The sequence below is a fragment of the Alosa pseudoharengus genome, unplaced genomic scaffold (assembly GCF_046254945.1).
Source record: "Alosa pseudoharengus isolate Yale_2024_CS ecotype anadromous, Long Island Sound unplaced genomic scaffold, YU_APseudo_1.1 YU_APseudo_1.1_scf_1, whole genome shotgun sequence".
NCBI classification, from domain to species: Eukaryota; Metazoa; Chordata; class Actinopteri; order Clupeiformes; family Clupeidae; genus Alosa; species Alosa pseudoharengus.
In genome coordinates, this window is record NW_027468564.1 from 20,551,375 (window position 1) to 20,618,095 (window position 66,721).

At 41.7% G+C, this 66,721-nt stretch overlaps 2 protein-coding genes across 5 annotated transcripts in view; both read left to right on the forward strand.

Annotated features, from left to right (window-relative positions):
- LOC143123067 (protein NLRC3-like) overlaps positions 1 to 7,009 on the forward strand; it is a 10,232-nt gene extending 3,223 nt beyond the window's left edge. Inside the window, exons 3-8 of the mRNA XM_076284179.1 lie at positions 83 to 256; positions 370 to 416; positions 1,463 to 1,577; positions 3,891 to 3,931; positions 4,859 to 6,626; positions 6,762 to 7,009. Coding sequence (XP_076140294.1) covers positions 83 to 256; positions 370 to 416; positions 1,463 to 1,577; positions 3,891 to 3,931; positions 4,859 to 6,626; positions 6,762 to 6,972 — 2,356 coding nt within the window. The 3' untranslated portion in view covers positions 6,973 to 7,009. The remainder of the gene's footprint in view (positions 1 to 82; positions 257 to 369; positions 417 to 1,462; positions 1,578 to 3,890; positions 3,932 to 4,858; positions 6,627 to 6,761) is intronic.
- A 23,824-nt stretch (positions 7,010 to 30,833) lies between these two features.
- On the forward strand, positions 30,834 to 60,297 carry LOC143122840 (NACHT, LRR and PYD domains-containing protein 3-like). Of its 4 annotated transcripts, none has more exons than XM_076283751.1 (17): positions 30,834 to 30,927; positions 36,843 to 36,961; positions 37,552 to 38,209; positions 39,301 to 39,468; positions 41,429 to 41,602; positions 41,998 to 42,153; positions 44,164 to 44,337; positions 44,494 to 44,667; positions 48,723 to 48,769; positions 49,632 to 49,719; positions 50,817 to 50,854; positions 51,527 to 53,297; positions 53,779 to 53,949; positions 54,351 to 54,521; positions 55,039 to 55,212; positions 56,386 to 56,432; positions 59,579 to 60,297. In XM_076283751.1, exons 3-17 carry the CDS (start codon positions 37,554 to 37,556, stop codon positions 60,106 to 60,108), a joined length of 4,539 nt encoding a protein of 1,512 aa, XP_076139866.1. In that variant the 5' UTR covers positions 30,834 to 30,927; positions 36,843 to 36,961; positions 37,552 to 37,553; the 3' UTR covers positions 60,109 to 60,297. The 4 variants fall into 4 exon arrangements, with proteins under 4 accessions (XP_076139866.1, XP_076139875.1, XP_076139893.1 ...); XM_076283760.1 differs by having other exon boundaries at positions 30,845 to 30,927; positions 36,846 to 36,961; XM_076283778.1 differs by lacking the exons at positions 30,834 to 30,927; positions 36,843 to 36,961; positions 37,552 to 38,209 and adding an exon at positions 38,224 to 38,384.
- Positions 60,298 to 66,721: the final 6,424 nt, after the last annotated feature.

Below are 66,721 nucleotides of genomic sequence, written 5' to 3' on the forward strand. Positions count from 1 at the left end.
ACACACACACACACACACACACACACACACACACACACACACACACACACACAGCTCAGTGACAGCTCATATCTTCCTGCAGGTTATCCCTCTGTGGTGTGACTGAGAAAGGCTGTGAGTTTCTGGCTTCAACCCTGAGTGCAAACCCCTCCTACCTGAGAGAGCTAGACATCAGCTACAACCACCCAAGAGACAATGGAGTCAAGCTGCTCTCTGAGAGAAAGGATGACCCAGACTGCAAACTAGACACACTCATGTAGGTGGTCTGTAGGGTGTGTGTGTGTGTGTGTGTGTGTGAGTGTGTGTGTGTGTGTGTGTGTGTGTGTGTGTGTGTGTGATTTCATATTTTCCTATTTTCATTTCATATAGTGTTGATCATGATGCAAAGTGCTGGCTGAAATCAGGATCGAAAAAATGTAAGTACAGAGACACACAAACATTGACTGTATGTAAATTTGTATTTGTGTGTGTGTGTGTGTGTGTTTGTGTGTGTGTGTGTGTGTGTGTGTGTGTGTGTGTGTGTGTGTTTAAATGTCACTGTTTACTTTTGTTTCCTAGGTATCTTGAGCAATCTGCCAATTAGGTTACTGATTTTACTATTGGGGAGCCTTTATTGCAGCTTTTACATCTCCATTTTCATTTTAATTTCTCTGTTGTGCACATGAAAGCAAAATCATTATGTGTAATGCAAATGCATGAAGGATTGTGGGCATTTTCAATGATCTGCAAGTTGATAATGACAGGGAATATCCCATCTGCCCGTTTAGAAGGCAGTCACATTGACACATATCCGATTCTATGGATGTAACAATGCACAATGAATCGGATAAAATTAAAAACAAATGTGTGAAGATTACAACTGGTTGAAAAAAAAAGAATTGTGGTGCACAATTGACCTGGATTTAATTGAATTTGTTTGACAACAAAACACAGACATGGCAACAATAGTAAAATTGAAGTCAGATTGGTCAATATTATTCTAATTTAGAGCAACCTCATCAGGGGGCTGGAGAAGACATTAAATGGGACACTTAGGTGACCAGTAGGTGACAACAAGTTCAGGCTTCTCAGTTTATATAAATAAAGGTGGAGAGTTTCCAAATATCACAATTGTTACATCTCTATCCAAATATCACAATCGTTACATCCCTATCCAAATATCACAAGTGACACATCCCTATCCAAACATCAGATCACAATCGTTACATCCCTATCAAAATATCACAATCAAACATCAGATCCAATCTGAAAATATCAAAATCATGTTAATACAGTATATCGGAATTGTGCCACATATGAGCCAAAAAACGGAATTGTGTCATATACCTGAAGGAGTGTGTGTGAGTGTAGGTGTAAATGTAGCCTATGAGTGTGTGTGTGTGTGTGTGTGTGTGTGTGTGTGTGTGTGTGTGTGTCTGTGTATTCTTCATGTTCACCATTATTATTGTGTGTGGACATGCAGCAATGTCATGCAGATTTCATCCGGGCACGGGGACTCAGCGTAGCCTGTCCAGAGTCGGCAGCTGCCATCCAGCCACACTGGTATCTACTCTTGCCCTGGACTCATTTACTGAAAGGTAGGTCAACATTTTCCTCCTCCTCCTTATCATCATCATCATCATCATCAGGAATAAAATCTAGGGGTGAATAAATATGAAAGCAACACACATGAACATGGTGCACTCAGGTGTGGTGAAATATCCACCTGAGTTACAATAAAGTCAGAGAGAGATGAAGAGGAGCCGTGATCAAAGATCTTTACTATGTTGCACCATAAGACTATGCCTCCTCAAAGTCTTTAGTATGCTGTGATTGATAAATGCTTAACAGTTTTTCTCAGTAGCTTTGGCACATTTCTCAGATTGAAATTCTCAAAACTGCTTGTTCAAACTATTGCCATTATCATGTTGGTCAAAATGCACCTTCGCCTAAATGTCTGCTTTTTTTCAATGGCTAATGTCATGTTTGTCAAAATGCACTATACTGGTGCCCTGCTGAATTGTCCTACCCCATAAAACAAATTGGCCTTATTTCATCGCTTCTGCCATTACAGCTTGTACATCCAAATGTGCTGAACTAGCTGTCATAACTATTTGTCATAGTCTGTCTAGCACAGACATGTCAAAGTCAAGGCCCGCGGTCCGCAATGTGGACAATGGTCTGCAGAGTGAAATTATTCCCGGGCCATCGTCTGATAATTTGCTGCGCAATTGATCAAGAAGCCGCGGACAGAAAAAGAAAACAAACATTTCTGCAATTAGTAGGAAATACTTTGGTGTCATCAAACATAGAGGCATAGAATTAAGTCGTGGTGAGCGTTTATTCAATGCATGCGTGTGCACGTTGGTAGCAAACTAGCTTCAACCTATTGGAAGGCTATTTAATAGAACGACGTGGATTTATGCAACTTCCATAAAAAACAGAGCACAGACTATATAAAACACTGTTTGGCATTAAGTATTAAAGTCAGCCAAAGTTAGTCTTAGTTAAAGATAGTTAAGATATCCAGATCAGTGATTTACGCATGATCTGATCCGCCATTTACCATTCACAAAAGCTGGTATTGTGTTTCCTGAATCCTTACATTCAGGCATTCAAATTAAATGTAATTAAATAGCATATAAATATTCTATCAGTGTATGATGCTTGCATGAGGGAAACATCCCAAAACAACGGCACCCATATAACTGTTGTTTTGAGAAGTATTTATCATGCAAGCATCATGCAACAATGCAAAAACAATGAAACTATTGTAGGCCTAATTATATTTTACATTAGTAAAGCAGTCCTCTGATGTGCATGTTTTCACAAACTTTTGTGAACAATCTTAGCACTTTAAACATTGACTGTTTTGAAGTGCATGTAGCCTATAGCAATATAGTATACAAATAATAATAATTGTGATATCATTATGATAATTTGATGGGGGGTGGGATGAGGGGGTGGGTTCATGTAGGTGGGCCCTAAAAGTATGCCTTGACTGAGCCTCAGGTCAAGGAAGTTTGAGAAAGGCTGATGTAGACGACAAAGCAGCAAGGAGGCATCGTATGATCATTTAAACAAGTTTTATGACAAGGTCGGTGAGGATGGGAAAAATCGTACATTTCTGTGCAAACTTTGCCCGCACTTCAGTCACAGTCATTATTAATTTAATCATTAAATAAAATACAGTACACGTCTTGGTTCAATAGGTTACGTGCAGTCATTTTAATATGTTTTAATAAACATTGAACCAGTCCGGCCCTCGGCTTGTAGCAAATTTGGTTTTTTGGCCCTCTAATGTATTTGACTTTGACATCCCTGGTCTAGCATATATAGATATATGTGACCTGACAGACAGGAATGCCATGATGTATAGAAAGATGTGCTGTGGTGCACAGCTCTGACCAAGGGGCATTTTATGGTATGTTGGTCATGTTTCATTTGCACAATGCTGTAAAAGCCTTTGTTTCATACAACATCTGTCAACAGGTCAAACTTTGAAACATTCTTTGCAATCAACCCCCTCCACATACAATAATGTATAACTGTGTAGTTCTGAAATAGCTATGCCACATATAAAATAGCACTGCTTTGTACATTGTTCATTATACAATACTTTCAAAGTAAACTCTCATATTTACAAAACAAAGCAGTTTGACTAACTTCATTGGCAAACCTACTTGCTTAAAACAAACCATTTTGAGCAAGATACACGCTTTTGCAGGTAATTCACTGTGCGGTGCAGTTTGCACTAATTGTTTGGAGAAATGCACTTATTGTTGTGGAAAATGTTAATGATTTGAGAAATACATCAAAGCAACTGCAAAAACTGTAAGCTGATTTTGTGCCCTTGCACCACCGAGAGACTGGTGTTTATGTTTACTGATTCCATGTTCATGTGCTTGTAGTGACTCCATCACCAAACAACACAACATGAACAGACAAAAAGGTAGATGATTATGATTATTTTTGATAATTATTTTCTTTCTCCCCAGATACCTCCACTGAATATATATATATTAAATTTGTATTAAATACATAGATAGATAGATATTTGAGTATTTGAAGTCTACATCACAGCTGATGCTTGTGTGTAATGTTAAATTCAAAGTGAATACTTATCTGATTAAAATGCTGAAAGCGTATGATTTCAACCCAGGGTCTATTTCACCATGACAACAAGTCGAACACACCCTCAAGAGCTAGACTACGTTTACCGAAGGAGTAGCGAGTTTGACCAACTTCAGCAACTCCAGCCAAATGGCTAACAGTGGAAATGCTTTGGAAAGGCTGCCAAAAGTATCCAAAACAGCCACTTTTAACCAATTATTATGCTCAAAATAGCACCATACTTCTGCAGTAGTATGAATAGGGCCCAACACATAAAGCGAAGCATCAATAACTTAGTAAGTGTACCAGGAGTTTATTAAAAAGATTGTTTTACAAGAACTATATCTGTAGGAAGAAAATTCCATGTCTTCCTGGTCTGGTATCATGAAATCAGCTGGTGCACTGCATGATCGAACGCGCTAACTGATACTGGATCAGGAAGCCATGGAATTTTCATCCTACAGATACAGGTCTTGTAAAACAGTCTTTTTAATAAACTCATACCACTGCAGAAGTATGGTGCTATTTTGAGCAGGATAAGTGGTTAAAAAAATTCCTTTTGGAAACGTTTGCAATCCCCGAATCTTCCACTGTTAGCCTTTTGGCTGGAGCCACTGAAGCCGGTCAAAATAGGTACTTGTGTTCGACTCGTCATGGTGAAATAAACATTGGGTTGAAATCACTCTGGAATTACGCTTTAACTAGTAGATTATAAAATGTATAATCAACATGATATTTTCTGTGTTCATTTATAATTGCAAAACAGATAGTGCTGTTTTGTGGAGAGTTATGAACAACCATAATACCACTTTGAAGAGGAGGTTTGAGAACACACCTGAAGGCATCATCACACAAAGAGCTGAGATACGCCTCAATAAGGTCTACACAGAGGTCTACATCACAGAGGGAGAGAGTAAAGAGGTGAATAAAGAACACGAGGTCTGGCAGGTAGAGTCAGCATCCAGATATCAATTCAAAGAAGACACACCAATCAACTGCAATGACATCTTCAAGCCCTTACCTAGACGGAAAAAGCGTATTAGAACTGTGATGACCAAAGGTGTTGCCGGCATTGGAAAAACATTCTTGGTGCAGGAGTTTATTCTTGATTGGTTAGATGGGGTAGCCAATAAAAGTGTAGACTTTATATTTCCCCTTTCTTTCCGTGAGCTGAATTCAATCAGGGGTGATCAGTATAGTCTTCACAGACTCCTGCTTGACTTCCACCCTGAGCTGAAGATGCTGAATGGTGATGAATACAAAGATTGTCGGGTTGTGTTCATCTTTGATGGTTTGGATGAGAGTAGAATTTCACTAAATTTCCAGTCAAAGAATTTTGTGTCTGATGTTAATCAGACATCATCAGTGGATGTGCTGGTGACCAGCCTCATCCAGGGAGCTCTGCTTCCCTCTGCACTCATATGGATAACCTCACGACCAGCAGCCGCCAGTCAAATTCCTGCTCAGTATGTCAACCAGATAACAGAAGTGCGAGGATTCAGTGACCCACAGAAGGAAGAGTACTTCAGGAAGAGAATCTGTGATGAGAATCAGGTGAACAGAATCATCTCACACATTAAGGCATGCAGGAGTCTCCACGTATTGTGCCGCATTCCAGCTTTCTCTTGCATTGCAGCCACTGTGCTTCAACAGATGCTGGAACAGGAAAACACCCAGGAGTTCCCCAAAACTCTGACTGAAATGTTCATGTGTCTCTTGACTGTCCACACCTCTAAGGAAAATGGTGAATATCAACAACACAATGGGATTGAGAACAAGGAAATCCTTATATTCCAGAAAGAAATCTTCCTGAAGCTGGCAGAACTGGCTTTCAAGAATCTCAACAATAGCAATACAGTGTTTTACGAAGAAGACCTGAGAGAGTGTGGCATTGATGTCGGTGAAGCTTCAATGTACTCTGGCATATGTACTGAGATCTTCAAGGAAGAATATATGCTTCACCAGAAGAAAGTCTACTGCTTTGTATATCTAAGCATTCAGGAGTTTTTAGCAGCACTTCATGTCTTTGTTTCCTACAACAATCAGATGGAGACAATCAAACCATTTTTCTCCTTGGAAGAGTCGCTAAAGTTTACAATAGCCAATGTTCTGGAAAGCAGGAATGGGCACCTGGATCTTTTTCTTTGCTTCCTCATGGGCCTGTCATCAGAGAAAAGTCAGATACTTTTGAAAGGTCTACTGAAAAACACACACAGCACCTCGAAAAGCATTAAGGAAATGTGTCAGTACATTAAAGACCTCGACAGAGAGGATCTCTCTCCTGAAAGATGCATCAATCTTTCCCACTGCTTATTAGAAATGAATGACCACTCCATCCATGAAGAAATTCAGAGATTTCAAAAATCACCAAATTGCTTTAAAGACAAATTGTCTCCAGCTCACTGTTCAGCACTGGCCCACATAGTTCTGATGTCTGAGGAGGTGCTGAATGAGTTTGACCTGAAGAAATACAACACATCTGATGAGGGACGCAGGAGACTGCTCCCAGTTATGAGGTGCTGCAGAAAGGCACAGTGAGTTCATCTTACATTGTTTTGAAATTCATTCATCAGGGTTTTAACATTGTTTGAAATGGTTGCATCAGTCTATTTGTTTTACAGAAAAAATATGATCTTTTATTATATTAACTTTGCCATGTTGTCTTACAGACTTGTTGGCTGCAAATGTAGCAAGATGTCCTTTGAAATAGTAAAGAGATGTCTGCAGTCTTCTAACTCCCTCATAGAGCTGGATCTAAGTTGCAATGCCCTTGAAGATTCTGGAGTTCAGCTTCTTTCTGCAGGACTAACTAGTCCCCACTGTAAACTACAAACCTTGAGGTTCATAGACTTCATGATACTTACATTTTGTATTTGCTGAGCCTTAGATAATTTTGGGTTAATAGTTGACCATGAATTGCTCGCGTGCAGTTAAAGCTCTAAAGTGATGGACAACAGCTTTTGTTTTTGTTTTTGTGCTTTGCATGAGCACATATTTGGCATGCTTGATCTTTATCTTTTTATGACCCTTCGTGGAGACTTTTCCATACTTTTCCAGATTTCTACAAAACATCACTAAGATATACAGCATTTTCCCCATGGTATCATTTCCCATATATTGTGTTACAGACTTGGTGACTGTAATCTCAGTGGTGAATCCTACAAGACTTTGGCTGCTGTTCTACAGTCAGTAAGCTCCCTGACAGAGCTGGACCTGAGTCACAATGACCTTGGGGATTCTGGAGTCAAGCATATCTTTAAGGGACTGACCAATCACAATTGTAAACTGCAGATATTAAGGTTAGTGATAAACTTTACCTTACTTTAATGAAATTCCTCTCTGAGACAACCCCACAAATGAAAGCTATTCAGAATGACATTAGAGTTATATCACATTATTAAGATAATTAACAATTCACCGGCCGATCTTTCAAACCATTATGTTTCTAATGTCACTCTTCCATTGACTTAGAGTTGTATAGGAGACAGCATCACTTAATGTATGGTTTCAGCACATTAAAGCCATCTGGTGTTATCTGTTTTTCATGCTAATATTAGGGGTTATCACACTTTATTGTGGGTTTAATACATAATCCACACTGCCAACAGTAATGATAACAGAAAAAATTATAGTAAGTTAGAATAACAAAGTCTACACACCATATTGTGTCTACATACCTATATCTCTCTTTCTTAGGCTCTCTGCTTTTATACACACCCTTTTTAGAGAAATACAAGTTTTTATTATGTCTTGAGAATATTTTTCAGTAAAGGGATGTTTAATGACCCCTCTCTCTCTTTTCCTCTCTCTCTCTCTCCCTCTCTTTTTCTTAGGCTCTCTGGTTGTCTTATCTCTGAGTCTAGCTGTCATGACCTGGCTTCTGCTCTGACTTCAAACCCCTCCCATCTAAAGGAGCTGGATCTGAGCTACAACCATCCTGGAGAATCAGGACTGACACTTTTATCTGCCACACTGGAGAATCCTGTCTGTAAACTGGAGATACTTAAGTACGTACAGAAAGAATGTAAACACCTGTAATTGCATTCGTACCCTTCTCCACTTTGTATCTGTCACAAATTATGTTTTTACAAATTTTACAAAATACTTGATGGAGCAACCAACCTCCAAGGGATCAAAATGAAGATGGATAGCCTGGTTAACTCATTGAATGCCAAGCTGTTTTCGGGAGCTTTGTCCTAGTGCCAGCAATCTAGACCATTGTTGATGATTTTTGTACAGCCACAGCATATTCTGTGTTATAGCTATGAACTAGGGATGCACGATATATCGGCGGCCGATATATTATTAGCCGATAAGTAAAAAAATGAAAATATTATTATCGGTCCGATAACAGAATTCTGGCCGATAATTTGCGCCGATATTTTTTAAAGTCCTAATTTAGGCCTACGTAAGGTCCGTCTGGCTACACTGAGCCACTTGGCTATACTTTTTCCTCAATATAATGTCAGCGGTGTGAATGTATTTCACCACTCTAACAAAATCTGTGGATATGCGTTCATTTGGGAATCTGCATCTCAAAATCCTCTCGTGAATGATCTGCCATTTAACCTTAACAGAGCGGAGCTCAGCCCTATCTAGAGCCGTCTTGTGCTGGTGTGTTTGCACTTTACCGCACTGGTCGGGGAAACAAATAAACAAACTCGTTAGTGGGACGAGTACATAAGTAGGCCTAGTTCTAAGTTGTGTTTTAGTATTATATTTGCATTACTTTAGCTTGGGTTTTGTATTATTACCTAGAAATATGCTAACCATTCGTGCTTCAGTTCCAGACAGGTCATCATAATAAGTTATTAAAACCTTCGGGGCTAACTCCTCATTTCTGCTGCAGCAGGTTGTGCGCAACAGAGTAGACGGACATAAGCATAAGATACAGTCTGAGGAGTTTTATTCAGTTACCCGCAGTTGAAACTAAACCTAAGTTTCCCTCACAAACACTGATTTGGTTGCTATACTGTAGCTTATTCCAAACTGAGCCGTTTATGAGCGTTTAGTCCTAAATGAAAACGATTCAAACTCTCTAGCCACTCACTCGCAATTCACTGACGTCAGGTTCACTTAAAGGAGCCACACATACTGTACCCAGATAGCAAAGGGGCGTTGAGGGGCGTTGAATCCACGTTTGTTTGAAGCGGCAGAGGTTGATTCAACGTGGATTCAACGCCCCTGTGCTATCAGGGTAGGGCTAGGCTACTGTTAAGTTGTTGACTGCCGTACTATTGAGGACTATTATGAGTTCTGTCCATCATTTGGTGGTATAAAAATTACTGCAATAAAATTATGCTTATTAAATGCTTTCCCCAAATCACTTTTCACAATTTTTTTTCAAGAGTAATATTATCGGTTATCGTATCGGTATCGGCCACAACAAACCAATAAATATTGGTTATCGTTATCGGCCCTAAAATTCCATATCGGTGCATCTCTACTATGAACACATACAATAGCTTGATTAAAAGGTGGGTGCAAACCGTGTATTTCTACACGCCTCTGTTCCTGAGAAATCCCAAGCTAAACAGTGGCTAGTTTTCATCAAAATCACTGTTTTTTCTAGAAATGGAGATATAACGTCTTTCATGAAATATGAAGTGTTGCCTGTTACTTACTAGAGCCCGACCGATTTATCGGCGGGCCGATATTATCGGCCGATATTAGGCATTTTCCAAACTATCGGTATCGGCATTTATAATGGCCGATAAATGAATATTTTTAAAATAAAATAAAAACGGACGAAACAACCTTCAACCATGTCATGAGTGTTGGCGTTGTATAGTTTGTCCAACAGAGGGCACTCACCATCCCTGCTGGAAACACTCGTGTATAACGCGTCACACATCCTGCAACCTGCTGATCTAGCCAGAGTCAGGCAGAGAGATCATCAGTGAAGTGTGTTCATGGTGATTTGGTCACGAGACATACATTGCTTGAAATAACAATTAAAAGAACATCCCCATCAGTTCTCTTAACTCAAATAAGCATGACAAAATTCGTGAAAACAATGTCCAGTTTTGCTGCTGTTAAATAAACCAAGAGTGAAGAGGAATTAGCTAGTAATTACGTTACGTTGTTACAGTGTAGTTGACTGTCTGTCCTTTTAACTTTTGACAATGTGACTGAAGATGTATTTCTTTAATAGCGTGACAGTTAGCAGTGAGACGTATCATCTCTCCCCGGCCTGTTATTTTGAAAGCGTATGTTTACAATTTGCAGTATGACGTTATCCATTGCTAAATTAGGGCTCATCATAGACTAGCTAACCACAAAGCTAGCTAATGCCATGAATATCAGTGGAAGACCGCTAACGTTAACATTAATGAGCTTGGAAACCACAACGAACTTATTCTGCCTAAATAAAGTAATGATTTATAACTAGTATATCTGTAGTTACAGTCCCTGCATTGTAAAATGTAAGTTAGACGTGCGAGGAGTGAACATTTAGACATAGAGAAAAAGTATCAAACGTAGCTTGTGCAAAACGTAGCTTGCGCATGAAAGTTAGCTTTTCTTTTACACGTGTGTGAAATCCAATGACTGATTACAGTAATGATTAACGAGTTACTGGATTTAGATCACTAAATAGTAGGTTTTAGAAGGCAGGCAGCAACTGATGATTGAAAATGGTTTGATGTAGCTTGATGGGAAATAATTTTAAAAGTGCAGGTAAAGGGATAAGCAAGCTGACATTGTAATTATAAGGTATTATAAGGCAATAGGGACTAATTATTACACACGCACACTCAAACATTTAAGAGTGACCTTTATCTTGTTTAATGATAATACAAATGATGATGATAGTAATAATGTCATCATTATTTTTTGTAATTATTAAATCTTAGTTCAAAGTTATATTTATGAAGCTTACTAAGTATTTTAATACTGGTAACTTTGATTTGGTTGTTGTATTATGTTTTTGTTCAAAAGACTAAGTTTCATATCTTAAGTTTCCAGTTTTATACATTTTATTTATCAGAACTTTAATATATTTCGATGTTCCTCTGTTCCACTGTGATATTATTTCAAAATAATCAAGTTTGTTTTTGAAATGCATTATCATATTATTTTAGTCAATACTCATAAATAACTACAAATAACTAGTTAGGGAAAGTTAATGTTTTGTTGCGCGTTTCTGAAAAAAATATATATATATATCGGCCGATATATCGGAATATCGGATTTTTAAATTAACAAATATTTGTATCGGTATCGGCCTTCAAAATCCTTTATCGGTCGGGCTCTATTACTTACTTGTGTAAACTTTCCGGGAAGTGATCAGCGAGACCTGGCAAGACTGCCACCTAGTGATAGACCCACGAAAATGGCCTGGATTTGACCTGACGTGCATGCGTCACTGATTCGACCCAAAGCGGCAACCGAGTTATGATAAAATGTCCAGATAAAATGTCCAGATTGTGCGTTTTCATGAGTTTCACGATCGTCATATATTTCATTTCCATTCATCACAGAGTTCCCAAAATCACATATAAGGTGTGTTAGAGTGTCTAGTTTCGTAATTTAAAAAAAAAGCTAAAAACATAATATTACGTTGTTGGCACTCAACGCATGGGAAGGAAAAAACATAATATTACGTTTTTGGCACTCAATGAGTTAACAGATGTTTTTAAATCTGTGATGTTTTTTCTAAAATGAAGATGCATAGCTTGGCTAACAGATTTGAATGTCATGCAATTTACACATTGAATCTCAAATGCCCACCTCTTGTATTATTTTTCCTCGGTACAAATCACTGTGCAGAAATCAGACTCAGTCCAGGTGTGCGGAAATGTGAGTCCTCAGGTGTTTCTCCAAATCTAATCGGGTCACGTGTGTGTGTGTGTGTGTGTGTGTGTTTCTGTGTGTGTGTGTGTGTGTGTGTGTGTGTGTGTGTGTGTGTCATTCCCCATATTCTGATGATGATGTTTTCTCCTTTCTTCTCTCCTCTTGTCTGCAAGTCAAGTCCAGTTTATTTATATAGCGCATTTCATTCAATGTGCTTTACATAAGCAAAAGCAAAGAGTAATAATAAATAAAAGCATAAAAGGGCAATAGTGAAAGAATAGTTTAAAAGGTTAAGATCATAATAAAAAAGAAAACATAAAACACACAAGGTAAAATCATTTAAAAATAAAGAATAAGTAAAAAGACAATAGGCACAAGGTAGAATAATTTTCAAGGCTGATTAAGAATTTGTAACTCAGTGCAGTTAGTAGAAAGCATCTGAGAACAGTTTGGTCTTAAGTCTAGATTTAAAACTGGCTATAGTTTAGGGCCTTTTTAATGTCATCCGAAAGTTGGTTCCAGAGCTGAGCCGCATAGCATCTAAAAGTTGCTTCACCATGTTTAGAACAGCAGGTTTTACTAACAGGGCTTTCTCCTGAGACCTGAGAGGTCTGGAGGATGTGTACTGCTTGAGCATGTCTGAAAGGTATTTAGATCCTGCTCCATTTAGTGATTTATAAACAAGCAGTAGTGCTTTAACGTCAATTCTGCAACTTACTGGAAGCCAGTGCAGGGACTTAAGAATTGGAGTAATGTGGTCAGTTCTTTTAGTTTTTGTGAGAATCCTAGCTTCTGCATTTTTTATTACCTGAAGCTGTTTGATAGTCTTTTTAGGTGGTAAAAAGCTGATTTAGTTATCACTTTCATCTGCAGATGCCTGTGAGCTCACACTGGACCCAGACACAACAGGCATGCATCTCACTCTCTCTGATCAGACAAGTACAGGAACAGGTTTGAGCATGAAGAATGCAGACCACCCAGACAGATTCCACTCTCTCTGATCAGACAAGTACAGGAACAGGTTTGAGCATGAAGCATGCTGACCACCCAGACAGATTCCACTCTCTCTGATCAGACAAGTACAGGAACAGGTTTGAGCATGAAGCATGCTGACCACCCAGACAGATTCCACTCTCTCTGATCAGACAAGTACAGGAACAGGTTTGAGCATGAAGCATGCTGACCACCCAGACAGATTCCACTCTGATCAGACAAGTACAGGAACAGGTTTGAGCATGAAGCATGCTGACCACCCAGACAGATTCCACTCTCTCTGATCAGACAAGTACAGGAACAGGTTTGAGCATGAAGCATGCTGACCACCCAGACAGATTCCACTCTGATCAGACAAGTACAGGAACAGGTTTGAGCATGAAGCATGCTGACCACCCAGACAGATTCCACTCTGATCAGACAAGTACAGGAAAAGGTTTGAGCATGAAGCATGCAGACCACCCAGACAGATTCCACTCTGATCAGACAAGTACAGGAACAGGTTTGAGCATGAAGCATGCAGACCACCCAGACAGATTCCACTCTGATCAGACAAGTACAGGAACAGGTTTGAGCATGAAGCATGCAGACCACCCAGACAGATTCCACTCTGATCAGACAAGTACAGGAACAGGTTTGAGCATGAAGCATGCTGACCACCCAGACAGATTCCACTCTGATCAGACAAGTACAGGAACAGGTTTGAGCATGAAGCATGCTGACCACCCAGACAGATTCCACTCTCTCTGATCAGACAAGTACAGGAACAGGTTTGAGCATGAAGCATGCTGACCACCCAGACAGATTCCACTCTCTCTGATCAGACAAGTACAGGAACAGGTTTGAGCATGAAGCATGCTGACCACCCAGACAGATTCCACTCTGATCAGACAAGTACAGGAACAGGTTTGAGCATGAAGCATGCTGACCACCCAGACAGATTCCACTCTCTCTGATCAGACAAGTACAGGAACAGGTTTGAGCATGAAGCATGCTGACCACCCAGACAGATTCCACTCTGATCAGACAAGTACAGGAACAGGTTTGAGCATGAAGCATGCTGACCACCCAGACAGATTCCACTCTCTCTGATCAGACAAGTACAGGAACAGGTTTGAGCATGAAGCATGCTGACCACCCAGACAGATTCCACTCTCTCTGATCAGACAAGTACAGGAACAGGTTTGAGCATGAAGCATGCTGACCACCCAGACAGATTCCACTCTGATCAGACAAGTACAGGAACAGGTTTGAGCATGAAGCATGCTGACCACCCAGACAGATTCCACTCTGATCAGACAAGTACAGGAACAGGTTTGAGCATGAAGCATGCTGACCACCCAGACAGATTCCACTCTGATCAGACAAGTACAGGAACAGGTTTGAGCATGAAGCATGCTGACCACCCAGACAGATTCCACTCTGATCAGACAAGTACAGGAACAGGTTTGAGCATGAAGCATGCTGACCACCAGACAGATTCCACTCTGATCAGACAAGTACAGGAACAGGTTTGAGCATGAAGCATGCTGACCACCCAGACAGATTCCACTCTCTCTGATCAGACAAGTACAGGAACAGGTTTGAGCATGAAGCATGCTGACCACCCAGACAGATTCCACTCTCTCTGATCAGACAAGTACAGGAACAGGTTTGAGCATGAAGCATGCTGACCACCCAGACAGATTCCACTCTGATCAGACAAGTACAGGAACAGGTTTGAGCATGAAGCATGCAGACCACCCAGACAGATTCCACTCTGATCAGACAAGTACAGGAACAGGTTTGAGCATGAAGCATGCAGACCACCCAGACAGATTCCACTCTGATCAGACAAGTACAGGAACAGGTTTGAGCATGAAGCATGCTGACCACCCAGACAGATTCCACTCTGATCAGACAAGTACAGGAACAGGTTTGAGCATGAAGCATGCTGACCACCCAGACAGATTCCACTCTCTCTGATCAGACAAGTACAGGAACAGGTTTGAGCATGAAGCATGCTGACCACCCAGACAGATTCCACTCTCTCTGATCAGACAAGTACAGGAACAGGTTTGAGCATGAAGCATGCTGACCACCCAGACAGATTCCACTCTGATCAGACAAGTACAGGAACAGGTTTGAGCATGAAGCATGCTGACCACCCAGACAGATTCCACTCTGATCAGACAAGTACAGGAACAGGTTTGAGCATGAAGCATGCTGACCACCCAGACAGATTCCACTCTGATCAGACAAGTACAGGAACAGGTTTGAGCATGAAGCATGCTGACCACCCAGACAGATTCCACTCTGATCAGACAAGTACAGGAACAGGTTTGAGCATGAAGCATGCTGACCACCAGACAGATTCCACTCTGATCAGACAAGTACAGGAACAGGTTTGAGCATGAAGCATGCTGACCACCCAGACAGATTCCACTCTCTCTGATCAGACAAGTACAGGAACAGGTTTGAGCATGAAGCATGCTGACCACCCAGACAGATTCCACTCTCTCTGATCAGACAAGTACAGGAACAGGTTTGAGCATGAAGCATGCTGACCACCCAGACAGATTCCACTCTGATCAGACAAGTACAGGAACAGGTTTGAGCATGAAGCATGCAGACCACCCAGACAGATTCCACTCTGATCAGACAAGTACAGGAACAGGTTTGAGCATGAAGCATGCAGACCACCCAGACAGATTCCACTCTGATCAGACAAGTACAGGAACAGGTTTGAGCATGAAGCATGCTGACCACCCAGACAGATTCCACTCTGATCAGACAAGTACAGGAACAGGTTTGAGCATGAAGCATGCTGACCACCCAGACAGATTCCACTCTCTCTGATCAGACAAGTACAGGAACAGGTTTGAGCATGAAGCATGCTGACCACCCAGACAGATTCCACTCTCTCTGATCAGACAAGTACAGGAACAGGTTTGAGCATGAAGCATGCTGACCACCCAGACAGATTCCACTCTGATCAGACAAGTACAGGAACAGGTTTGAGCATGAAGCATGCTGACCACCCAGACAGATTCCACTCTCTCTGATCAGACAAGTACAGGAACAGGTTTGAGCATGAAGCATGCTGACCACCCAGACAGATTCCACTCTCTCTGATCAGACAAGTACAGGAACAGGTTTGAGCATGAAGCATGCTGACCACCCAGACAGATTCCACTCTGATCAGACAAGTACAGGAACAGGTTTGAGCATGAAGCATGCTGACCACCCAGACAGATTCCACTCTGATCAGACAAGTACAGGAACAGGTTTGAGCATGAAGCATGCTGACCACCCAGACAGATTCCACTCTGATCAGACAAGTACAGGAACAGGTTTGAGCATGAAGCATGCTGACCACCCAGACAGATTCCACTCTGATCAGACAAGTACAGGAACAGGTTTGAGCATGAAGCATGCTGACCACCAGACAGATTCCACTCTGATCAGACAAGTACAGGAACAGGTTTGAGCATGAAGCATGCTGACCACCCAGACAGATTCCACTCTCTCTGATCAGACAAGTACAGGAACAGGTTTGAGCATGAAGCATGCTGACCACCCAGACAGATTCCACTCTCTCTGATCAGACAAGTACAGGAACAGGTTTGAGCATGAAGCATGCTGACCACCCAGACAGATTCCACTCTGATCAGACAAGTACAGGAACAGGTTTGAGCATGAAGCATGCAGACCACCCAGACAGATTCCACTCTGATCAGACAAGTACAGGAACAGGTTTGAGCATGAAGCATGCAGACCACCCAGACAGATTCCACTCTGATCAGACAAGTACAGGAACAGGTTTGAGCATGAAGCATGCTGACCACCCAGACAGATTCCACTCTGATCAGACAAGTACAGGAACAGGTTTGAGCATGAAGCATGCTGACCACCCAGACAGATTCCACTCTCTCTGATCAGACAAGTACAGGAACAGGTTTGAGCATGAAGCATGCTGACCACCCAGACAGATTCCACTCTCTCTGATCAGACAAGTACAGGAACAGGTTTGAGCATGAAGCATGCTGACCACCCAGACAGATTCCACTCTGATCAGACAAGTACAGGAACAGGTTTGAGCATGAAGCATGCTGACCACCCAGACAGATTCCACTCTCTCTGATCAGACAAGTACAGGAACAGGTTTGAGCATGAAGCATGCTGACCACCCAGACAGATTCCACTCTCTCTGATCAGACAAGTACAGGAACAGGTTTGAGCATGAAGCATGCTGACCACCCAGACAGATTCCACTCTGATCAGACAAGTACAGGAACAGGTTTGAGCATGAAGCATGCTGACCACCCAGACAGATTCCACTCTGATCAGACAAGTACAGGAACAGGTTTGAGCATGAAGCATGCTGACCACCCAGACAGATTCCACTCTGATCAGACAAGTACAGGAACAGGTTTGAGCATGAAGCATGCTGACCACCCAGACAGATTCCACTCTGATCAGACAAGTACAGGAACAGGTTTGAGCATGAAGCATGCTGACCACCCAGACAGATTCCACTCTGATCAGACAAGTACAGGAACAGGTTTGAGCATGAAGCATGCTGACCACCCAGACAGATTCCACTCTGATCAGACAAGTACAGGAACAGGTTTGAGCATGAAGCATGCAGACCACCAGACAGATTCCACTCTGATCAGACAAGTACAGGAACAGTTTTGAGCATGAAGAATGCAGACCACCCAGACAGATTCCACTCTGATCAGACAAGTACAGGAACAGGTTTGAGCATGAAGCATGCAGACCACCCAGACAGATTCCACTCTGATCAGACAAGTACAGGAAAAGGTTTGAGCATGAAGCATGCTGACCACCCAGACAGATTCCACTCTGATCAGACAAGTACAGGAACAGGTTTGAGCATGAAGCATGCTGACCACCCAGACAGATTCCACTCTGATCAGACAAGTACAGGAACAGGTTTGAGCATGAAGCATGCTGACCACCCAGACAGATTCCACTCTCTCTGATCAGACAAGTACAGGAACAGGTTTGAGCATGAAGCATGCTGACCACCCAGACAGATTCCACTCTCTCTGATCAGACAAGTACAGGAACAGGTTTGAGCATGAAGCATGCTGACCACCCAGACAGATTCCACTCTGATCAGACAAGTACAGGAACAGGTTTGAGCATGAAGCATGCTGACCACCCAGACAGATTCCACTCTGATCAGACAAGTACAGGAACAGGTTTGAGCATGAAGCATGCTGACCACCCAGACAGATTCCACTCTGATCAGACAAGTACAGGAACAGGTTTGAGCATGAAGCATGCTGACCACCCAGACAGATTCCACTCTGATCAGACAAGTACAGGAACAGGTTTGAGCATGAAGCATGCTGACCACCCAGACAGATTCCACTCTGATCAGACAAGTACAGGAACAGGTTTGAGCATGAAGCATGCTGACCACCCAGACAGATTCCACTCTGATCAGACAAGTACAGGAACAGGTTTGAGCATGAAGCATGCAGACCACCAGACAGATTCCACTCTGATCAGACAAGTACAGGAACAGGTTTGAGCATGAAGCATGCTGACCACCCAGACAGATTCCACTCTCTCTGATCAGACAAGTACAGGAACAGGTTTGAGCATGAAGCATGCTGACCACCCAGACAGATTCCACTCTGATCAGACAAGTACAGGAACAGGTTTGAGCATGAAGCATGCAGACCACCCAGACAGATTCCACTCTGATCAGACAAGTACAGGAACAGGTTTGAGCATGAAGCATGCAGACCACCCAGACAGATTCCACTCTGATCAGACAAGTACAGGAACAGGTTTGAGCATGAAGCATGCTGACCACCCAGACAGATTCCACTCTGATCAGACAAGTACAGGAACAGGTTTGAGCATGAAGCATGCTGACCACCCAGACAGATTCCACTCTCTCTGATCAGACAAGTACAGGAACAGGTTTGAGCATGAAGCATGCTGACCACCCAGACAGATTCCACTCTCTCTGATCAGACAAGTACAGGAACAGGTTTGAGCATGAAGCATGCTGACCACCCAGACAGATTCCACTCTGATCAGACAAGTACAGGAACAGGTTTGAGCATGAAGCATGCTGACCACCCAGACAGATTCCACTCTCTCTGATCAGACAAGTACAGGAACAGGTTTGAGCATGAAGCATGCTGACCACCCAGACAGATTCCACTCTGATCAGACAAGTACAGGAACAGGTTTGAGCATGAAGCATGCTGACCACCCAGACAGATTCCACTCTCTCTGATCAGACAAGTACAGGAACAGGTTTGAGCATGAAGCATGCTGACCACCCAGACAGATTCCACTCTGATCAGACAAGTACAGGAACAGGTTTGAGCATGAAGCATGCAGACCACCCAGACAGATTCCACTCTGATCAGACAAGTACAGGAAAAGGTTTGAGCATGAAGCATGCAGACCACCCAGACAGATTCCACTCTGATCAGACAAGTACAGGAACAGGTTTGAGCATGAAGCATGCAGACCACCCAGACAGATTCCACTCTGATCAGACAAGTACAGGAACAGGTTTGAGCATGAAGCATGCAGACCACCCAGACAGATTCCACTCTGATCAGACAAGTACAGGAACAGGTTTGAGCATGAAGCATGCTGACCACCCAGACAGATTCCACTCTGATCAGACAAGTACAGGAACAGGTTTGAGCATGAAGCATGCTGACCACCCAGACAGATTCCACTCTCTCTGATCAGACAAGTACAGGAACAGGTTTGAGCATGAAGCATGCTGACCACCCAGACAGATTCCACTCTCTCTGATCAGACAAGTACAGGAACAGGTTTGAGCATGAAGCATGCTGACCACCCAGACAGATTCCACTCTGATCAGACAAGTACAGGAACAGGTTTGAGCATGAAGCATGCTGACCACCCAGACAGATTCCACTCTCTCTGATCAGACAAGTACAGGAACAGGTTTGAGCATGAAGCATGCTGACCACCCAGACAGATTCCACTCTCTCTGATCAGACAAGTACAGGAACAGGTTTGAGCATGAAGCATGCTGACCACCCAGACAGATTCCACTCTGATCAGACAAGTACAGGAACAGGTTTGAGCATGAAGCATGCTGACCACCCAGACAGATTCCACTCTGATCAGACAAGTACAGGAACAGGTTTGAGCATGAAGCATGCTGACCACCCAGACAGATTCCACTCTGATCAGACAAGTACAGGAACAGGTTTGAGCATGAAGCATGCTGACCACCAGACAGATTCCACTCTGATCAGACAAGTACAGGAACAGGTTTGAGCATGAAGCATGCTGACCACCCAGACAGATTCCACTCTCTCTGATCAGACAAGTACAGGAACAGGTTTGAGCATGAAGCATGCTGACCACCCAGACAGATTCCACTCTCTCTGATCAGACAAGTACAGGAACAGGTTTGAGCATGAAGCATGCTGACCACCCAGACAGATTCCACTCTGATCAGACAAGTACAGGAACAGGTTTGAGCATGAAGCATGCAGACCACCCAGACAGATTCCACTCTGATCAGACAAGTACAGGAACAGGTTTGAGCATGAAGCATGCAGACCACCCAGACAGATTCCACTCTGATCAGACAAGTACAGGAACAGGTTTGAGCATGAAGCATGCTGACCACCCAGACAGATTCCACTCTGATCAGACAAGTACAGGAACAGGTTTGAGCATGAAGCATGCTGACCACCCAGACAGATTCCACTCTCTCTGATCAGACAAGTACAGGAACAGGTTTGAGCATGAAGCATGCTGACCACCCAGACAGATTCCACTCTCTCTGATCAGACAAGTACAGGAACAGGTTTGAGCATGAAGCATGCTGACCACCCAGACAGATTCCACTCTGATCAGACAAGTACAGGAACAGGTTTGAGCATGAAGCATGCTGACCACCCAGACAGATTCCACTCTGATCAGACAAGTACAGGAACAGGTTTGAGCATGAAGCATGCTGACCACCCAGACAGATTCCACTCTGATCAGACAAGTACAGGAACAGGTTTGAGCATGAAGCATGCTGACCACCCAGACAGATTCCACTCTGATCAGACAAGTACAGGAACAGATTTGAGCATGAAGCATGCTGACCACCCAGACAGATTCCACTCTGATCAGACAAGTACAGGAACAGGTTTGAGCATGAAGCATGCTGACCACCCAGACAGATTCCACTCTCTCTGATCAGACAAGTACAGGAACAGGTTTGAGCATGAAGCATGCTGACCACCCAGACAGATTCCACTCTCTCTGATCAGACAAGTACAGGAACAGGTTTGAGCATGAAGCATGCTGACCACCCAGACAGATTCCACTCTGATCAGACAAGTACAGGAACAGGTTTGAGCATGAAGCATGCAGACCACCCAGACAGATTCCACTCTGATCAGACAAGTACAGGAACAGGTTTGAGCATGAAGCATGCAGACCACCCAGACAGATTCCACTCTGATCAGACAAGTACAGGAACAGGTTTGAGCATGAAGCATGCTGACCACCCAGACAGATTCCACTCTGATCAGACAAGTACAGGAACAGGTTTGAGCATGAAGCATGCTGTCCACCCAGACAGATTCCACTCTCTCTGATCAGACAAGTACAGGAACAGGTTTGAGCATGAAGCATGCTGACCACCCAGACAGATTCCACTCTCTCTGATCAGACAAGTACAGGAACAGGTTTGAGCATGAAGCATGCTGACCACCCAGACAGATTCCACTCTGATCAGACAAGTACAGGAACAGGTTTGAGCATGAAGCATGCTGACCACCCAGACAGATTCCACTCTGATCAGACAAGTACAGGAACAGGTTTGAGCATGAAGCATGCTGACCACCCAGACAGATTCCACTCTGATCAGACAAGTACAGGAACAGGTTTGAGCATGAAGCATGCTGACCACCCAGACAGATTCCACTCTGATCAGACAAGTACAGGAACAGGTTTGAGCATGAAGCATGCAGACCACCCAGACAGATTCCACTCTGATCAGACAAGTACAGGAACAGGTTTGAGCATGAAGCATGCAGACCACCCAGACAGATTCCACTCTGATCAGACAAGTACAGGAACAGGTTTGAGCATGAAGCATGCTGACCACCCAGACAGATTCCACTCTGATCAGACAAGTACAGGAACAGGTTTGAGCATGAAGCATGCTGACCACCCAGACAGATTCCACTCTCTCTGATCAGACAAGTACAGGAACAGGTTTGAGCATGAAGCATGCTGACCACCCAGACAGATTCCACTCTCTCTGATCAGACAAGTACAGGAACAGGTTTGAGCATGAAGCATGCTGACCACCCAGACAGATTCCACTCTGATCAGACAAGTACAGGAACAGGTTTGAGCATGAAGCATGCTGACCACCCAGACAGATTCCACTCTGATCAGACAAGTACAGGAACAGGTTTGAGCATGAAGCATGCTGACCACCCAGACAGATTCCACTCTGATCAGACAAGTACAGGAACAGGTTTGAGCATGAAGCATGCTGACCACCCAGACAGATTCCACTCTGATCAGACAAGTACAGGAACAGGTTTGAGCATGAAGCATGCTGACCACCAGACAGATTCCACTCTGATCAGACAAGTACAGGAACAGGTTTGAGCATGAAGCATGCTGACCACCCAGACAGATTCCACTCTCTCTGATCAGACAAGTACAGGAACAGGTTTGAGCATGAAGCATGCTGACCACCCAGACAGATTCCACTCTCTCTGATCAGACAAGTACAGGAACAGGTTTGAGCATGAAGCATGCTGACCACCCAGACAGATTCCACTCTGATCAGACAAGTACAGGAACAGGTTTGAGCATGAAGCATGCAGACCACCCAGACAGATTCCACTCTGATCAGACAAGTACAGGAACAGGTTTGAGCATGAAGCATGCAGACCACCCAGACAGATTCCACTCTGATCAGACAAGTACAGGAACAGGTTTGAGCATGAAGCATGCTGACCACCCAGACAGATTCCACTCTGATCAGACAAGTACAGGAACAGGTTTGAGCATGAAGCATGCTGACCACCCAGACAGATTCCACTCTCTCTGATCAGACAAGTACAGGAACAGGTTTGAGCATGAAGCATGCTGACCACCCAGACAGATTCCACTCTCTCTGATCAGACAAGTACAGGAACAGGTTTGAGCATGAAGCATGCTGACCACCCAGACAGATTCCACTCTGATCAGACAAGTACAGGAACAGGTTTGAGCATGAAGCATGCTGACCACCCAGACAGATTCCACTCTCTCTGATCAGACAAGTACAGGAACAGGTTTGAGCATGAAGCATGCTGACCACCCAGACAGATTCCACTCTGATCAGACAAGTACAGGAACAGGTTTGAGCATGAAGCATGCTGACCACCCAGACAGATTCCACTCTGATCAGACAAGTACAGGAACAGGTTTGAGCATGAAGCATGCTGACCACCCAGACAGATTCCACTCTGATCAGACAAGTACAGGAACAGGTTTGAGCATGAAGCATGCTGACCACCCAGACAGATTCCACTCTGATCAGACAAGTACAGGAACAGGTTTGAGCATGAAGCATGCTGACCACCCAGACAGATTCCACTCTGATCAGACAAGTACAGGAACAGGTTTGAGCATGAAGCATGCTGACCACCCAGACAGATTCCACTCTGATCAGACAAGTACAGGAACAGGTTTGAGCATGAAGCATGCAGACCACCAGACAGATTCCACTCTGATCAGACAAGTACAGGAACAGTTTTGAGCATGAAGAATGCAGACCACCCAGACAGATTCCACTCTGATCAGACAAGTACAGGAACAGGTTTGAGCATGAAGCATGCAGACCACCCAGACAGATTCCACTCTGATCAGACAAGTACAGGAAAAGGTTTGAGCATGAAGCATGCTGACCACCCAGACAGATTCCACTCTGATCAGACAAGTACAGGAACAGGTTTGAGCATGAAGCATGCTGACCACCCAGACAGATTCCACTCTGATCAGACAAGTACAGGAACAGGTTTGAGCATGAAGCATGCTGACCACCCAGACAGATTCCACTCTCTCTGATCAGACAAGTACAGGAACAGGTTTGAGCATGAAGCATGCTGACCACCCAGACAGATTCCACTCTCTCTGATCAGACAAGTACAGGAACAGGTTTGAGCATGAAGCATGCTGACCACCCAGACAGATTCCACTCTGATCAGACAAGTACAGGAACAGGTTTGAGCATGAAGCATGCTGACCACCCAGACAGATTCCACTCTGATCAGACAAGTACAGGAACAGGTTTGAGCATGAAGCATGCTGACCACCCAGACAGATTCCACTCTGATCAGACAAGTACAGGAACAGGTTTGAGCATGAAGCATGCTGACCACCCAGACAGATTCCACTCTGATCAGACAAGTACAGGAACAGGTTTGAGCATGAAGCATGCAGACCACCCAGACAGATTCCACTCTGATCAGACAAGTACAGGAACAGGTTTGAGCATGAAGCATGCAGACCACCCAGACAGATTCCACTCTGATCAGACAAGTACAGGAACAGGTTTGAGCATGAAGCATGCTGACCACCCAGACAGATTCCACTCTGATCAGACAAGTACAGGAACAGGTTTGAGCATGAAGCATGCTGACCACCCAGACAGAATCCACTCTCTCTGATCAGACAAGTACAGGAACAGGTTTGAGCATGAAGCATGCTGACCACCCAGACAGATTCCACTCTCTCTGATCAGACAAGTACAGGAACAGGTTTGAGCATGAAGCATGCTGACCACCCAGACAGATTCCACTCTGATCAGACAAGTACAGGAACAGGTTTGAGCATGAAGCATGCTGACCACCCAGACAGATTCCACTCTCTCTGATCAGACAAGTACAGGAACAGGTTTGAGCATGAAGCATGCTGACCACCCAGACAGATTCCACTCTGATCAGACAAGTACAGGAACAGGTTTGAGCATGAAGCATGCAGACCACCCAGACAGATTCCACTCTGATCAGACAAGTACAGGAACAGGTTTGAGCATGAAGCATGCTGACCACCCAGACAGATTCCACTCTGATCAGACAAGTACAGGAACAGGTTTGAGCATGAAGCATGCAGACCACCAGACAGATTCCACTCTGATCAGACAAGTACAGGAACAGTTTTGAGCATGAAGAATGCAGACCACCCAGACAGATTCCACTCTGATCAGACAAGTACAGGAACAGGTTTGAGCATGAAGCATGCAGACCACCCAGACAGATTCCACTCTGATCAGACAAGTACAGGAAAAGGTTTGAGCATGAAGCATGCTGACCACCCAGACAGATTCCACTCTGATCAGACAAGTACAGGAACAGGTTTGAGCATGAAGCATGCTGACCACCCAGACAGATTCCACTCTGATCAGACAAGTACAGGAACAGGTTTGAGCATGAAGCATGCAGACCACCCAGACAGATTCCACTCTCTCTGATCAGACAAGTACAGGAACAGGTTTGAGCATGAAGCATGCAGACCACCCAGACAGATTCCACTCTGATCAGACAAGTACAGGAACAGGTTTGAGCATGAAGCATGCTGACCACCCAGACAGATTCCACTCTGATCAGACAAGTACAGGAACAGGTTTGAGCATGAAGCATGCTGACCACCCAGACAGATTCCACAACTGGCCTCAGGTGTTGTGTAGAGAGGGCCTGTCTGGACGCTGCTACTGGGAGGCTGAGTGGAGTGAAGGTGTGGTTCATGTAGCTGTGGCCTATAATAGCATCAAGAGGAAAGGGAAGAATGATGACAGTCGCTTGGGATGTAATGCCAAGTCCTGGAGTCTACGCTGCTCTCCTGACAGGTACTCTGCCAGACACAATAATGAACGCAACGACATACATGCCCCGTCCTCCGGCTCCAGAAGAATAGGAGTGTACCTGGACTGGCCAGCTGGCACTCTGTCCTTCTACAGTGTCTCCTCTGACACACTCACCCACCTGCACACATTCTACTCCACATTCACTGAGCCCCTCTGTCCAGGGTTTATGGTTTCTTATGATTCCTCAGCATCTCTGTTCCAGATCACATGAGGAGATGAGCTCTTTTTGTTGCAGGTAGGAATGCAACAAGTGCTTCAAAACATTGCTTCATATTTGGACACTCAAAATGGACTTCATAAATTAAAAATCACCCGGTGTCTCTACTTTATTCATTTTTAAATGTAGGATCCCCCTAATTCTGTGGGTTAGAATGCTTTGAATGGCGCCTAAGAAACCCAAATGGATTTGAGTTTCTGGAAGAATTTTATTTTTGCTTTCAAACTTTCCATAATTTATGGAAGCCTGTTTCCGCCACTTGAAACTGCCGGATACTAAATCAAAATTATTTTTTTAAATTTAAAGTCATAATTATGAGATTTAAAGTCATAATTATGAAATTTTAAGTCAAAATTATGAGATTAAAAGTCATAATTATGAGACTTAAAGTAATAATAATGAGATTTAAAGTCGTAATTATGAGATATAAAGTCGTCATTTTGAGATTTAAAGTCATAATTATGAGATATTAAGTCGTAATTATGAGATATAAAGTTGTAATTATGAGATATAAAGTCGTAATTTTGAGATTTAAAGTCATAATTTTGAGATTTAAAGTCATAATTTTGAGATTTAAAGTCGTAATTAGGACGGAGAGCCTTGGCACTTCCTATTAAGCCCCATTGTATCGAAATTGGTTGCAGTTACATTACAATTCCACAGGGGGTGATCGCGGGCGAGCGCAGGTTGAATGGGGTCTATGGAGTTAGACAGCTAAATTGATCTCTTTCACCTGCTTGTTGTGGAAGAATCGTAGATTTTATTGTAGTTTATGCAAGTTCAATATAGATTTTAGATCTAAAGTTGAATGAACGAGTACTTATGTCCTTTTCATTTCTTACAGGTTGGGTCGTTGTTGCCCATATCACGCTAGCATTCTGCTAATGAATGACGTCATTGACGTATTTGAAAGGCTTTTTAGAAGACTTACGTGATTTCCAAAAAAATAACAATCAACAGTGTATATTTTCTTTGCCTCTAGTAGTGAATGCAACATTCAAATTACTACTCAAAAAATTATATCCAGAGAAAAGTGGATATTGAGGGGTAAAGCTCCATAGACCTCAATGCATTCTGCGCTCGCCTGCGAGTGCCCTCAAGTGGTATCTGAGGTGGAACTGCAACCAGTCCAGAAACTGGAAGTAACCAGAGAGTGCCAATTCTCTTCCTATTAGACATTCTCTGGAGATATAATATAAAGTTGAAATTTCGAGATTATTAACCCAGGAAGTAAACCCAAAAGTAACCCAGGAAGTAAACCCAAAACTGTTTGCAGACTGTAGCCTAATTTCAGCAATGTCTTTAGAGGTATAATCAACAGGCACTCCTTCGTAACAACTTTAAATCTCAAAATTGCGACTTTATTTCTCATAATTAAGGGACTGTTCGTTATTTATTTAAGGGGCTACCGGAGGAGTTTTGGCAGCATTAGTCAAAAAAGACATCTCTAGGCTCTAGCTTCTAACAAGCAGGTGACCAGCATGGAAAAGCTGGATGAAGATGCCTCTGTCGAGTGTCGACCGTACAGAAGCAACGCCTAAAAAAACACCTGTGTTGGTGATGTCCATAAAGCGAGACATTGCTGAAATAAACTATAGGCTACAGTGTGCAAACAGTAGCCTAACAGTTTTATGTCTAAACTACAACTAGCTAAACCGAGAAGAACAGCAACAGCTCATAACCTTTTCGGTTTACTTCCTGGGTTAATCATGAACTTTCAACTTTATATCGCTTAATTATGAGAAATAAAGTCATAATTTAATCTCATAATTACGACTTTATATCTCATAATTACGACTTTAAATCTCATAATTACAACTTTAAATCTCATAACTATGACTTTAAATCTCATAATTATCTGGCAATTTTTTTTTCAAGTGGCGGAAACGGGCTTCGATAACAATTCGCTATGAATAGTAGCTAAATGTAACAAAATTGCAAATTGAATGTTTGAGTTTGTTGGTTGCCCCACATATGTACATATGATGTCTATATCAAATATGTCTTTGTATGTCATGTATGTCGTTCAGTTTATATGAAAACATGGCAATTATATGTTCATTGTTCTGGATTTCCTGGGATTGGAATTGTATGGACTCTTCTGGATTTTCTGGGAGTGGAATTGTATGAAAACTTTTCTGGACCTTTCTTATTATACACTGGTTTAAAAAAATATATATTATGAAAGATAGGCTGTCTGTCTGATGTTTTTAAGTATATTTTTATTGTCCAATGAATTGATTAATCAATCCCTCTTGAAATTGGTTGATGTAAGGATCAAGCATACATGCTATCTTGTTTTTTGTTTTGATTGTTTTTTAGGATAGTCTGGGCTAGCCACATCTGGGAATTGTATGTTATACCAAGGGAAAATTGCATTTATATTGCAGTATATATTGCATCTCACAATATTCTAGCCACAAGTAGAGATTGTCTGGAATATGGCAATATAAGAATCATGATGGTGGGCTACTCTGCCTTAGAAGTTTACAAAAAATATATACTTACATAAATATTTGATTCATTATGAATCATTTTATTCACTAAAATATTGTCATTAAACCATTGGATGAAGAATGTGCCTTATACTCCTCTGCATTTGTGACCTGAAGCTGTACTTGCATATGTGCAGATGACATGTAGCCACAATCACAGTACATCTGTGCATGCCATGACCAGGGCTGAACTGGGACTAAAAAATGGCCCGGGCATTTTTAGCCATGGCGGCCCACCATGATTATTTATACGATATGCTGAGGCACACGACATACCAGAGGATATATGCGCACATTTATCATCCATTTCGGGAAAGCAATGTTTCACTAATATTACATGATAATAATAACTGTAAGCTGTATCACCTGCAAACTATAACTTTATGGCAAGCTAAAATAACACTGTAAGTTGGACACCGAGTCTACTCATAGCATTATTTGAAAACAAAGGCTATTAAAACACACACACACACACACACACACACACACACACACACACACACACACACACACACACACACACACACTAGGGTGACCACCTCCAAACCAGCAAGGACGAAGTTGTGCACAAAACTCTATAGGCTACTATTATTATGCATGTTTTAAGTCTGACTGAATAAAATGAGTCCTGTAATTATGTCCTATGTTGAGCATTTACATGCGTTTAGCCTACAATCTCCCCAGATACTATTAAGTGAAGATACACACATCCCAAAACATTTTCATTGTTACGGGCTATCATAATTTCTGTGTCATTCTAGTGTCTACCTGAGTGCGTGCGTGTGTAGCCTACATGTGTGTACCTGCCTGTATGCGCACAGAAATGTGATAGGTTTGCTTGTTGTACTGCGTCAAGATTGACAACAATTTCGACCAATCATGACTGACTTCAGATCTCAAAAAGTTGAGTGCGTTCTGAGGCCGACCACTCGTTGATTTGTTGTGGATAACTATAAATTAAATTTATATATAAATTTAAATATAAATTTTTTCTCCTCTACGCGTCGACGACAATCGAATAGCGCAATGTAAAATGCAGATGGCTTCTTTGCTACTGATGCATGTTGCAGAGAAACGCTCAAATGCATGTCAATCGAAAGCGGAGGAGCAGGTGGTCACCCAGCCCTCCACACACACACAACAGCCCTCCCTGCATGAAACGTCCCTCTTCATTCTGCTAACATTTACAGTAGCTATTCTGACCTCTTCCTCAATTTGTCCCTGCTGGGTAACGTCTCTCTCCTCATCCTCCTCCTCCTCCTCCGTAACGTCTCTCTCCTCCTCCTCCGAATCCACCTGTACTTCGCCTTCCTCTGTGTTACTACACTGCACATCAAAGCTGTGTTCCACTCCTTCAGCCTGTGCACTCGATGTCGACGGCCCTGCACCCGCTGTAACAGTCGACCTTGGGGTGAACATTTCTGTGATTTTGACACATTTTGCTGTGTCCACTTGTAGACTTTTTAGCCTTTTGTCTCGCAGCTTCTGTGCACCCCCCCTTGCGCTTTTGTGGTTTATTAGGCCTACTGTACTATCCATTTTCACAATGTCACAGATGGAAACTCAATTCTCTCCGCGGTCAGACAGCTCAAATGGCAAAATTTGATAACCCTGGGAGGGGAGGGGGAGGGCTGAGAGATGTCTGTCAAGGAAATCAAATAATGGGCCGCGTTTCGTGTCTCAAATACTGTCGCGGTGGATATATTTTTAATTATTATTAAATTATGACAGCCCCGGCCCAAAAATGTGTGTCGGCCCACCGGGCATTGCCCGGTACGCCCGATGGCCAGTCCATGCCTGGCCATGACCAACTTTTGATTCTTTGATATAGAAAGGAAGTTCATTATTTTGGAGTGCTATCACATTAGAATTTCAGCCTAAAGTTGGTGCGTGGCCTTATACTCCTTCTTTAAAGATCATTCTTAATATGCCTGTCTTGTGAAATGTTTAAAATGTTGTTGGTTGAGTGGATATGACCCAATTACCACTGTGTATTAAAAAAATATTATTATTATTAATATTATTATTATTATGTGTACTGAATTTACTAACTAATTAGCCAAAAACTGAGGAAATAGGTGCTTAAAGACGAGCCTACTGCCCTGGGAGAATAGTTATTTTTATTATTATTATTATTATTATGTGAAATGATGTGGGGTTGTTTTATTGGGAGAATAGTGTTATTAACCAACATACCAGCAGGGTGTTTTCATGTTTCACCTGTCAGAATAGTTAATTCATGTAACCAACACACCAGCAACACATGTCTTCAGCCCAGACGAGAATGAGTGGTGGGAAAGAAACAGTTAAATTTTCATACCAAGATCAGTGTGATCATGTCAACACATATTTTAGCTGCAGGGTGAGCAAGTTGAGACAGTCCTCCATAGGAAGTACCTGAGCATCAAGAACAATGGACAAATCTTGGAAACTTTGAACATAATGTAAGTTCACTCATTTCATCTCATATTTCCGGAGTGTATAGACCGTTTATTGGAGGGTGGGACTTATGTACAGTATAGCCTATTAAGTAATATATATAATATAGCCCTACGTGTATGTCATTGGTAGCTTTTCATGATGACTTCATCTAAATTATGAAGAAAATAGGGGCATAATGATGAGGAACATTTTCAAAACTATGGGTCAAAACTATGGGTCAAAACTATGGGTCAAAACTATGAGTAACAAACATAAACTGTCTGCAGTTACTTTAAGCAGAAAGTATGACATAGACATGTGAGTGAGGGGCTTTTAATGAGCAATTGAGCTGTAGTTAAGACACTGCAGACAAAAGTATATTTGGGGAATAGTTACTTGAACAATCCTACGGAGCCCTCCGGGTGACATGGGGAAAAAAAACATGGGTTAAAAAAAAAAAAAAAAAAGTAATGGGGAAAAAAACATGAAGAAGAAAAAAAAAACTATGCACTTTTGCGGGATCTCATTGCGGGATCTCGCAAAGTTTTGCGAGAACTCTCTCTCTCTCTTTCTCTCTCCCCTTTTCTCTATCTCTGGGTTTCTATTGTTTTATCTGGTGTATCTGTTATCTTTAACTTGTCAAGTCTTACCTCTGTGAATTGGTTAAGTTTCCTTTGTTACCATTTGCTACTTTGTTACAGTAGACCATGTGAGTTTACTTGTACATTCAACTGAAGTGATATTGGTTACATTTACCTTTAAGACTTAATGCCTATTAAATTGTTCATTTGCCTACCAATCGGATAACTTCAATTCTCGTAGTGTGCCATGCCATTCTCCTCCATAGCTGATAAACTAGTTACTTGGTAATTGATTGGTGATACAAATTATTAATCAAATGGAGTCAGATTAACGAGTATGTAATAACATCATTGCCATTTAACTCTTCACCCTATTTGTCCACACAAGCTCCTTCATTAACCATTGACTGATCAAGTCGAGTAAGTCATAAGTGACCTACTTTTGTCTGGTGTACTCTCAAGCATTGGCATTCAGGGATCCTATTGAGGATGAATCTCCTGCAAATATCCAGGGACTGTGTGACTCCAATGTGCAAATAATATCATCAGCATTAGTCGTAACCAGGATGTTACTGATAGCAAAATAAGTAGAATTTAAGCCAAGCCATGTTTAACCACACACACACACACACACACACACACACACACACACACACACACCTCAACACATGCACATGCACACAAACACATGGGGTATATATGGTATACATGGGGTATATATGGTATATATGGGGTAATGTGGTTATGTGACAGATTTTGCCTGTAAGCAATTTAAGAAAAACTGTAGTGTACTGCACAATGTGGAGAGAAAAAAGTCCTCAATATACAGGTCTGGTCTTATCTGTCATGTTTGGTCAGTATATTCATGTACTCTAAATTATCCTCTCATCCTACATGAACAATATATTTTTTTAAAAATCAAGCATACACTATATCCTAGGAAAACATGATTTGTCAAATATGTTTTGTATTGATAATCATGCGCATGGGAAAAACATTTTCCCCAGTGAAAACATCATCATTCACATCACTTCATGTGGAAATTAGAGATGGGAAACTGGGGCTAGATTTTACTACCTGAGTTGCTCAGTTGGGGGCTTGTCGTCACTTTTGTCGTCACATTGTAGTTCGGTGTGTGGTGGTAAAAAAGAGGTGGGTAAACTATAAATTCTGTGATCAGGCCAACCATAACGTGGTCACCGGTAAGGCGGACCACGGTATCACATCGCTATAGGCCATCATTTGATGGTACCAAGGGTATCACTGGGTGTTCTCTCATAGGCCACACAATCACTATTCAATTCCTACATCTAAATTCATTGTTAACTCCAGAAGGAATGAATATGGTTGACGTCTATAAAGTTTATTAAATCACAATAAAGAGAGACATGTCAAGATGTAATCAGTATGCCAAAATGGCCTAATCATCATAAAAAGTAAGAAATCTTACAGACAAGCTACCTATAATGAAATAACATATAACAATTTATTATGGCAGTGCGATTTCTTAAAAGATTGAGCTTGGTCTGGCGAAAGCCAGACTAACCATGGACCTCATAGTTGCAAAATGCAAGGGAACATGAATCAGCATATTATTTGCACAAACAATAACGGACAGTAGCTCTTCAACTTGGCCCGTTAAAATGTGTATGAACAGTCTAGCAACGCATTTCATGAAGGCCCTTTTGGACAGTTATTTGCACCACTGGGTAAAACAGCATTTTGTTTTAGACTACTGGTATTTAATTTGTGCATTGACAATAAAGCTGAATATCATATGAACTAGATGACTAAACTTATGCATATGTAGAAGAAGAAACATTCACAAAAATCCATGACATGACCTCTCTTCTTGATAGCTGTTGAAAACTGCATGGAACTGACAGGGATTGTTTTGTTTAATAATAAATAAATAAATACATTATGCTGCTACCTTCTGCTTTTCCCAAATACAATGTAGCCTACAGGTGTACCTTTCATCAGTCCAGTTGCAATGGATGGACTGTGATGAACTGCCCTACTTGTGATTGTTTAGATATTTTAAAGGTTTTATAACAATGCTACAAATTTTTTGGCAAGTGCTACAAATCTATTCACCTTTACAGCGCCAGTAGGCTACTTTGTGTGCGGCCCGCAAACACACATTCCAAACAAGCATACACAAAAGTTTCAAGAGTGGGGGATGGAGTAGAAGATGGAGACAAATCCATTAATATGATTTATTTTCGCGGAATGGATGTACAGGACTGAGCGGCGGTCATATTTTGTACCGCTATGCGGTACATCTAGTTAATTTAGCATGCATTAAGAGTGTAGGATGTGACGCCCCGGCTTTTCCGTGCCTTGAGGCGTTATGCCTTTTCCCCCCGCCTTTATGGTGCATCTGAGCACTAGGCATATTGTTGCTGCTTGTCATGTCTATTTCGACCTGTAGGAGGAGCTGGAGAGTTCCAGTGGATTGTGATGAGGGGCGTAGCCCCGTGTCAATGGACTCCGGAATAAAGCCTGTGTCCTGTGGCCTTATTCGGCCTCTCTGTCCTGTTCTGGCTTGACGCTGCTGAGAGCTGGCTGCGGCTGTTCAAATTGCCTTTTCTTTATGCACTACACATACACATTGCTGACGCGCATGACACTTTATTTTATATTTTGTTGTTTCCCACTTACTGACTTATGTAAATATTTGTAAATGCATTTCTGATTATTATTTAAACGTTACCCGGCGGTGTCTGTTTCCCTATGTCCTTATCCTTGAGCCAAGGTGTTTGTGACAAGGAGTCCAGTCTGAATGCTATTGCCTGCCTAAACCTTTATATTAAGTGACCTAAGTCTCTGTGCAAGTAGCATTTTGAAAAGGGCAAAGGGGAGGGGGGACTCCCCCTCTTATCATTTGATATGGTAGCCTGTCAGAGAAAACTCCACAATTAGTTGTGATGACTTTGTACCCATGATTGTATTTTATTGATGAGCTAATTATGATAAATTAAACTCTATTTCAGGTTACATCACAAACAGTTTCCCTTGATTGGTTAATATGTGTATAGCCTAACATTAACTAGCTGACTAACAAGCTGGCATTAGCTTTCAGTGGTTTAGACGCCAGAGAATGCATGAGATAACAATCTATCTGACTTTACATCCTGAATTTTACTTTTGGGGAAAAGGTAGAGGTGATTTGCAAATCTGTGTCTGAAGTAGTCTAATAATGTCAATGCCATGCATCAGTGGCATGAATCTACCGCGCACCAAATTAACATCAATTGTATTGTTTCTGGGGCTCACTCACTTTGGGCTTGTAGTCGAGGCCATTTTCAGGAATAATCAGTAGGAGCCACTTTAGAGGTGGAAAAATGCATTTTAAAGGTGCATAAACGCTATTTCTGAAATTCAGGAAGTATGAAATGGCGTTTACATGCGTTTAGCCTCCACTACATCCCTGTTTACAACATATCGTTAAGCAAATAAATGTTTATTTAAGATGAGTGAGGTATGGTTTAACCTTTGCTGTGGCATCCATGTTTTTCACATATTCCAACAGCAAAGTACATAAACACTCCCAGTGGGAAAAACAATGTAATCACGAGGGCACTCCCTGTTATACCCAGGTGGCGTGAATGGACCATGTTTGTAGGCAAACCTCAGAGGTCTATAGTGAAACCAATGAAAATGTATGTACACATTTGCAAGAGATCGCTTCAGCTGTGCTTTGGAGGTGATGATGAGGATCACATTAGAGGCAGCTGAGGCTTACTGGTTAGCGCTTCGGACTTGTAACCGGAGGGTTGCCGGTTCGAACCCCGACCAGTAGGCACGGCTGAAGTGCCCTTGAGCAAGGCACCTAACCCCTCACTGCTCCCCAAGCGCCGCTGTTATTGCAGGCAGCTCACTGCGCCGGGATTAGTGTGTGCTTCACCTCACTGTGTGTTCACTGTGTGCTGAGTGTGTTTCACTAATTCACATATTGGGATAAATGCAGAGACCAAATTTCCCTCACGGGATCAAAAGAGTATATATACTTATACTTACTATACATGCATCACAGTTTCATTAAGCAGGAAAAAAGCAGTTGAGAAAACTTGTATACTTGCATATAGAAGAACTGAGATCTCGTATCTCTTATTGATAATGAATTGAAGAATTGTGCAAAGGAATTTCACACAGTGGCATTAGAAGTGTATAATGTTGCAAGCAATATCGATTAGCTGTGAATAAAGGATCTCCCTTTGTTTAACACAGTCAATCTTATTGAGTCTGTATGAGAACTGTGTTAAATGATTTGAAAAAGGATGGTTAAGCCAATTAAAAAGTGTTAACAAATGTGCAATAATTCTGCTGTGGTAAGGTAAAAACTCAAGATGAACTGGATCCCAGTTCATTAAGTGCATCTAAGCGATCAAGAAAAACTGTAACATGTTTTGTTTAATGTCACACTGAGTGAAAGGGATAACAAGCTGGCACCCAACATTTAAAGCTACCACCACAATGTAATATGTAGACAAATAGGCACACACTGGCTAGGGATGTTATTGTTAAACTTGTGAAAAACATATTTATAAATACATATTTTTTCCATGACTGAACATCTTAACATTGCAATAAACATATCTATTTCATCCCTGAATGAGTTACCCCCTTGTAAATTGTAAAAGGGGCATTAATGAAATATTACTTATAGCACAATTTTGATCAGAGGATATTACATCTAATGATTATTATACATTCATTATACATTCACTGCTGCTATTAGAGCTGCAGCCAGCCAAAAGGGCTCCTCCTATTAAGTTGGGTTCTGCTCATGGTTTCTTTGAGGGATATGAGAGTTTTTTCTTGCCACTGTTGCCATATGGCATGCTTGTAGGGGGTTAAGGCTGCCAAGTTTTCCGATTGTTGTGTTCCTTAAACTTCTGTATAAAAATGAATTTAATCACAACTAATACTAAGAACATACTAAAGACATGACCTCTGTATTTCTGAAGTATTTCTGATATTGCTTGGTATGTTAATATGTTGCTGATTGGATCATAAACGGCCACAACAATGAAGCAACAAAGAGGAATGACTGAAGAACTTATAAGAAATTGTTGGTATTTGTGGGAACCCGCAACAAAGGCTTGCGGTTTGTAGGGTTATGTAAGACCAAATAAAGCGTATTATTATTATTATTATTATTATTAATATTATTATTATTATTTATATTATTTATTATATTATTATTTATTATTAACTATATGTTGTGTTATTGAGATAGGTTGAGCTATATGGCAAAAAAATATTTTTAAATGTTGAAGACCCAATACTGTAGATAAAGTTTACATGAATGGTGACATTTTCACATTGCTTGCCCCCTTTCCTCTGCATAGAAGTGTCTTTAAATGCCGACCAGACGTGTGACCCCAAAGTTGCAACAAGTAACCCCCAGTGACCCTGAATGACCCTGACTTGACCTTCAGTGACCCTGATGACCCCACATTGACCCTGAGTAAGTAAGATACAGCACAGTAACTGGTGCTGGCCAAGAACTGAAAACTGTTCATAAACTACTACTACTACTACTACTACTACTAATAATAATAATAATAATGGCAATGGCAATGGATGGGGTTCAATCAGTTTAAGAGCATGGGGACACCAGCTATTTGGGTATTAACATTTATAGAATTATGGAATAAAGAAAAGTAGACAGATGTAAAAATATAGATAGATATATGAATACATTTAAAAGTAATATTTCCAACTCCTTTACAGTGCCTTTGCTTTGTAAGACAGTCCTCACTTTAGATGAACTTACAAAATATCTTTACGTAACCAATAACTCTAGTAACTCTTGAGTAACCTGATTAACCCCTGAGTAATGATGAATTTTAGCATTATTAAGTGATTTATGAAACATATATCCACACTAACTAATCTACAACGGAGTATTAGGGCCACACATGAAGAATTGTTTTAATGGTGAAATATAAATGCACTATAAATTTGCATTGGTGTGAAAAACTTTGCGCCTAACTCTCTCTCTCTCTCTCTCTCTCTCTCTCTCTCTCTCTCTCTCTCTCTTTCTCACTCTTGAAGAAATGGCTGTTCCTTTAATAGCTTACAAAGTGATTTCAATCGCTGTGAGTAACGGCTTCCTGGTATGCCGCCAACTAAACACATCAAGGAGAAACAAGAAGCGCTTTCAGGAGCTTGCAACTCATGTGAAGGATGTGACAGAGGTGCTGGAGACTGTGGCAAATCAGGGCGTGGAGGAAGGTGTGGTGAAGAAAGGACTTGAGATGTTTGAATGTGCTTTGGAGTCCGCCAAGAAACTCCAGCGAGACTACGGTCGCTCCAACTTGTTTGTGCGCTGTATCAGAGCTCACGGTTTGGACCATAGTTTGGAGGAGGTGAATAAACAGCTGACTGAAGCCAAACACAACCTGACTTTGGCATTTCTGGTCGAACAGAGACAAAAACAAACAACGGACGAACAGAGCATCTCACCTGATCAGTTTGTCAAGCTAATTAATTGCCTTTGTGAAATTAAAGACCAATTGCAGCAGAACGAACTACAGAGATTCCTCGAGAAACAAACAGAAACAGAACTATCATCAGATAACTGTTCCGATTTAGCAGATGTGCTCCTCAAGTCCGAGGAGGTCTTGGACGAGTTTGACATTGACAAGTACAACACAACAGACGGCGGACGGCAGAGACTTGTTCCAGTTGTAAAATGTTGCAGAAAAGCTCGGCAAGTATCAATAAGCCAACAAACATGTGACATGGAAAGAAGTTTCCTAAAGGTTTGCTGAAGGTTACATTTTGTTCAGGGAACATTAAGAAAACTTTACTGAATTTCCTTAGGGGGGAAGGTTTGCAGCAAATGTTCCTGCACCCTTCAGCGTGAAATGTGAAGTGTGAAGGAAGTAAGTGGGAGAGAGATGGGGTGGGATCGGGAATTCAAACATGAATGTTTTTTGATGGGAGTATTAAAAACATTTCTAAACATATTTTAGATATAGGCTTATTTACTATTAACAAAATTTTCATAACTGTGTGTACAAATGCTGATGAGAATTAATTTTGTTCCTTTACAAATGAGGAACAAATAATTTAGTAATTGTTTACAAATGCTTAATTAATGCTTAATAGTGTATAGTTATTATAGTTATTTATATATAGTAATTATATTGTAGTTATTATAAGTGTTACCGGCTATTCATAGTTATGATTTCATTAATGTATAATTACCTAATTATACAGACAGGAGCCACAACTAATGATTGATTTCACCGTTCCTGCACCCTTCACCAAACGTTCGCAGACCCTGAACTATATTGTTTGGGCTTTTTGCCTTTATTCAGATAGGACAGTGAAGTGTGACAGGAAGCAAGTGGGGGAGAGAGATGGGGTGGGATTGGGAAATGACCGCAGGTCGGATTTGTACCTGAATGTTTTTTGATGGGAAGTGACTTATGTCAATAGCTGTGTGAAATCTTTGTGTCCTTAAATGTATATATATTATCTATAGATCTAGATACTAGCATCCCGGTTACCAACAATTAAGTTCTATTAGCACAGTGATATGGACATGGAACAGTATCTCAGTATTCTTTTGGAGTACTCCAGCAAGCATAACCGATTTCTCTATACGGGATAAGCGCTTATCCAGGATTCTAAAATTATGATTCTTCAAAATCACAAACATAACGTGTAAATGCAGTCATTGTAAGTCAATGAATAAAAATGTGTTTGAGGCAAATCAGTAAAATAACCACATTAAGTTGCTTTAACTCTGTAACTGTAAACTGTAACTGTAAATCCTCTAAATTGTTTCTGTAGGCTTACAAATTGTAATCTGAATGAGGAATTCTCTGAAATTGTGGCCTCAGCCCTGCAGTCACCCTACCTGAGAGAGCTGCACCTGGACGGTACCATCATGTCAGAGTCCGGACTGAAAGCCATCTGTGGTTCCTTAACAAATCAGAACTGTGTGCTCCAGAGACTGAGGTAAATATGACATAGTTTTCTTTTTTGGCACTGTGGTGGACATTGTCTTGCTCTGAAAAAAAAAAACCAGAAGATATTTTGAAATGGGTTCAATCTAACCATATCACTTTTTGTTATGTAATTTAAAATGTATATATATATATATATATATATATATATATATATATATATATACAGCAAGAATAATAGAAATCCGTCATTTATTTATTTATGAGATTTTCCTTTTTGTCAAAATAAATTTGCTTCCCTTCAAGGTTGTATTTTTCCTATTTTTTTCATTGTGAGATTAAAATAAAACACCAACTGATTATTTTTATAACGTTTTTTAGTCAACTTTAGCAGAGGTGCCAATAATTCTGGAGGGTACTGTATATGCCCACACGCACACACAAGACACACAATATGGAGCAATAAAAAAAAAAATGGAGCAACGATCAGGTGGTACAAACTCCTACCAACATTACATAGAAATAATCATAACAAGGCCAGTTGTACGGTAAGTAGCAAACCAGTGTTGGAAGGAACCAAGCCCCAGCAACCAAAGCTAGCAGCCCATGCTAAGATGACATGAGTATAGAGAGTTGAATCAATTGATTAAACGTGCTCTAAGCGATACTGGGTAACGTCACTTCTGTTGACTTTAAAACAAAACAGAGAGCTAGCTCGCTACTTCCTCCCACTCCCTCCCGTGCTGCTCCCGTGCAATTGAAACTCTCCTAAACACGCATCTCATCTGTGATTTGGTGGAACAGTTTGTTATGTTTTTATGGGCTAGGTTTTCCCAGGTTATTTTTGTTCACGTTTTTGGAGCCTGTGCTGTCCACAAAGATCACATTTTTTTACAGTGTATTCAGGACACAGACAGCTAGTTGTTGGTTAGGTGATGTTTGCAGTAAGTGACATAAAATGTTTTAGCCTAAAAAACACATGGCATCGCTTAGAGCACCTTTAAACAAAAAGAAAAGTATTTTTACAAGACAAAACAGCAGCCCCTTGTGATGGTGGACACTCACCTGGTGGCCAATCTTTTCATGACCAGTGAAGCATACAGTCTCTATAAAGATAAACGTTACAGTTACTCTATGTACATCACTATTGATTACAGCAAATATGACAGTACTTGCGTATACCTACGAGCTCACAGGGTGCAGCTATCCTAGCAGTAGAGCAGCCGAAAGATGACCAGAGGTCGTAACCACCACCTGAATACAGACAAACTGGCAGATAACTAACTATACATTAGCTAGCAACAGTGCTCCATCGCACGACAATAGGCGAGCATCAGTAAGGATGAGCTTACCTTCAACAGGCACAGGACCCACACTCGCCCCACAGAAGTATAACCCACAAAGACAGGAGAAAGAATAACCAGATCCACTGCACTGGCATAGAGGCTCTTTGCGTCAGCTCCACCACAAGCTACTCAGCACCAAACGCTGATGAGCCACGCCACTGGAATAAACTAAGTCACTGCCGGTAGTCTAATTTCCATGAGCGAAGAGTGAAGAGTATGTTCACCGCACAAGACAACAAGCCATCCTGACCAGCTTGTGTACCACACCTTTGTGAATGAATAATGTATCATACATAAATAAATGTTCTTCCTTATAGTACAAGTGCTCACCCGTACTCTGGTACATGGAGCCAAAGACAATCGCCAAAGAGCAATATCTACTGAACAGGCAATGTTTCACGATTTTCGCGAGATGTCACCGGGTTGCCTACAGCCAAATTGCAAGACTGGTTCTCCGTGTGCAGGGCGCTGCCAGCTATGCTAGGTGTTTATGTAACATCAAAATAACTTGAAAATAAGCTGTTATGGTAAGGTAGACAGCTTGTATAGGATGCCTTTAAATATAATAAACTTAATAACCACAATAAACACAATTAAAACCCCATGTCACACTGTGAAACACAACGTATATTTTACATTTGCTAAGAGTGATGTTCCTCCCCACAGCCTGAGAAAGTGCAGTCTTTCCTCGAGTCACTGTAAGGATTTGGCCTCCATTCTCAGCTCCTCGGCTAACAACCTGAAGGAGCTGGACCTGAGAGACAACGACCTGCAGGACTCAGGAGTGGAGCTGCTCTCCTCTGGACTACAGAGCCTACAGTGCACACTGGAGATATTGAAGTACACACACACACACACACACACACACACAAACACACACACACACATATGTATACGCATACAGAAATATATATGCACACATATGCTTAAATACACACACACACACGCACATACATGCACACACACACACACACACACACACACACACACACACACACACACGTACTGTAACACACACAATAACATACACATGTATGAACAATACAACCATTGGACCATTGTGAAAATGACCTGCTGGTCCCAGTAGTAAAACTTCTTTAAGAGTCATTGAAGGCAGTGAACATTTACATTTATTAAATTAGCAGACAGTTTCATCCAAAGTCTTCAAGCTACATTGCAGAGAGCCTTAAGGTACATACCATTGTGACTTTTTTGTCACACTGGTCTTTTTACAGACTGTCCGCCTCGAAGCTCACCGTGGCGTCCTGGAGGTGTTTGACGTCGGTCTACCATTGGGAACTGGACCTAAGTGAGAGCAGGCTGCTGATGTCAGAGCTGGAGCATCTGTCGGCAGCACTGAGGAGCCCAGACTGCAGAGTGAACACACTCAGGTGTGGCCGTGCGTTATGGCACATAAACAACACTAATTAAATGTTAAACAGACATGCATGGTGGTATTGACTTAAAATGACTTCTATTAGACATAGAATAGAATTATTTAACGTCATTGCACAGAATGCAACGAAATTGGATGGCAGTCCCCTTGGTGCTGATAAAAAAGTTCTAAAATAGAGTTCTAAAATAATATAAGACAATACAAAACATAAATGTCCAGCTGTTCACAGACAGCCCCCCTCTCTACCCTCCCATTATCCCCACGTACATTCACATACATTCTCCAGTGCATGCTTAAAGTGACTGAGGTAAAATGGGAAAAAGTGCATACAGTCCAACACACAGAGGGACTCAGTCATTAAGTGGCCGTGTGTGAGGGTGACTGGAAGTGTTCAGTGTCTGTATTGCGGTGGGGTAAAAAACTGTTTTTGAATCTGTTTGTGTGTGTTTTGATGGACATGAAACGTTTGCCGGAGGGCAGCAGTGCAAACACCGGGGTGTGAGGGGTCTTTCAAAATGTTTGCAGATCTGGTGAGACAGCGGGAACAGAAGATGTCCTGCAGGGAAGGCAGGGCACAGCCGGTGATTTTTTTGGTAATCCTTTGTACGGCCTTCTTGTCCGCTGCTGAGCAGCTGGTATACCGGTGGGAATGCAGTAGGCCAGCACTTAACATAACATCAGCCTGAGATTGTTGATAGGGTTGGTGAGGTAGGGATGGTTGTTCCATCACCATGTCCAGGTGTGGTTTTTCCGCCTGGGGACGCTAGGCGCAGCGGGGAAAGTCACAATTTTCACCGGAACAGGTCATTTAACCATCCAAATGATTTCTAAACAGGTTTATGATGTTGAAATAGTTGCCAAGTTCCCTTTTAACATAACATCAGCCTGAGCTTGTTGATAGGGTTGGTGAGGTAGGGATGTTTGTTCCATCACCATGTCCAGGAGTGGCTGTAATAAGCTATTCAGTAAAATACAGTAGCGCATGGGGGTGTTGACTTAAAATGTCCTACCGTGCCATGAAAAAGTATGCGAACCCATACTAAAGTTGAAAATTGAAAAAGAGGTATGAAAAATCATCTTTTGGAAATTGATCTTAATGCCTTCATTTAAAAAATGAGGAAAAAAACCAACCTTTAAGGACACCAATTTTCTTTGTGAATGAATTATGTATCGTAAATAAATAAATGTTATTCCTTAAAATACAGGTGCTCATAAGTATACATACCCCTATGTTAAATTCCCATAGAGGCAGGCCGATTTTTATTATTAAAGGCCAGTTATTTCATGGATCCAGGATACTATACATCATAAAGTTCCCTTGGCCTTGGGATTAAAATAGCCCCACATCATCACATACCCTTCACCATACCCAGAGATTGGCATGGGGTACTTTCCATAAGATCATCTCTCAATGCAATTCAAACCAGTTATATAGGCTAACTGAAATAAAACCATCAAATTAGAAAAAGTGGACTGCTCAATTGGAATGACTATTTGAAACACAGTAAGGATGTGTTTCATTCAAAACTAGACTGTTCCATGTAATTGTGACATAATATGGTTTCATAAATTGGACAGCCCTGACTTTTTTACTGTGTACTCTATGTGTAGTTTATTTATGTATTTTTGGTATTAGCGTTTAATGATTGTGTGTGTGCAGTTCATGTACTTCCTGTGTGAATCCAATTTACCCTTTGTGTGTGACCTATTTTTTATGTGCATCTTACGATTGACAGTGTGAAAATAAACTCTATTTTTGTTTTATGAAACCACATCTATGGCCAGTTTGTGTACTTTTTTGTTTATTGGAACCTGAGGGAACCTTATTGGAACTATTTTTGTTGTATGGAACCTGAGTGCCTTATTGGGATAATAGTAGTTGTTGGAAAACTAATTATTTGGGTGATTTTCTATTGTGGTGTTATCAGCTAAACTATCCTGGCCCAAAGCCCTAAAAAAACTATACCACTTGCCACATTATCATTCACCATTATCCTGTTTCCAGGCTGAAGCAGTGCTTTCTGAAGGATGACCACTGTGGGGTTTTGGCTTCAGTTCTTAGTTCAGATGGGTCCCATCTGAAGGAGCTGGACCTGAGTGACAACGACCTGCAGGACTCAGGAGTAGAGATGCTCTCCTCTGCACTACAGAACTCACAGTGCACACTGAAGATATTAAGGTATATACACAGACACACACACACACACACACACACACACACACACACACACACCAGAGAGACATACACCACACACACACACACACACACACACACATACACACACACACACACACACACACACACAGCTCAGTGACAGCTCGTATCTTCCTGCAGGTTATCCCTCTGTGGCGTGACTCAGAAAGGTTGTGAGTTTCTGGCTTCAGCCCTGAGAGCAAACCCCTCCTACCTGAGAGAGCTGGACCTGAGTTGCAATCACCCAGGAGAGGCTGGAGTCAAGCTGCTTTCTGAGAGAAAGAACGACCCAGACTGCAAACTAGACACACTCATGTAGGTGATCTGTGTGTTTGTTTGTGTGTGTACAGTGGGTCCCCGTTAAGTTTGGACGGGTTCCTTCATGAATCACGCACCCCATTTTCTCAGCAGAAATGGCACAAACTGCAGTTGACACAAACAACCACAAGGTGTCACTTGGGTGCCACTACTATTTTTGATGCGACTGACTTACTGCTTCCATGACGCAGCGGGGGCACGGGAACTTAAATTGATCACGGTAGTTTAAGCTTACACTTGACAAAACATTCTAATATGAAAATGTAGATGCAATTGTTGTAAAATGGTGCAGCTCCTGTAAGAAAGCACCGTGTGCAGGGATGGAGAGAGAGAAAGCGAGAGGGGATATGTGTGTTAGAACTTAGCGTGTGGAAAAAGTACGTGCTGTTGAGACTGGAGCGAGTCATATTCAAAATAATGCAAAAAAAGCAATTATCCTCATTCATTGCAACCAAAGCATGCCTGCTTGCCGACGTTCAAACGAAAAATATATCAAAGCACCTTTTGCGTTTGAATGTAGCACGAAAAAATGTTTAAACAGCTGGACAAATGATTTAGCTAATTGATTATATAACCTGTACACCAGCAATTGTTGAACATTTACCTGTACAAGTACATTGACAGTAGCCCAGCCTAACAGCATGTTGTAGGCCTACTGTAGAAATTTCACTTAAATTTCACACAAATGTTCACTTAAAGTGTTCGCCTTTGTTACACTATTTGGTTTCGTGATGTAGCCTATGATAAACACCATATGGCCAAATATGTGACTCAGCTAATGTTATAGGCTATACAATTGAATTTCCCCTCTTAAAGGCAAGCTGGTGTAGCTTATTAGACTAGGCTACTATTAAAATACACCAACGGTAGCCTTGGCTATGTGTAAAGTAAGCTATCGCATGATTTCATGCACGTAAGTGAAAAGGGCCTTGCATCTGTCAAGTTCGCACAGGCCGCATCCCCTTGCGACGGCCCTGCAGCTCCTCTTAAGACAGCGAGGAAAAAGTTAAAATATGCGATAAACCCGGGAAAAGTTGACAGGTTTGTTTCGGTCCCGGTGATTATTTGTGAAATTGTGCAAACGACCGCCTTTTCAAGGCATTTCAAGGAAGGAGTCGTAGCATGTAAGGTCCCAAATTGACCCAGTAGCCTACAGAAGGCATCAATAGCCTAAATTGTTGGGACTGGGGAGGGTCATGCGTTTTTTCTCAATCACTTTGGAGGGTCATAGAAAAATGTCTTGCTGGCGAGGGAGGGTCACGTCTTTTTTGACTATAACGCTCCCAAAACTCCTCCGGTAGCCCCTTAAATAAATAATGAACAGTCCCTAATTGATTATAGCCTGTAGGCCTACACCAGCAATTGTTGAACATTTACCTGTACAGGACAGTAGCCCAGCCTAACAAGCAGATGTTGCAAAAGACATCAAAAGATGCAATTAATCAGACATAAATAATGTAATCTGCATCGCTTTATTGAACAAACTGCAAGCAACAGCCCCCCTCCCCCACCCCCTTCTTTCACAAGCAGTGGGGAGCGCGGGGCACAAAGTAGGCCTAACACTTTTTGGTAGACAAAGGAGGGTTCTCCGCGCTTCTGTCGTTTGGCCACAATCCGTTGCAACCAGGCCAGGACAGATATTTTAGAGAGAAGGAGAGACGCCGGTGCAGCTCAGATGTCTTCTTAATTTTCTTTATTCTTTAGTAAAAGGTGCAGAACATTATTAAACTTTGACTAACGTTTCGATGTGTCGATGTTTTTGACTAACGAACATCGAAACGTTAGTCAAAGTTTAATAATGTTCTGCACCTTTTACTAAAGAATAAAGAAAATTAAGAAGACATCTGAGCTGCACCGGCGTCTCTCCTTCTCTCTAACACTTTTTGGCTTTGGCTAAATATTTCTAAAGTTTCACTAGTCACATGTTTTAACAAGCAACACTTGTTATTGAACTAATAACAGACGTGTGTCGAAAATTTACTTTATTTTCCATACGGAGAAATAACATATGCAGAGTCTAACCAAGGTCAATCTTGCCAAAAAAGCCCTCAAACCTGAAAACACATGAGGCAAAAGTGCAAAACATCACAAAACTAACTAAACTAACACGCGCATATTTTTGTATTGCAATCATTGTAGCCAGTTGTAACAGCGCGTAACAGTCGTTTTACTCCCCGGATGCGCTCATTATAAAGAACGTTTAACGTGTCCCAAAAACAGCTATCAATTAATCACCAAACGTCTTATAAACAAGTATTGCCAGGAGCAACACCTTGCAAAAAATTATAACAATAGGCCTAGGCCTTTATATGGCTCTGCTCCTGCCTAGATTCGAACTCAGAACTGCCTGAAAGTTGCAGACCTGTGGAAATACGTGCATTAACCCACTCGACCGTCAGACAACGCTATCTGCTTCGAGTAGGCCTATTGGGTAGGACTGTAGCCCAGTGTTTCCCAAACTTTTTTTCTGGCGACCCACTTTTTAAAAATGACAGACCATCGCGACCCATTTCACTTCAAATCTACCCTGCAACCACCAATATTGTTTTAGGCCACAGGTTCTCCAACTTTTCTATGCCTAAGCTGTTCCTGTATTTCTAAAAAAAAATGTTGTAGGCTACGTTGCGTTGGAGACAAATGGGTACATAACACTGTGGACATCAATTCCAATGTAAACAGCAAATAACTCAAGTCGTTATATTGTATTGTTGTATTATATTATATAGTCGTTATATCAGAACAAGAGGCGTTTGCGCAATAGTCGGAAGAATGCACCTTTAGGCCTACTTTGGAATTAGCGAGGTAGAAAACGAGAGGAATAGTGTTTAAAATGCCCATTTAAATTGTAGACTATAATGCACTGTTGTGCATTTTAAATCAGAAATAAGAATGTGAGGAGGTTGCTATTAACTTTAAAGATTACATCTGCAATCGAAACTGTATGCAAATTGAATGGCCTTATGTCCGGTCTATGGATGTCTGCTTTAGTTGACAGCACAGTCACTAGATTTTAATCGGTAAAGTTGAGGAGCTGGTATCTATTAATGTTGCAAATAGGCGGATTCATGTCCCTTGTAGTTTGCAACTGTGAGGTACATGGCAGGCGCCCCACAGAACGGTTTCATTTTGAGAGCTGGCACCCCCTCTGCGATGCGTTCATTTCATGCGCCAGTTTCATGAGTTTTTATGACAAAACCGTGACTGTGGTAGTTAACAATCTACATCCTAATAGAAAACTGTTAGCTTTCCTGGTATCAAATGACAAATGGTATAAGTTAGGCCTAAAACAAAACATAAATTGTGTTGGCGACCCAAATAAAATCTCCTGCGACCCACCCGTGGGTTGCGACCCAGACTTTGGGAAACACTGCTGTAGCCTACACTGGTTGCTGTGGCACAGTCTTGAGTCACCGAATTCGTTTTTCTTTGTCATATGAATGCTGTCATTTTGTTAACATTACTGTTAAGGAGATGCTGTAGGCAAAGTCTATATTTCAACCTCGTTAGTGTAGTAAAAAAAATCAGAACTATTCACAAGGTTTCTGGGCAGCATATGTATGTTCTGTTAGCAAGCGAACTTCTCATGACTACCGACAAAGTAGCCTACTGCCAGCTGACGAAGCTCTCATTTTAAAACATTACTGAGAGACAGACACTGTACAATCAAGAAATCTTGCCACTGAATCCAAAACTATGTTTAACATTATGTACAAGGCTTAGGCTACAGTGGACTAGCATGTTGCAGGGGCTGCTAAAAACACAGAGAAACGCACTGAAAACTCGGCCAATCACAGCCCTTGCTGTCGAATGTGCCGTCTGGTTCGACCGTGAAACGCCACAGCGGACTATGCTGCCCCCAAGCGGCTGCAGTTGTACTTACATTTCACCATTCACCATGATCGTGAATGAAGTGTCAATTTTTAACTGGGACCCACTGTATGTGTGTGTGTGTGTGTGTGTGTGTGTGTGTGTGTGTGTGTGTGTGTGTGTGTGTGATTTCATACTTTTTTCATACACATAGTAGCCTCCAATTTTGTTTTCATTGTATATAGTGTTGATCATGATGCAAAGGGCTGGCTGAACTCAAGACTGGATAAAAGTAAGTACTGATTTTGGTGGGGGGTGAGGGGGGATTTGTTCCGGAGTTGTGTTGTAATCCAACTTAAAGGTTACTTTTCGGTCAGTTTTTGGCCATTGACTTGACTGGCTCATGTCAAGTAAAAATTAACCACAAAAGTTTCAAGTTTAAATGTACTGGCTTCACTGTCTTTGCTAATCTAGCTTGTAAAGATTGAAAAAGAAATGGCAGGACAAGCAGCAGCAGTGTGAAATGTAGTAGGAGAAGTGGTGTGTGTGTGTGTGAGTGTGTGTGTGTGTGTGTGTGTGTGTGTGTGTGTGTGTGTGTGTGTGTCTGTGTGTGTGTGTGTGTGTGTGTTTGTGTGTGTGTGTGTGTGTGTGTGTGTCTGTGTGTGTGTGTGTGTGTGTGTGTGTTTGTGTGTGTGTGTGTGTGTGTCTGTGTGTGTGTGTGTGTCTGTGTGTCTGTGTGTGTGTGTGTCTGTGTGTGTGTGTGTGTGTGTGTGTGTGTGTGTGTCTGTGTGTGTGTGTGTGTCTGTGTGTGTGTGTGTGTCTGTGTCTGTGTGTGTGTGTGTGTCTGTGTGTGTCTGTGTGTGTGTGTGTGTCTGTGTGTGTGTGTGTGTGTCTGTGTGTCTGTGTGTGTGTGTGTGTGTGTGTGTGTGTGTGTGTGTGTCTGTGTGTGTGTGTGTGTCTGTGTGTGTGTGTCTGTGTGTATGTCTGTGTGTGTGTGTATATGTGTGTGTGTGTGTCTGTGTGTGTGTGTGTGTGTGTGTGTGTGTGTCTGTGTGTGTGTGTGTGTGTCTGTGTGTGTGTGTGTGTGTGTGTGTGTGTGTGTGTGTGTTCTCTATGCTCACCACCATTATCCATTAATGTGTGTGGACATGCAGCAATATCATTTTACCCGGGTGAGGAGACTCCAAGAGGCCATCCAGCCAGACTGGTCGCTACTCTTGCCCAGCCCTCATTCCCTCAAAGGTACGTCAACATCATCATCATCTTCTTCTTCTTCATCACCACCATTATCATCATCATCATCATCATCGGCGGTGTAAAAGTCCGGCTTCAGAAAGTAAAAGTCCTACCACATATTTGTTCTAGGGTCATTTTGTGCCTCCTGCCTGACCATCTTGCTTCTGTTTATTCTGTTTATTAGCCTCGTTACTGCTTCACTTTTTATAATAAATAAAAATAATAAGTTAATTACAGAGCAGTCCTAGGTTTCTTATTACAGTGCATAAAAATGCACTGTACTGTTCATCCAAGGCTTCTTCTTCTTATATTCTAACGCAACTAATACAGCTTCAACCGTTTAACATAGAAACTTCATTCAAACATGTTACGTAGGTCTTACTTAGGACATGCGTGCTTTGTACTTTTCATCTTTGTAACTTTTATAATTTTTAAACTATTAATTAAAAACTATTGAAAATTGTTCCATAGACTGAACATTGGGCTGATGACATCACAATAGGGAACCATTAAGCACTTCTTCCTCTGTCCACAACTGTTTCAAAATAAAAGTCCTCACCACAATAATTCACTGTTTAAGTGAATCACAATGCACAATGTCACAACCATTTAAACTATCCACTTATTTAACTGTTCAGATATTCCAACTATATTAAACCACCAACTACCTAGCAACCACCTACCTGCCTAGTAACCACCTCAAGTACCCTAGCAACAGCCTAGCAACCATGTCAAGTACCCTAGCAACAGCCTAGCAAACAATATAGCAACCAATGAGTTTAACCTAGCAACCAGCATAGCAACCACCACAACTAACCTAGCAACAGCCTAGCAACCACCTTTAGTACCCTAGCAACAGCCTAAGAACCATGTCAAATACCCTGACAACAGCCTAGCAACCATGTCAAATACCCTAGCAATAGCCTATTAACCACTTCCACAGTTACTAGGTTAGTTGCTGCAACAGAAGGGCGTAGCTGTCTATCTTCGAGAGGAGGAAAAGCTTAACTGCTACATTTAAATATTTGTTTCATTGTCATTAATTGTGCATGTTGAGATAATGTAAACTGATGTTGACTGCTTCCATGTTCATGTGCTTGCAGTGACTCCACCAGTGGAGACAACATGAACACACAAAAAGGTAGATGAGCTGATAAATAATTGAAAAATATTGAAATTATTTTCCTTCTTCCCTGATCCCTCTACTGAACTGTGTCTATTAGACTATGGGTTTCCATTAAATAGATATAAGCTCTGTTCGAAATGGAAGAGAGCTGCCTGCTGCCTCCCTCCCAAAATAGAGAGCTATCACTAGACATGATTTTGGATTGAATGTATCTTTTAAGAATGAGCGTAGCACTCTAGAATCTTTGGTTAACACTAAGTTAGTAAATTAGCTTACGGAAGCTGGCAGGCTAACGGTAGAAATTAATTTGACGGGTGGCACATATATCAGACCAGACACTATCAATGGTTACAACAATGGTATAATTAAAAACGACCATTATTCGGCAATTCTAAGATATCTTAGAAAGCGACAAACATAGTTTTTTTCAGTTTTGATTAAACTTGCTGCCGCACTTGCTGCCTTACTCCCCAGTTAGATATCTTAAAAGGCAGCAGTTTTCCCCATTTTGAACAGAGCCATAGACAGCCAGAGAGAGAGCAGTTTTTGCAGTCTACATTACAGCTGATGTCTGAGTATAATGTTAAATTCAAAGTGACAAGACTTTATTTAATTAAAATGCTTAATATTGAGTATAAAATGTATAACACAACATATTTACTTTGTTCATTTATAATTTCAAAACAGATAATGCTATTTTGTGGAGAGTTATGTACAATCATAATGCCAGTCTGAAGAGTAGGTTTGAGAACACACCAGAAGGTGTCATCAAACCAGGAGCTGAGATACGCCTCAATAAGACATACACTGAGCTCTACATCACAGAGGGAGAGAGTGAAGGGGTGAATAAGGAACATGAGCTTTGGCAGGTAGAGTCAGCATCTAGATCTCAAACCATAAAAGACACACCAATCAACTGCAACAACATCTTCAAGCCTTTACCTGGTCGGAAAAAGCACATTAGAACTGTGATGACCAAAGGTGTTGCCGGCATTGGAAAAACTGTCTCAGTGCAGCAGTTTATTTTTGATTGGTTAGATGGGGTAGCCAATAAAAGTGTAGACTTTATATTTCCCCTTTCTTTCCGTGAGCTGAATTTAATCAGGGGTGATCAGTATAGTTTTCAAAGGCTCCTGCTTTACTTCCATCCTGAGCTGAAGATGCTGAATGGTGGTGATGAATACAAAGACTGTCGGGTTGTGTTCATCTTTGATGGTTTGGATGAGAGTCAAATTTCACTAAACTTCCAGTCAAAGAATTTGGTGTCTGATATTAATCAGACATCATCAGTGGATGTGCTGGTGACAAGCCTCATTCAGGGAACTCTGCTTTCCTCTGCACTCATCTGGATAACCTCACGACCAGCATCCGCCAGTCAAATTCCTGCTCAGTACATCGACCAGGTTACAGAAGTACGAGGATTCAGTGACCCACAGAAGGAAGAGTACTTCAGGAAGAGAATCAGTAATGAGAGTCATACCAGCATAATCACCTCACACATTAAGGCATGCAGGAGTCTCCACGTATTGTGCCGCATTCCAGCTTTCTCTTGCATTGCAGCCACTGTGCTTCAACAGATGCTGGAACAGGAAAACACCCAGGAGTTCCCCAAAACTCTGACTGAAATGTTCATGTGTCTCTTGATTGTCCAGACCTCTAAGGGAAATGGTGAATATCAACAACACAATAGGATTGAGAACAAGGAAATCCTTAGATCCCAGAAAGAAATCATCCTGAAGCTGGCAGAACTGGCTTTCAAGAATCTCAACAAAAGCAATACAGTGTTTTACGAAGAAGACCTGAGAGAGTGTGGCATTGATGTCGGTGAAGCTTCAATGTACTCTGGCATATGCACTGAGATCTTCAAGGAAGAATCTATGCTTCACCAGAAGAAAGTCTACTGCTTTGTATATCTAAGCATTCAGGAGTTTTTAGCAGCACTTCATGTCTTTGTGTCCTACAACAATCAGATGGAGACAATCAAACCATTTTTCTCCTTGGAAGAGTCGCTAAAGTTTACAATAGCCAATGTTCTGGAAAGCAGGAATGGGCACCTGGATCTTTTCCTTCGCTTCCTTATGGGTCTCTCATCAGAGAAAAATCAGAGACTTTTGAAAGGTCTACTGAAAAACACACACAGCACATCGAAAAGCATTAAGGAAATGTGCCAGTACATTAAAGACCTCGACAGAGAGGATCTCTCTCCTGAAAGATGCATCAATCTTTCCAACTGCTTATTAGAAATGAATGATCATTCCATCCATGAGGAAATTCAGAGATTTCAAAAATCACCAAATGGCTTCAGAGACAAATTGTCTCATGCTCACTGTTCAGCACTGGCCCACATACTTCTGATGTCTGAGGAGGTGCTGGATGAATTGGACCTGAACAAATACAACACATCAGATGAGGGACGCAGGAGACTGATCCCAGCTGTGAGTTGCTGCAGAAAGGCACAGTAAGTTCATCTTACATTGTTTTGAATCTTATTCATAGGTCAACATTGTCAATTATAATTATGGTTATGGTTATACTTATGGTATTTAGCAGACACTTTTGTCCAAAGCGACATACAAATAACAACAATACAAAGTTAAATTTAACAGTAAACGGTTTAAAAAGTTGGTTAGACTATATTAAAGAGAATAGCAATAATAAACAACAATGTCAATGTCTCTTCAATAGCCTAATTAAAATAAATAAATATTATAATATACAAACCATAACGCATAAGAAACGTTAAATAAACTAAGTGCATGTTGAACAGATAGGCCTTTAGACCCCTCTTGAAAGACCCAAAACTATCACAGGAATGGAGAGTCATCAATCACGAAAGTTGGTCATCAATTACGACCCCAATTACGTACCAATCTAGTTGGGGTCAGAGTAATTATATTTGTTTTACAGAAAATGTGTTCATTCACCATTTTGTCTTACAGACTTCTTGGCTGTGGACTTAACAAGATGTCCTGTGAAACAGTGATGAGATGTCTGCAGTCTGCTAACTCCTTGATACAGCTGGATATGAGTTGCAATGCTCTAGGAGATTCTGGAGTTCATCTTCTTTCTGCAGGACTAATTAGTCCCCACTGTAAACTACAAACCTTGAGGTTCGTAGACGTGATGATACTGACATCTTGTATTTACTGAGCCTTTGTTTTCATAATATATAAATATCAATATTGAGAAAGAATAAACTTGGTTCCCTAGTCCACTTTTGTAATTTTGTTTACTATTTTGTTTAATTCTTCTGCATTATTCATATGTAATGCTTTCCTATTGTAACTATTATACATGTTTTGCCTGCATTCCATAAAAAATAGTGTTTTACATGAACACATATGACATGATTGATCTTAATAATTATTTGCCCCTTTTTGGAGACTTTCAAATCTTCATGCCAAGGTTAGTTCACTGTGGCCCTGCAACTAGATTTTTTTTTTTACAGAACACCAAGTTCCCTAAGTATTCTTTTCCCCCATTGTCTCATTTCTCATTTATTGTGTTACAGACTTGGTGACTGTAATCTCAGTGGTGAATCCTGCAAGCCTTTGGCTACTGTTCTACAGTCAGCAAACTCTCTTATAGAGCTGGACCTGAGTCACAATGACCTTGGAGATTCTGGAGTTAATCTTCTCTCTAAGGGACTTTCCCATCGCAATTGTAATCTGCAGATATTAAGGTTATAGTGATACACTTTATCTTACTTTAATGAAATTCATTTCTGAGACAACCCCACAAATGAAGGCTATTCAAAATTATATTAGCATTATAGCACATTATTAAGATAATCAACAATTAATCGCAACACTGCATCTTACTGTAAAGGAAAACTCAGTTATGTTGAACACACCACTATGTTTGCATTGACACTCTTCATTTGACCTTGAATTTAATTTGATACAGCTTCACAGATGTGGCAAAGTGGTATTACATTAGAGGTGGCCAGTGCTATCTGGTTTGCATGCTAGCATTAGCAGCTAACACACTTTTAGACTGGTGAATGGTTGTTTATGATATTTCTTTATTTTTCACCTTTTGTTGTTCTGTAAGCTGTACCTGGATTTTCTTTTGAATCCTTTGTATTTATACAAACCCTTTTTAGTGAAATAAAATGTTTTATTATGTCTTGAGAACATTGTGCAGTAGAGGGATGTTTAATGACCCCCCCTCTCTCTCTTTCTCTTACTCTTACTCAGGCTCTCTGGTTGTCTTATCTCTGAGTCTAGCTGTTATGACCTGGCTTCTTCTCTGACTTCAAACACCTCCCATCTAAAGGAGCTGGATCTGAGCTACAACCATCCTGGGGAATCAGGACTGACACTTTTATCTGCCACACTGGAGGATCCTCGCTGTAAACTGGAGATACTTAAGTACCTACACCTGTAGTTGTATTCTTTAGCTTTGTATTTGTGTATAATTAGTCTTAAATGTTATTTTGAAGATTTCAAAAACAATGTTGGAGATATGTAAGGGATAATGTATAGAACGCCGGTCATTATTGGGAATAAAAAGTCCCGACAGGGCGAACCGGACCCTGACGTGCCAGCGGAGGGGTCTTGCTTCGCCCTGAAGGGACTTATTTTCCCATAATGACCGGCGTTCTATACATTATCCCGCTTATTATACGGCTACTTGCCAAAGCGAAAAAATAAACTCCACGATTTGTCTCTTTACACTTATTTGTTACCGTTTTGTCGTGGCTTTTGCTGAGAAACAAATAGTTCGCAACACACGCTGAACTTGAATCAAACATTCTTTAGATCAAACGTCTGCTTTCACTTCCAAGTTCCAATCCAAGAAGTGACCGGACTACTTGCAGAGTGATATGAAAAACTTAAATCAGCAGCACAAAACCTGTTGCCATTGACAGCGGTAATTATATGTTTGCAGCGGTAATTACATGAAAATATTTTACCGTAGAACGTTGGGAAATCCCATTCAAGTCAATGGAGCGTTCTACTAGCATTGTGAAGAGCCGTATAATAAGTTTGAGATATAATAATGGTGGAAATAATGGTGGAGAAACCAAGGAAGCTGGAGATGCTTTATCTTATCTTGCTCCAAGGAAGCTGGAGCAAGATAAGATAAATACAATTTATCAAGATAAGATCAAACTCCAAAGCTGGAGATGCTTTATCTTTTATCACTTAACACCAGGGGCACCACTAAAGGTTTTGGGCCCTATGAAAAAAAATGTTGGGTCCCTCGGACTATGAACATTATAGTAAGTGGCGTTTGGAGGCCCCTGTCAGTGCCCTTAGAATTGTCCTAACCACCCCTCCCCCTCTGACAGCACCCCTGCTTACCACTTCCTTCCTCCCCATACTGACTATCCCTCTCCCTGGCTTGAACTGTTATTCTATTATATGTGAGTAGCACTTATTGCTGCACTAACAACATCCTAGTGGCACTGTACCTTCATTGTATCTTGATTGTTGTAAGTTGCTTTAGATAAAAAGCATCAGTTAAATGACTTGATTTGAATGTCATACAATTTACACATTGAATCTCAAATGCCCACCTCTTGTATTATTTTTCCTCAGTACGGACCACAGTGCAGAAATCAGACTCAGACCAGGTGTGCGGAAATGTAAGTCCTCAGGTGTTTCTCCAAATGTAATCGATTGGGATGCTTTTATCATGTACTCAGTGTTACAAAAACAGTAATGTACTGTATTACACATTACTCGCTACTGTAAAAAAATGTTATCCCTTACATTACTTATTTACTCTCTATGGAAAGTAATGCATTACATTACTGTTGTGTTAACACTACTCTAAACCAGGTTGAGCTGAGGCCTACCAGGCATTTCTTAAAGATAGCTGATCATTGCTTTGTCTTATTGAAACCTGCCTTCAAGTTCAGAAACACATAACCTCAATGCTGCTTTTAAAATAATTTAACTGCTTTGAGTGAAGTGCGATCTCGAGTTGTACACCTTCTGTCATTAATACTAGATGCTCTTGTAAAAACAGTGGCAGTCCTACCTTCTATAACACCCTGAAATTTTTTTTGGAGGCAATTCGTGGTGTGATTGACTTCAGACTAGTTATTAGTTGGTTGTGCACTGTTTCCCACTCTCCTGCTCAGTAGTAAGCTAAATAATACTCTGATGACTTGTTTTTTGCAAATCTTCTTGTCGCGCTCCCAGAAGATGCGTACACACACACACCAGTGGCGATTGCTGCTCTTTGGATAAAAATGGTCAATTATTAAATTAATATTATTAAGGTGCTATATTGTTCTTTGAGGGCAAAAAGTATCCCAAAACCCAGAATAGGCCGAAAAGTAGGCTATAGAGTTGGCATGGCAGACATGGCATAATGTAGCCTGACTTAGCCTAAATACACAACCAAATCAAAAGCAAGTCACAAACTCTGTAACTCCACATTACGGTTTTATTTACAGTATGCTATTTATAAAGACAAATAGAAACCGACTGTATTGCTCCCAAATTATGAGAATTTGTGCTGCAACTTGCCTTGCCTCTCGACTTCACTTGCCAACACTAACGTTAACACATCCCTTGAACTTGAACCACTTCCTGTCAGATCGCGACATATGCTGTCAATCAAAAAGAGTCCAGCCTCTATGACGGTTCCTCCAATCATCATACAGAAGCTCTGCGTCCAGGCCATCCCACTGTCCCATTCACTCCCAGAGACGCCGTCCTTCCCTGGAAAATTACGATTTTGTGGCGCTTGTCCAATAAACGTGTAGCTTTTCTGCACTGAGATCAGCCCACTCTGTAGTGCCATAAGTCCAGTGAAGCCGAGCGTCTATGGTTTTTTTTACATGGTTTTTTGATGGATCGTGTCATCACAGCAATGTATTACAGGTGCGAAATCACGATAAATGACCGGCAAAACCTTATTGCTGAACAAACTAGCCATGAAGATGAACACGTTTTTAGCATGTTCTAGTTGGAATAGTAGGCTAGAAGCTAATGTAGGCTGATAGTGTTACTTGATGCGATTTTTTAGAGGAGGCTGAGCTTCCCCTGTAGTCTTAGTCACACACAAACACACACACACAAACACACTGATACCGCAACATTTTGAACGGCTGATTTGTTTTATTCGGGTGAATATTTAGTCTTTTATTTGTAGCTCTTATAAACGGCCTGATAGTAAATAGGAAAGCAAAGAAGTATCATCTAAAGCCAAGAACACCGTCTCAGAAGCAGTGTTGTAGGAGATGGCCTGATTCCATGGACCTTGCTCATGACAGGGTAAAGCACACCACTCAGGGATGGATTACTGCACGGGCCTACCGGGCCCAGGCCCAGGGGCCCAAGGGGTCAGGGGGCCCTGAAGTAGAGCCCTGCACTCCCGCGGGAGTCCCGCGGGACTCGCGGGACCCAACGCAAAGCAGTGCGACGCGGGACAAATATTGAAAGCTCCTTGCGGGAGCGGGCGGGAGGGAGAGCGCACAGCGCGGGTGCGGGCGGGAGCAGTGATAAGCGGCAGTCCCGCGAATTAAAAAAGTGTTTTAAAATGTAAAAATAAAATCATAAATTACCTATTGGTCAATGTATATCATATATATAACACAATGTGCTGGATATTATATTTGGTAGCCTATCTATTAATAAACATTTTTGAATGTAGATTTGCAGATGTGTAATCTCGCACACATTTCCGATTCCGTTCTGCTCTTCCGTATTCTGGCTCTTCCGTTCTGCTCTCCGATCATGGCAGAAGAGCAGAGCTCCTCTAGCGAAACAACACACAATGCTTCAGAAATAAGTGCTGGTCTAAAGAGAGGTACATTCACCGTGAAAAAATCGAAAGTTTTGAAATCAGATATTTGGAAGTCATTCTCACTCGTGTATGACGCAGAAGGAAATCAGTGTTTAATTCCTCAAACCAATGTCAATAACTGTCTTGAGCAGTAGGTGAACGTCGGAATCATGCGGGAATTGCGGGCGGGAGCGGGACAATGTATTACAGTTGCGGGCGGGAGCGGGACTGAAAATCATAATTCTTTGCGGGAGCGGGCGGGAGCGGGACTGAACACTGCGGGAGCGGGCGGGCGCGGGACTGGAAAATCTGTCCCGCGCAGGCCTCTACCCTGAAGCCCAAGCCTTTGCATGAAATCATTGCCTCAATATCAACAAATCAGGATGTAGGCTATGAATCTGATTGAATTTAGTATTGGCCATCCCCAAAATGCACCAGAATACAGGAAATCACATCAAACAAATTAAAAAAATTCTGGGGGAGGACCCCTAACCCCCCCCCCCTCCCACATATACAACAATAACTGGGGGGGCCTTAATACATCTTGGCCCAGGGGCCCGAAAGCTCATAATCCGCCCATGACACCACTGCAACATATGTCTCCACAGCTTGAGGAGAAGGATTCCTATTTCCTAGTAGGCTCAAATAGGAGAATAAAGTAATCTTTGCTCACACACTGTTAGGAACTGTAGGGCGATTACTGAATTTAGAGCAGTAACACATTACACTACTTGTTACTGTCAAATGTAATGTGATTACAGTAAAGTGTTACACCCAACTCTGCATGTACTTGACTGAACTAGTTTACAAAATTAAAGAAATACATGTAAAGTAAAAGTAAAGATACAGAATAAAAATACCATACATAAAAAGTAAAATGCATTCAGTGTGTGTGTGTGTGTGTGTGTGTGTGTGTGTGTGTGTGTGTGTGTGTGTGTGGAGCTGTCATTACCCAAATGCTGATGAAGACATTCTCTCTTCTCTTGTCTGCAGATGCCTGTGAGCTCGTGCTGGACCCAAACACAGCAAGCAGACGTCTCACTGTTTCTGATCAGAACAGAACGCTAAGAGGTGTGAGTGAGAATTATCCTGACCACCCAGACAGATTCCACTATTGGCCTCAGGTGTTGTGTAGAGAGGGCCTGTCTGGACGCTGCTATTGGGAGGCTGAGTGGAGTGAAGGTGTGGTTCATGTAGCTGTGGCCTATAAAAGCATCAAGAGGAAAGGGAAGAATGATGACAGTCGCTTGGGATGTAATGCCAAGTCCTGGAGTCTACGCTGCTCTCCTGACAGTTACTCTGCCAGACACAATAATGAACGCACTGATATACCTGCCCCATCCTCCGGCTCCAGAAGAGTAGGAGTGTACCTGGACTGGCCAGCCGGCACTTTGTGCTTCTACAGTGTCTCCTCTGACACACTCACCCACCTGCACACATTCTACTCCACATTCACTGAGCCCCTCTATGCAGGGTTTATGGTTTATTATGATTCATCAGCATCCCTGTGCCAGATCACATGACCTCTTTATGCTGCATGAAGGGATGGGAAACAGATGTTTTCAAACATTGTTTCGGGACGTTGTTCAATTCCATGTCACATGATTTCCCTTGACTGAAGCCCCAGAATGTCTTGAACAAAAGCAATCCCTGTTGCTTTGTTATCACAAATGTTAGTTATCGTTATGTCGTCAGTATACTCCTAACATGATGTTATAGCCATTTTCATTGTTAAAGTCTTGAATGTTATTATTTATATGTATTGGGAAATTCGTTTGGATTAGTTTGGAATGCTTGCAATAACTTAGTTGGAATTATAATTTATTTTTATGTATTTATTTATTTCTGTGCTTAGCACTTTAAGGGCGCACAAGCGATGGGTGACGTAGTGGGAATGACTGCATATGGGGCTGGTGCACCTGAGGTCAGGGGGCATTGAATGCGATTGTGCTTGGTTACAAACATTTTTTCGACCACACTTTTCTTTTACAAACCACTATAAAACAGTTATTTCGTTAGGACCTTGATGTGGACTAATTTACAACAAGTTTTCATTTACTTTTCGTTGCTGTATGGACCAATAAACATTATTTTTTGCCACGTAAAGGAGAAGGTGCGTTAATCCTGCCAGGCCTATCGTTTCACTGCCACAAAGAACTTTGGACAAAATTGGACGATACAAAGTCGAAAAAATATAAGGATTAAACGGATTTCGTTACATGGATTATGGACAAGGAGCAACCTTAAAGTTTTGATGGTGGATTCATGGAAGGCCGTGAGTAATACAAAGTTTAAACAACGTCGGGCCGCCGCGCTCAAAGTTTTGACCTGTTTTGCCGTGCGGAAACAAAGAAAACATTTGAATGTTTGGACATTGAATGCTCTGTAAACTAAACGATAGAGTGTGAAAATGGAAACAGAAAACGCAGACGACGTAGACGAGGAGGAAACCTTGATTGAGAAAGAAAAGAGATTGTTTAAACTAATCGGAACGCGTAGAGGAAAGTTAGGAGTTCTCACAAGAAAGCGCAACGAAATAAACGCTCTGATCGAGGCAGGAGATACTAAAGAAGAGGTGAAGCAACCAATTTTAGATTTTATTGAGTATTTAGAAGAGTTCGAGGATTTGCAAAACAACGTGCAATCATTGTTATCTGATGAAGAAAAGGAACCGGACAGAATAGACTGGTACGAACCTAAGAAGGCCAGCTTCAGACAATTCCTTGATGGCGTAGAATTTTGGCTGAAAGCAGATGAGGTAGACGCCGATCCTCATGAGCCAGCTGATGAGTCCGTGTCGCCGCACGATAGTGTTTCACAGGCCGCAACAAAGCCTCCCAGTGCAGCCTCCAGTCGGGCCAGCAAAGCCTCAGAGGCTCTGTCTGAAGCAAGAATACAACGTGCTGTGCTCGGTGTGCAATCACGGTCTCTGGAGGAGCAACTTGAAGTGGACATAGAGGCATTGCGACTAAAATCAAAAAGGGAAAAACTTAAACTTCAAACAAAAATAGCTGAGGCAGAAGCTAGAATAAATATTCTTTCAGAAAGGGAATTTTCGCCTGTTGATTTAAGTCACCTTGCACAATCTAGAGCGTCAACAGAATACATTCTTCCAACTACAGCAAAAAAGACACAAGCAAAGCAAAGAATATATCCTGAACACTTTAGACCTACCTCAACAGAGGTTAAATCGGAATTACCAGGTTCTTTCTCCATCCCAACCAAAATGCCTACTCGAGGGGCATTAAAGCAATCCTCAGAATATACTCCAGATTCAAACAATGATTCTCTCATCAAAGTGATGAAAAGGCAGAATGAAATTACTTCACTACTTGTGAAGCAACATGGATCTTCTCAGCTTCCACCAAGAGCAGTTTCTGTCTTTTATGGAGACCCACTTCAGTTCAGGTCATTCTTGAAGTCATTTGAACAGACAATCGAATCGAAAACAGACAATGATGAACAAAGACTGTACTATCTGGAGCAATATACATCCGGAGAAGCTAAGAATCTTGTGCGCAGCTGCTTTCACCTGCCACCAGACAAAGGCTATAGGGAAGCCAAGAAACAATTGGAGTGGCACTTTGGAAATAAAATAAGGATCTCTTCTGCATTCTTGGACAAAGCGCTGAAATGGCCTGCTATTAGGGCAGAGGATGCGTCTGGTCTACGGTCATATGCAATATTCCTCAAAACCTGCCACAACACCATGCAAGATGTTGATTACATCACAGACCTTGAAACACCATCAAATTTGAAGGTCATCGCTTCCAAGCTGCCGTTCAAGCTTCGTGAGAAGTGGAGAGGAGTTGTCAGTAACATATACGACAAGCACAAACAAAGAGCCTCCTTTAGAGATCTACTCGCGTTTATTGATAAACAGGCACGCATAATGCTAGATCCAATTTTTGGGGAAATCCAGAGCCCACTGAATAAAACTGCAGAGCCAATAAGGCAAAGCAGAATCATTTCAAAGTCCAGTAGGGGGAGCAGTTTTGCAACAGCTGTTTTACCAGCGTCAAGTGCTATCACCACAAGCGCATTCACAAATCCCTGCATGTTCTGCAATAAAAATCACCCAATGGAAAAATGTCAAACATTTCAAACCAAACCCAATAACGAAAAGGTGGAGTACTTGAAGGCAAAAGGAATGTGCTTTGCATGCTTACAAAGGGGACACATGAGCAAAAACTGTCTGAATCGAATGTCTTGCAATGTGTGTAAGCAAAAACATCCTACAGTTCTCCACATACCAACCAAAGGAAATCAAACAAATAGCAGAGGTGCTGATACAGTGGTCTCGCTGGCCACTGGTAGTGATACTGGGGCCGGAAATAAGGAATGTGCTCTCGCAATTGTGCCCGTTAAAGTTAAACTAGAAAAGGGAACAAAGTGCATTGAAACGTATGCCTTCCTAGATCCGGGGAGCTCGGCAACCTTTTGCACTGAAGAATTGTCCAGACAGCTTCAGGCCCCTGGAAAGAAAGTAGAAATTCTTTTAAAGACAATGGGTCAAGAAAGACCAGTAACAAGCTACAAGGTGTCTGGCTTTGAAGTAGCTGCTCTTGACAGTGACATCTTCCTCAAGCTTCCTGATGTTTTTACACAAAAATCAATCCCTGTGACACATGACAATATGCCGACAGCAAAAGATTTAAGAAAATGGTCTTACCTCGAGGAAGTTGACTTTACTCCTATCAATGCAGGCATCGGGCTGCTAATAGGAGTCAATGCGCCAAGAGCCTTAGAACCTTGGAAAATTATTAACAGTGTGGACGGAGGACCATATGCTGTGAAAACCCTGCTCGGCTGGGTTATTAATGGTCCACTCGGCTGTGGGAGTATGAATAATGCTAATGTTCTTGTCAACAGAGTATCCATCCAAAACTTAGAGAATTTGTTGATAAAACAATACAACCAAGATTTCATGGAACAGCATTATGGAGAGAAGAATGAATGGTCTCAGGAAGATGAGCAGTTCATGAATATTGTGTCTAGTTCAGCCGAACTGAAAGATGGTCACTACCGTTTGAAACTTCCATTCCGCAATGTCAATGTAAACATGCCTAACAATAGGCAAATAGCCTATCAAAGAGCTCAATATTTGTTGAGAAGATTTGAAAAGGATCAAGTGTTCTTCAATGAATACAAAGCCTTTATGAATGAGGTCATGGCAAAGGGGTATGCTGAGGTCGTACCTCAGTGTGAACTGCAGCATCAGACTGGCAAGCTGTGGTATTTGCCACATCATGGTGTCTACCACCCACGCAAAAAGAAACTGCGTGTGGTTTTCGATTGTGCTGCAGCATTCGGTGGAACCTCTTTAAATAAGGAACTTCTCCAAGGTCCCGACCTGACGAATACGCTCCTTGGCGTGTTATTCCGCTTTCGTCAGGGGCCTGTCGCATTCATCACTGACGTAGAAGGGATGTTTCACCAAGTTCAAGTAGCAAAGGAAGATATCAACTTCTTGCGCTTTCTTTGGTGGCCCAATGGGGACATCTCTAAAGAACTAGTCGAGCACAGAATGATTGTGCATATCTTTGGTGCAGTATCTTCGCCTAGCTGTGCCACATTTGCCTTGCGGAAAACAGCAGATGACAATCAGGACAAGTATCCAGAAGAAGTCACAAACACTATCCGACAGAACTTCTATGTTGACGACTGCCTGAAGGCTGTCAACAGTAGCCAGCAGGCCTTGTTTTTGTATCAGCAACTCACTGAGCTATGCACAAAAGGTGGCTTCCATCTGAACAAATGGATAAGCAATGATCGCACTGTCCTTGCTGCAATTCCTGAAAAGGACAGAGCGAAAGAAGTGAGAACTTTGGATCTGAGCAAAGAACAGCTGCCGATGGAAAGAGCACTTGGTGTTCAATGGGACGTGGAAATGGATCGATTTACCTTCAGCATTGCCATCAAGTCTCACCAGACAACCAGAAGGGGAATCTTATCTATTGTCTGCTCAATATATGACCCTCTAGGTTTTCTGGCTCCCATCACTCTTGTGGCAAAACTGATCTTGCAGAGCCTATGTAAGCTGAAGCTGAGTTGGGATGAAAAAATATCACATGATGTCGCTCAGACCTGGGAAAATTGGCTTGATTCACTTCATCTTCTGAACACTCTTGGTGTTAACAGAAGCTTTATTCCATCATGCTTTGGTGACATCACATCTGCACAACTACACCACTTCTGTGATGCTAGTGAGGTTGGCTATGGCGCCGTATCCTACCTCCGGCTAACAAATAGTAGGGATGAAGTCTGTGTTTCATTTGCATTTGGTAAGGCCAAAGTAGCACCTCTTAAGTGTACTACCATTCCCAGAATGGAGCTTGCTGCAGCAGTCTTGGCTGTACGACTAGATCATATGCTTAAAGCAGAACTGCAGTTCTTATTTGCAGATTCTATGTTTTGGTCAGACAGTATGACTGTTTTGCAATACATTGCCAACAAAAGCAAACGATTCAAAACTTTTGTTGCAAATCGAATCTCTGTTATACACTCTTTGTCGAAGGAGGAGCAATGGAGGCACATCTCCTCAAAGGACAACCCGGCTGATGCAGCTTCCCGCGGCTTATCAGTCAAAGCATTTCTTCAGAACCAAACCTGGTTTAATGGGCCAGAGTTCCTCCACACACACTCTCAGTGGCTAGGAACGACTAAGAACATGGATCTAATCCCGGATGATGACCCTGAGATAAAGCAGGAAGCCTCTGTTCATGCCCTGTCTGCAAAGTCTGTGGAAGAGTCTTGCCCTACCAGCAGACTGCTGTCTTACTTTTCCAAATGGGCAGATTTGAAACATGCAGTTGCATGGTTTTTAAAATTCAAGGACACACTTCAGAAAAGGTGTGAGGAAAAGAAAAATCTACAGATAGATGTCAAACCTAAAATGAAAAAGAAAAATTTGACTTACCAGCTTTCAGTAGATGATCTTAAAAGGGCTGAAACGGCAATAGTCAGTTTTGTGCAAAAACAACACTTTTCTGAGGAAATCTCAAATCTGACTGATGGAAAAGCCATAAAGAAATCCAGTCACCTATTAAAGTTGGATCCCGTAATGGTCGATGACATCCTAAGAGTAGGTGGGCGGTTGAGCAAATCTGCATTACCTGATGAGGCAAAACATCCTGCCATCCTACCAAAGAGTAGTCACATCTCAGAGCTCATTCTTCGCTATGTGCATGAGAAGGTTGGACATAGTGGGAGGAATCATATGCTTTCCACACTCCGACGGCAATTTTGGATCCCTCACGCAAATGCACTGGCTAGAAGGATCATCAGAGAGTGCCTGACATGCCGCAAACAACGTCAAAGACCTGGGGAACAAAAAATGTCGGACCTCCCATCTGACCGAGTTGTGATGGACCTCCCTCCATTTACCCTGGTCGGAATGGATTATTTCGGGCCTATTGAGGTTAAAAGGGGAAGGAATGCTGTCAAAAGGTATGGCGTCATATTCACTTGTTTAACATGCCGTGCTGTTCATCTTGAAGTGGCCCATACACTTGATACGGATTCCTGCATCAATGCCATGAGAAGGTTCATCTGTCGGAGAGGACCGGTCAAATAGAATTAGAATACTCAAAATGCAGAATTCAAAATTTCTGACAAAATTCTGAGAAAATATTTGGCAATCCAGTGATAGTTTGTATAGATATAGATTCTAATTGTATCTATATTCCATTATTCCTTGACTGAAGGGAAAGTAAGGGATCTGTTGCTTTATCTCAGTGGTACTCAAAGTGTGGGACGGGCCCCCCTAGTGGGAATAGAGACATGACAGGTGGGGCACGATGAACAGGAGGACCTTCTTTAATAATGCCTTTCTTTTTTGACAAGGAAGATCATAGATTCAAAACAAAATAGTCCCACACAACATAAGAGTCATAAACAGACTGACATATGAACTAAAACAACATCAGATCCAGCAGACCTAGACAGGAAATGTAACGTGGAACCAAATGTGAAAATTATATTTTAACGCTACCATTTTGCCGGGGTAGTGGGTTCAGATGGAGTGGGGAATAACAGAAACATTTTGAGAACCACTGATTTATTATTACAAATGTCTCCATCTTCACTGTAGAGATGTTATTGGACTCTTTATCATTATGTCGTCGGTATACTCCC

Coding starts and splice junctions, on each gene's coding strand:
- LOC143122840 (XM_076283751.1), top strand. CDS start 37,554: ATGGCTGTTCCTTTAATAGCTTACAAAGTGATTTCAATCGCTGTGAGT. Junction 41,603..41,997: donor TGCACACTGGAGATATTGAA/GTACACACACAC, acceptor GTCTTTTTACAG/ACTGTCCGCCTCGAAGCTCA. Junction 44,668..48,722: donor TGCAAACTAGACACACTCAT/GTAGGTGATCTG, acceptor CATTGTATATAG/TGTTGATCATGATGCAAAGG.